The sequence below is a fragment of the Vitis vinifera genome, chromosome 15, assembly GCF_030704535.1.
Source record: "Vitis vinifera cultivar Pinot Noir 40024 chromosome 15, ASM3070453v1".
Classification (NCBI taxonomy): Eukaryota; Viridiplantae; Streptophyta; class Magnoliopsida; order Vitales; family Vitaceae; genus Vitis; species Vitis vinifera.
This window is the reverse complement of record NC_081819.1, coordinates 15,056,379-15,117,326: the sequence shown is the minus strand read 5'-3', so window position 1 is coordinate 15,117,326 and position 60,948 is coordinate 15,056,379. Positions and strand designations below refer to the sequence as shown.

Below are 60,948 nucleotides of genomic sequence, written 5' to 3'. Positions count from 1 at the left end.
ATATGTTATAAAATAGATTTTACAATTTTCTTTTTCTTTCTTTATGTTGTAAGTTTTTTATTATCTTGCATTCTTATCACTTATTTTAATTTAATTAAAAACATGTAAAATTGTCCTTTTGTACCTTTATAAATAAAAGGTGAAATTGACATCTCAACTTATCTTATGCTGCACTTACACGCAGCTTATTATTCTCCTTACGCTTCATGATTCTGCCACGTCAACAGGAAACTACCAGAAGTATAATCCAGTGCAACTGAATTCAGAATCCAACATTCCAATCGCTACAGGTCGACACGCAGCGCGCTTCTTGTCTGTTATTAGCCTCGTAGAACCCCCCAACTACTCTCTCTATACGAGTCCACCGTTTTCTCTCTAACAGTCCACCAATTTTGGACTCAGAAACCCTAGATCTTTCTTAGTTATGGAGGTGGCATCTGAAACGGTGGAGAAGGTTGAGTCCTCTCGATCCATGGAACATTCTCCCTCTAAGTCATCCTTGGACTCCGCCTCCGAAGCCTCCGATCAGCCGGATCGCACCGATCCATCCAACGCTTCTCCTAATCCACTCAAGGATGTTGATTTTCTTCAGGTGTGATTCGGAACAGCTACTCTTCTTATGTCCTGTGAATTTTTACGTTTCAGTTTGGGTTTTGTGGTTGATTGCCGTTGGAACTCAATTGCTGTTTTGTTGTGGTTCGATTCTCTTTGAATTATGCTTGATTGTTGAGAAAAATGTAGGAAACTGAAGGTTAAAGTACATTTTGGTTGTTGTGTTAAAAGAAAAAGTATTAGCTCGCTTCAGTTTGCTCAGAAATGCTACTACTCTTTGATCCTGATGAATTGTAATGTTTAAATAAAATCAACTTGCTGTCAGATTGCGTTCTTTTGAATTAATAGTGACTTGACTGTAGACTGATGATGAAAGGTATTCCCAATTAATCCTTTGATTGGAGGATAGACCAAAGAAATCTAAATCCAACTCTTAAAACAATTATACCATTTCAGTTATCACTTGCTCTTTTATTGCTAACTAGGAAGAATTTATTTCCAATAGTCCTCTCTTGTTGAAGTATGCCCAACTTGCTAATAATGCGTTGAAAATCATCTTTAGCAAGTGGGTTGGTGAAGGTATCCTCCAATTGGTTGTGAGAGGAAGTGTTGGTAGGTGGAAAAAGTGAACTTTGAAGATATATACGCTCAAAATTACAATCAAGTTCTCTGTGCTTTGTCCTTGAACAATTAGATTTTCAGCTTGGTGTACAGCTTTTTAGTTATCACAATAAAATACCATGGGCTGTTGTGGACTCCTGTTCATATATTGCAAACATTTGTAGTTAACTAGTGATGGTAAGATAATAAATCGAGCAACAAGAAGATGATAACCCTAAGGGTTATCCAATCGATAGCCTTCTGTCTCTGTGAGCTATAGACATTGTTCCATGAGAAAATTAATTGGTTTTGCTTCAAGAAGGAATTGTATTTTTGTTGAGGGAGATACAACCACTTTGGAGATCTCACAACAGAAGTTGTGATGGAAGCTTTTAGTAGATTGGTTGAGAAGGTTTTGGAAGGTGGCTTGATCCAAAGGTTTTTTTTTTGGTGGGATTAAGGGGTGGGAGGAGTGTAACATTTCTCATATCTCCTTTTCCAATGATTCTCTTCTGTTCTATGACACAGAATGGGGACAACTTAGATTTCTCATCTATGTTACATTTTGTTTTGAGACTGCATATGGTTTGAAGGTTAATTTGGAGAAGACTTAATTTATTCGATGGATTGTAGAGATCATTTCTTATCTTTATTAACAGTTCCATCGTGTTGGAACTAGAGGCCCATTGGGAGTTTCTTTTATGACTAACTTGGATTGGAATTGTGTTGCGGATAGATTTGAATGAAAAGAGTAGTCTCTTGAAGCATCGGTATCTTCTCGAAGGAGGTGGAATTACTTGATTAACAAAGCATGTTGTTGGTTCTATCAGTATATTTTATGTTTGCATTCATTATGCCAGCTTTGGTTGGCTACTCTCTGAAAAGCTTCAGCAAGACTTCCTTTGAGGTGGTATTAAGGGGAAATAGAGCTTTGTTTGGTTGATTGAAGTGGTTTCCCTCCCAAGGAGGGAATGGGGTTTAAAAAGGTGCGCATGTTAAATAAAGCTTCTTTGGGTAAATAGTCTGGAGTTCCTAAAAAGAACAAGTTATGTAGGAGGTTGTCTTAAGGCATATAGGTTGGAAGAGGTGGTTAAGAGAGGGCTGGGATGAGTTTGATGTTTCTTTCTTTTTCTTTGAATGATGGGTGGGCGAGTAAGGTCTTGGTTTGATTTGTGCTATGTAGAGTCGGCACAACACTTAAGATTTCCAATGCCTTTTTTCATTTCAAGGGACAAAATGGCTTCCATTGCTAGGTATTTGGGTTTTTCTTGGGTTGAAGAGCCCTTTGGAACCTGACATTTGTGACTTGTGGTAAGGGAATTTTGGAAGCTATTAGCATTTGTATTCCAATCAGGAAGGAAGAATATTTTGAGATGGAAGGCTTTTGTCATAGGATTTTTCTTGGTGAAGTTTTAATACCACGTATTAATGCCTTAGTAGAGGGTCATTTCCTCATCTAAAAGGTTATGGATGTTTGTTGCATTGCTTGAGGTGACTTCCCTTGTGTAAATTGTGTTTTGATGAGAAATTTGTCATTGGATTATCGGTATGCTCTTGAGGCTTCATGTAAAAGCAAAACAAGAAAAAAAATTACTCTTTAAAAAAAGGGTAAGAGGATGGAGCATGATTAGTTGGTGTCACTTGTGCAAGAGGGCTGAGGAATCTGCTGATTATTTGCAAATCCAATGTTTAGTTATCTGGGAGTTGGGAGTTGTGGTTTTTGATGTTCTATCTATTTCAAGTTTCTTGGGTGCTTCTTCTGTATGGGCATGGTTGTCCTAACATGGAAAATGGGAGAAAGGTTTGGAGGACTGTTCGTCATTATATAGCCTGGTGGGTCTAGAAAGAGAGGAATAAGTGAACCTTTGAGGGGATTGAGTCTGGTATTCCCCAATTCAAAGAAGTCTTATTGCCCTTGCTGCAATCTTAGGTTCAGGTTGGCTTAGTCTGCTGCAGAGGGTCCCTTGTGGATTTTGTTTGTAGTTTTGGATATTCACTTTGGATTGGAAGTCTTCTTTTTCCCCCCTTTTTTTTTTTTTTTGTTAAGAAACAAAATGTATTAGAATTGAGTAAAACACATGAAAAGGATGAAGAATCCTCTCTAGATTTACAAAAACTGATCAAAGAAATAGAAGATTAAACATTCTCCAAAAACACTAAAAAGACACATACATCCATATAGAACCATATGAGAATATACAACTAGGGGTGTAAATAAGGTTGCTTCAGTTGGTTTTTAAACAAAAAATCAACCGACATAATCAGTTTACATGGAGTTAAAAACCGAACCAACCATAATTTCATTGAAAAACCAAACCAAACCAAACCATTTAAGTTCGGTTTGGTTTGGTTTTTCTTAATCGGTTTTGGCCTAACAACGAATTCCATTTGGGCCTTAGTCCCAATTGAGTTTTAAAGTAAATTTTATTTCATTTTGAGACCAAATTTCATGATCCATTCAAATTTCAATATACATAATTATAGAAATAGAAACACTAAATTTTAAAAATCTCCAACAATAATATTTTCATTTTATCTTCCATTTTCTCAAACTTAAAACAAAAATTAATAACACCTCTATTTTCTTCCATGTCTTAAGCTCCATTAACTCTCAAGTTGAAAACATAAAACCATCCCCCATCAAATTGTTTTCCAACTCCTCCTATTGTTGGAATGCCACTAGGATATTAATTTTATATTAGGTGGTTGCACTCATATCCATCCTGCAAATTCACGTGGTTAATAAGAAAAAATATGCAGCATTATAACACAAACAAATTCTATTTCATTGAAAGTTGATAACCAGAAACAATAAACAATGAATTAATGCACATTATGCAACATCCACATGCAGATGGTTCATCTCATTGTACAAATATACCTCTCAAAAAAAAAATCTCACTGTGCAAATACAAGAAAGAATAAATTGATATAAACAATGGACATTGAATTAATGCATACAATGCAGTATCCACATGGGTTCTGTCACACTAAGTTTAATGGAGTCTACCTCTTGAATTAAATGGTGAAATTACTAGTTTGCAGTATAGAGAACTTTTGATCCTGAACCACATACAAAATACATGCAAGTTCCTTGAAAGTTTGCAGCCAAAATACAATAAGCAACATAGTCCATGATCCATTTAGCATACATAATTGTAGAAAAAAAAAAAAAAAAACACAAATTCCAATCTTCCTCTCATAACAACAAACGATGTACAAACTACAAACTTCATAATAAGATCTTGTCCAATATCATCCCATAGCAAGTACTCCAAGGAGCAAGGTCCAAAATGTCCATACTTCATCACTATAAAGTAGATCAAATAATAATGGATTAAATTTAGATTAATAATCAATTAAAGTAAAATTAAAAACCAGGAACAAATGTAATAAAAATAATAACAATGAATTAAATTTAATATAACAATAAATTAAAGTTAATAACCATGAATAAGTGTATAAAAATAACTTACATCACACTTAATCATCAATAACCATAGGCTCCTCCAATGCACATGACAAATCTAAGCAAGAAAAAAGTATACATATAAATAAAAGCATTCTTGGTTGTGTTAATGGCGAAGTTTTTTGAAGTAGAGAAAAAGGCTTTCTAGGTAAAGTTTGAAGGTTCCAATGGGGGAACTTGGATCTCAATAACAGAGAGGAGTCAAGGGTTTGTTGTCTCAGTAGGATTTGGAAAGGAGGAATTGGAATGGTTGTAGGAGCATTTGAAGAAAGCTATGGAGTTGGAGGCTTCCAGGGGTTTTATTCGAAAGATTAGGGGCAAGACTATGACTCACTTGATGGAGATTTGTTTCAATAGTAAAGGGTGATTCATGAAAATTACAAAAATTGTTGCAAAAAGGAAACCATTAATCCTTGTTGTTCCTGAGGGTGTTAAAGGCAATGGGTGGGAAGCCCTAAGAAAGGCGATTTCTTCAGTGTAAGATTTTTCTGATCAAGCTGGAAGAGTTTCGAAGGAGATGATTGAAGATTTTCAGGCGAGTAAGGGCATTTACAGAGGATGTCGGTCCTATGCAAATGTGGTTGCAGAGGAAGGACCTAGGAACAGAGCTCTGTTGCCAATTGGAAAATGGACCAAAGCTATAATTTGTGAAAACAAAGAAAAAGTTCAAGATTGGTTTCATGTAGGAAAAGCTATTGCGAGGATGATGGGTATGAAAGGAATGGTGTCTGTAACCCCTATTTCCGCTTACAAGGGGTGTTTCTTTGTGGATTCTACAAGGAGAGCTCAATGGTTCCAAGATAGGGAAGTTTATCAGTGAGAGGAAAGTTTATTTTTCTGAGGAGATGGTCGCCAAGAGAAAATACAGTTGTATTTGGAAAATTCAGAAGGGGTTGGTTAGAACTAAAAGGTCTTCCTTTTCATTTGTGGGACGAAGATCAGTTGAAATACATTCTGAAGAAGTGGGGGAGGGTAATGAGGTGGCACGAGACTCTTTGAAGCTTGTAGACTTGTCGAAGGTGAAGTTGTGGGTGGAGATGCTTCCAAATGTCGTGCTACCTGCAATGCTAGAGGTGGAAGATGGGGCTTGGTCATTCACAGTCACAGTTCCAGTCATCGGAGAAGATGAAGAAGACGACCTTTTTAGGTCTGAGTCAACTTGTAGCAGGGACGAGTTGATGCCAATGGGAGGTTGCGTCTCTTAGAGGCCAAAGAATGCGGAGGGGCTATGTGGTAGCACTAGGGATAATGAGTGCTATAGAAGGAGGCCTCTTTCTCAATCACGTTATCGTTATTCAAGTTCAAATTTGGCTTCCAAAAGGGAGAATGGCTGGGGAGGGAGTCTCCTGGGCCCAGCGGAGGGAAACAATAATGGGCCCACTAAGCCTAAGGCCTTGTTTAAAGCCCGATTTGTTAGGGCCCAGATTGGGGTGAAAAGTCTTGGGCCCCCTGCTAGTCCAATTTTTATTCAAGCCCACGAGACTGTAGCGCTGTTGTCCTCAGCGCTCTAGTGCGCAGAATCTTCTGCAAAGGAGGTCCCATTGTTTGTATGCTCTCAAGGTCCAGTCAAAGCTAAGGCCAACGGGGACGAGGCTTTCTCAGATGAGGATGGTCGGGCCTTTGAGAGAAAGGCCCAGTCTCTTCCCAACCCTAGTCCACTATCTGCCGCAATAGTGGGCTGTAACTTAAAAGGCCCGTCGTGGTTGGGCCAAAGAATAGGAGGAATGAAGCCCTCTGTTAAGACGGGTTTGTTACGAAGGGAAGAAGATGTTGCAGTGAGAAAGGGGAAAGCTTATGAGGTTCAGATGAGAGGCTCTACGAAGAAGGAAGAGAAGTTTGGTTCAAAGAAGCTGTGGAATACCCTTTTTCCTCCAAGTTTTGATCGCCGACAAGGACTTCGAAGTCGCAGCGAGCCTCCTTTGCTCGGGAAGTCATTGTCAGATAGCGAAGAGTGTCCAAAGGAATAGGATTTTGGGGCGGGATCTCTGGTGGAATGAGGATTCAGAGCGAGTCCTCTCTTTCATTGTCAATTGTCAAGGAATCGAAAGCGGTGTTCGGGGGAAGGGACTTCGTCGTCAAGAGGCGAAGCGTCTTTGCACAAACCCTATTTTGAAGAAGACAAAGAAGGATTTTTGGGTCGAGTGGGGTCCGATCTTCGTGGTTCATCAGTCACGGATTTGCCTTCTAATCCAGAAATCAGAGGTAAAGGGCTCAGCTTTAAGGGGAATTGTGGAATGTTGGTAGTGGAAAACATGGAGGTATGCCAGTCTTCACCTTCTCAGTCACTTGAGTATGCTTTTCACCCTTCTTGTGGTTTGGCTCTTCCTTTGCCGAGTCCCTCTGGTCCAGATCTTCTTAGTTCAGTCTTTCATTCTCAGTCTCCTATGGAAAATTGAGTGATTTCTGAAATTTTTTCTAAAAAAGACGTTGTTGGCACTTTTTATCAAAAATCTGTTGGCAATCCTATCCGTGATGTGGTGGAGGCCCAGTTTGCTTATTCAAACCAGATGTCCGAGAGTTTTAACCCTGTTAAGTCTAAACCCAATTTGCCTAAGGAGGTTTCCAATGTGGTTACAGTTAACCAAGATGATACCGTGGTCTCCCCATCGGGCGAGTTCCAAATAGAAGGCTTGTTCCCCAGGAAAATGGCTAAAGTGCGTGAGGTTTTAAGTTCTCTGGATATTAAGGTTTATTCCAGGAGGAAGAACAGATGCTCCACAGGTATGTGAGACTTGTTGGAACTGGTTTGGTGGTTTAAGGTCTGTGAGGTTTCTCCATGAAAATAATCAGTTGGAATACCAGGGGTTTGGGATCAAGGAAAAAGCGAAGGGTGGTCAAAGATTTTCTTAGGTCAGAGAATCCGGATGTTGTGATGATTCAGGAAACAAAAAAGGTGGAGTGTGACAGAAGGTTTGTGGGTAGTGTTTGGACGGTTAGAAATAAGGAATGGGCTGCTCTTCCGGTGTGCGGGGCTTCAGGTGGAATTTTGATTATTTGGGACTCTAAAAAACTGCGCAATGAGGAGGTGGTAATGGGATCCTTCTCGGTCTAAGTCAAGTTTGCTTTGGATGGGTGCGGACCTCTTTGGCTATCCGCAGTTTATGGCCCAAACAACCCCTCACTTAGGAAGGATTTTTGGTTGGAGCTTTTAGACATTTTTGGCCTATCTTTTCCGTTATGGTGTGTGGGCGGTGATTTTAATGTCATAAGGAGAAGTTCATAAAAATTGGGTGGTTCTAGTTTAACTTCAAGCATGAAGGACTTTGATGGTTTTATAAGAGAATGTGAATTGTTTGATCCACTTTTATGGAACGCATCATTTACTTGGTCAAACATGCAAGAGTCTCCCGTGTGTAAGAGATTGGATCGTTTTCTTTACTCAAATGAGTGAGGGCATTTCTTTTCTCAAAGCCTTCAAGAAGCTCTTCCTAGAAGGACATCGGATCATTGGCCGATAGTTTTGGATACCAACCTGTTCAAGTGGGGCCCAACACCTTTTAGGTTTGAGAATATGTGGTTGCAACATCCTAGTTTCAAGGAGAGCTTTAAAAGTTGGTGGAGAGGTTTTCAAGGAAATGGGTGGGAAGGTCACAAGTTCATGAGGAGATTACAATTTGTTAAAGCCAAATTGAACGAGTGGAATAAGGTTTCTTTTGGAGAGCTAAATGTAAGGAAAAAAAAGCATCCTTAATGATATAGCTAACTTTGATGCCATTGAACAAGTAGGGGGTCTCACTTTTGAACTTTTAGTTCAAAGAGCCTTAAGAAAAAGGGAGCTAGAGGAATTAATTTTGAGGGAAGAAATTCATTGGAGACAAAAAGTTAGGGTGAAATGGGTTAAGGAAGGGGATTGTTAAGTTTTTTCATAAAGTGGCTAATGGCAGGCGAAATAGGAAATTTATCAAGGTGTTGGAGAATGAAAGTGGCTTAGTGTTGAATAATTCCGAGAGCATCACAGAGGAGATTTTACTTTACTTTGAAAAGCTTTACGCGAGTCCTATTGGAGAGTCTTGGAGTGTTGAAGGTTTAGATTGGTCCCTTATATTAGAAGAGAGTGTGTCTAGGTTGGACTCCCCTTTCATTGAAGAAGAGATTTCTAAGGCCATTTTTTCAGTTGGATAGAGATAAGGCGCCGGGGCCTGATGGCTTTACCATTGTAGTATTTCAAGATTGTTGGGATGTGATCAAGGAGGATTTAGTGAGAGTGTTTGCAGAGTTTCACAGAAGCGGGATTATCAATCAAAGCACTAATGCCTCCTTCATAGTTTTGTTACCCAAAAAAAGGCTTGACAAAGAAAATCTCAGGCTTTAGACCTATTAGCTTGATCACTAGTCTCTACAAGATAATAGCCAAAGTGTTATCAGGGCGTCTAAGAGGGGTACTACATGAAACCATCCATTCTACTCAAGGCGCTTTTGTTCAAGGGAGACAAATATTGGATGCAATTCTCATAGCCAATGAGATAGTGGATGAGAAAAGACGATCAGGGGAGGAAGGAGTCGTCTTCAAAATTGACTTTTTACGACCATGTGAGTTGGGATATTTTGGATCATGTGTTGGAGAAGAAGGGGTTTAGTCCTAGATGGAGGAAATGGATGAGTGGTTGTTTGTCCACGATATCTTATGCAGTCTTAGTGAATGGAAACGCTAAAGGGTGGGTCAAGGCATCTAGAGGCTTAAGACAAGGCGACCCTTTATCCATTTTTTTGTTTAATTTAGTCGCAGATGTACTGAGCAGGATGTTATTGAGAGCAGAGGAAAGAAGTTTGTTGGAAGGTTTCAGGGTGGGTAGGAACAGAACTAGGGTGTCCCATTTGCAATTTGCAGATGATACCATTTTCTTTTCTAACACTAGGGAGGAAGAATTGCAAACTCTCAAGAGTCTATTGCTAGTGTTTGGTCATATTTCTAGGTTAACTTTGACAAGAGTAATATTTAAGGCATCAATCTTGATCAGAATCATCTTTCTAGGTTGGCTGAGTTGCTTGATTGCAAGGCTTCTGGTTAGCCTATACTCTATCTGGGTCTTCCTTTGGGAGGGAATCCCAAGGCTTGTGGCTTTTGGGATCCAGTGATTGAGAGGATCTTAAGAACATTAGATGGGTGGCAAAAGACTTATTCATCTTTTGGAGGAATGATAACTCTTATCCAATTTTGCCTCACCCACATGCCCTGTTACTTTTTTTCCTTGTTTAAGGTACTTGCTTCAGTGGCTGCAAAAATTGAGAGATTGCAAAGGGATTTTTTATGGTTAGGGATTGGGGAAGGTAAAAGAGATCATCTAGTTAGTTGAGATGTAGTGTGTAATCCAAAGACACAAAGGGATTTGGGATTTGGGAAGATTTCTCTAAGGAATCTCGCTCTTTTAGGGAAATGGTTGTGGAGGTACCCTAGAGAGGGTTCAACTTTATGGCATCAAGTCATTTTAAGCATTTATGGATCACACTCTAATGGTTGGGATGCTAACACTATAGTCAGATGGTCACATCGTTGTCCTTGGAAGGTTATTGCACAAGTCTTTCAGGAGTTTTCCAAGTTTACTCGGTTTGTGGTAGGGGATGGGGAAAGAGTTTGGTTCTGGGAAGATTTGTGGTGGGAGGACCAACCTTTGGGATCCCAATATCCAAGATTATTTAGAGTAGTTTCGGATAAAAATATTCCTATTTCTTCAATTCTCGGTTGTACTCATCCTTTTTCTTGGAACTTTAATTTCCGCCATAACCTTTTCGATTTTGAGATAGAAGATTTAGAAGGCCTCATGTGGTCACTTGAGGGTTTGCATCTACCACCTTCAGTTTCAAATGCGAGATCCTGACCTTTATCTTCTTCAGGGCTTTTTTCAGTTAAATCTTTATTTCTAGCCTTATCCCAATTTTCTAGTTCTCCTCTAACTTTTCCTACTAAGTTCGTTTGGAATTCTCAAGTCCTTTTCAAAGTCAAGTCCTTTGTCTGGTTAGTGGCACACAAGAAGGTAAATACTAATGACTTGCTACAATCGAGAAGACCCTACAAATCTCTTAGTCCTGATATCTGTAATATGTGCATGAAGCAAGGAGAATCAACAGATCATCTTTTCCTACATTGCTATTTGACGATGGGGTTGTGACATAGATTATTTCAGTTAGCCAAGATGGATTGGGTCCCCCGAGGAGCATCTTTGACATGTTATCCATCAATTATAATGGTTTTGGTTCATCTAAGAGAGGGATAATTTTGTGGCAAGCTGCGAGCATCGCTTTAATTTGGGTTGTGTGGTGAGAAAGAAATGCGAGGATTTTTGAGGATAAAGCAAAGAATTCAGAGTATCTTTGGGATTCTATTCATTTCCTTGCTTCTCTTTGGACTTTCTGTTTCAAGGTTTTTAAGGGACTCCCCTTAATGTGTTACAACTTGACTGGTTAGTGGTGTGCAATTCCAAAGGGTTGGTCTAATTTAGAGAGTTTGTTTGTTTTTACTGTGTATTTTTTTGTTTTTGTATTCTTGTAGTTTAGTTTTCTTTGGTGGGAGGATTCTTCATCCTTCTCTTGTACTCTTTTTTTCTATCAATATATCATTTTGTCGTTTCCTATAAAAAAAAATAAAAAAATAAAATAAAAGCACATAAACTATATAAGAACTAAAAAAATTCCACAAAAAATGATATAGATCTTAAATTTAGAATACCTTGCTCAAGATTTTCAATTTCTTCCATTGTTTCACGAAGGTTAATCGGTATTGGTGAAGATCGAAGCCTATTTTGTCCACAAATAAGCATCTCAACTGTTTTTGGAGACAATGAACTACGAAATGGATCAAGTATTCGACCACCAGTACTAAATTTGGACTCAAAAGCAACAGTGGAGATGGGAATTGCCAAAACATCCTTAGCAATTTGGGCAAGGACCTTAAATTTAGAACAATTGACCTTCCACCAATGCAAAATATCAAAACCATCATCAACTCTCTCATTACTTTCTGACAAGTACCAATCCAACTCTGACTTACTTTCTACATTGTGTTCCTCATATAAGTGTCGTGTAAAAGTGTAGACAAAGTTAAGATCATCTTGCTCCCCTAACTCACTTTCCTTAGGTTGTGAGAATTCTTCCAAGTCACAGACTTCATTATGAAAGTAAAGGAGCCTATACTCATCATACAATTTCCTCAAAACATCAACCACCCTAGTTGACATATCTTTGGCAACCTCTTTATCATATAATTGATCAAAACAAAATTGCACAAACTTCAACTTGTATCTTGGGTCAAGAACAACTACAACATACAACAACAAATTACTTCTTTTAAGGTTTCCCCAATATTTATCATACTTAGCCTTCATATTTTGTGCCATGTCACTCAAAAGCAGATCATTGCTTTTCAAGTATTTTCGAATCAAGTTTCGAATTAAGCATAACTCATGAAAATATGCATTTGATGTAGTAAATAAAGATCCTGAAATTCTTAATGTAACATCAAAGAATATTTTCAAGAATTTCACAAACACACGAGCATTATCCCAATCTTCAACCAAAGGGGGGCCTTTTTTCCTATCATCACCAACAAACTCTAAAACATATTGTGTATTTTGTTCTTCTAATCGTTCAAATGCCTTTTGAAAATTTTCAGCTGTTTCCAACATTAAATAAGTTGAAGTCCATCTAGTAGAGACATCTAAATATACAAGATTTTTGCTTTAAATTTTTTCTTCTTCCACTCAAGTTTTAAACCTCAACAATCGTGTAGGAGAAGACTTCACATACCTCACCGCATTACAATTCTTAATAATAGAATCATGAAGATCTTTCAAAGCATCGGTTACAATAAGGTTAAGTATGTGTGCACAACATCGAACATGCATGAATTCACCATTCAAAACCAACCCATTCCAATTACTAATCTTCTTCACTAAATAGGAAATAGCAACATTATTAGAGCTTGCATTATCAACTATTACAGTAAACACCTTTTCAGCAAACATTTCTCAATTGTTTTTCCTATTGTGTCTCCTTTATGATTAGGAATTTGACAAAAATTCAAAATCCTTTTGTGCAACTTCCATTCATCATCAAGAAAATGTGCAGTGAGAACCATGTAATTAAGGTTTTGCAATGATGTCCATGTATCAGTAGTTAAGCAAACCTTTTGAGACAGCCTTGTCAAAACACTTTTCAATTTTTTCTTCTCACTTGAATACAATTGAGAGCAATCTTTAGCCACTGTAGCACGAGATGGGATAAAAAATTTAGGTTGAAGTGGACTACAAAATGCACGAAACCCTTCTCCTTGAACAAACCTAAAAGCCAACTCATCCACAATTATCATCCTAGCAAGCATTTTTCTACAATGCTCTACATTAAAACTAGTGGCAAGCAATGTGTAACCACTATCCCCCTCTCCCTCTCCTTCCTTGTTCTTGCTTTGGAATGATAATGTCTTCTGTTTTGGATCTTTACACCTAAATGGATGTTTCTGACATCCACTAGCTAAATGAGCTTTCATGTTGCTAGTTTCATTTCTTTTATCATGACATGCATAATCAATACCACAATAATTACATGTAGCCCTTGGATAATTGGGATCACATTCTTTTACTTTAGTGAAGTGATCCCAAACCTCCGAAGGTGGCTTTGTAGGTTTTCTCTTACTTGTACCCTGTGGTGGTAATGAGGAGTCAGGAGTGTCTGTTGGTGTTGCTGTTGGTGTGCTACTTGTAGGAGTAGGCATGCTACTAGACGAGTTTTCTTTTGTTGTAGACATCTATTGAAAAAAAAAAATCAAAAAAATAATAATTAAATTAATTAATGTGTCACAAATAGACAAAACTAAAAATATAGTTTTAAAAAAATATATAAATAAAAGAGAATATTTATTTTACTCTTCTTTACTATTTTTTGTTAATTGATGTAATGTATGTAACTCCAAATTACCATAAACAAATTTGAAAGATGTAGGAATAATTTGGAATTCATGAATTCATTTGTAATATTTGATGAATATTTTAGGATTTATTCAAAACCTACCATGTAAATTTAAATTTTTACCAAAATGAAAAAACTATAGGCTACATACTGTCCCAAAAATCATTGAACAAATCAATTAATTGGTATATATAGACTCCATCATTCCATGGAATCCCACAATCAGTGCCTTAATGCCCTTATTATTTATTTAATTAAATAAAAATAAAACGACATGGAGTTATTGACTTGAACAAATCAATTAATTGGTGTATATAGACTCCATCATTCCATGGGATCCCACAATCAATGCCTTAATGGCCTTATTATTTATCTAATTAAATAAAAATAAAACGACATGAAGGAGTTATTGACCTGTTTGTCTTGTTCTTGGTGGTGGGGAATGAACCTATGGAAGAAAGTAGAAGCAACTACAATCCTAATGCACTCAACAAGTTTGCTAAGCCACTAATGAAACCTTCTTTACTAGAGAAAAACCCCTTGATTTTTTGACTATGACTTTGGTAGAATCCCGGAGTATTTCGCTCTTAACCTTAGTTTCCAATTTCGGTCACAATAGCATAACTGGAACTGAATAAAGAGTTGAAGACCAGTTTAGATCCTTCAGAATGTTAACAGAAAAAATAAAAATAAAAATTGAAGTGAATAAATTTAGATTCAAACTTACACAACACCATTGATTTGTTCTAAAGAAATGATTGTGGAAGAAATGTTTTGCCGAACACAGGACTCTGCACAAGGGCGAAATCTAGGGCTTCGACTTCACTGCGTGATTTTCCCAATTTTCCCTTTTCATATATATATAATGCTAAATGACGTCGTTTCAATAAAAATAACATATATGTTGGTTCGGTTTGGTTCAGTCAATTTTTTTTTTCCTAAACCGAACTCCGAATTGACTTTATTAGGTTTTCTACTTTTAAAACCGAACCAAACATTTTTTAAAATGAAAACCAAACCAATTAGGCCGGTTTGGGTTAGTTGGGATCGGTTCGGTCGATTTATAGGATTTAACTTACACTCTTATATACAATAAAGACCTCTCATCCCTCCATCAGGATTAACACAACTCCCTCGAATAGAAGTTGAAACAAATCTCCTCTTCTCACTAAATTAACCTCTATGACTTACACGTCGAATAAAAGTCAAGTTGAACAACATTGAGAGAAATGTCCTTAAATGCCTTGGAACAAGAGGTTGAGAAGGATGGATAGGAATAAATTAGATCCCCTGGTGTCTCCAATGTCCTCCACTTGTCCTCGAAAATCCTAGCATTTATTCCCTCCACACAATCCATATCAATGTGAGACAAGCAATTTGTCATTGGACTTTGCCTCTGATGGAGCTTCCTAAAGTTCTATATGAGATGGACATCATATCACATATGTTCCTAGGAGGAACTCAATCCAAGTTGACTAAGTTGAATGGCTTGTGCTAAAGGCCCAAAGTCAATGGGTAGTGAACAAAAAAAGATGGTAAGATGTTTCTCCACTCCTCATGTACAAAATGCACCAATCAATGCTAAGGGTTTTGTTAGCTCTTCTCAATTGTAGCATATCATTGGTCTTTACTCTCTTATGAGCCACTCACCAAGTAAAGACTTTGAATTTAGATGAGACTTTAGATTTCCATAGAAATTTAGCTGCCATGAAAGGAATCGTGTTTGAAGAATTAGACAATGCTAAGAATAAAGACTTTACCAAAAATAAGCCCGAGGAAAATAATGATCAAGCTATTGCATTTGGAATAGATGGAGTCAAATGCACCCGAGTGAGAGAGAACATGAGTCTTTTGAGGTCCTCTATCTTCAAATAATTAAGGCTATAATGAAAATTAAGGTTATAAGAAAAGGGAAAGAAATGCTTAGGGTAGTTGAGATGGTAAGATTTTTTATTTGGGACAACTTTGAAAAGGCTTGGAAATTGAGAATGCGAAGGTTGACTACCCCTTTCACAGAAACGAATTCTTGCTCCATCACCCACCATAAAACATGTAGATTGGGAAAAATCTTGATGAACTTGTGCAATGACCTTCAAGGGGGAACAGTGTGACTGCCTAACTATAATGTTGGCATCCCATCCTTTGGGTTGTGTCTCGTAGATGCTCAAAATAGCCTGATGCCAAAGAGTTTTTCCTTAGTATACCTTCACAACCACTTTCCTAAAAGGGCTTGATTCCTCAAAGAAATCCTCCCTAAGCCCCGAACACCAAACCCCCTTCCACCTTTGGCTTGCATACTAGTCCCAACTAATGAGGTGATTCCTCTTAACCTCACCCATCCTTGACCAAAAAAAATCTCTTTGCAATTTCTTAATCTTAGAAGCTAAGCCACTAAAGATGAGATCTTGAGAAGATAGAGGAAATAGCCAGGAATGTGAGATAAACAAAATTGTATTAGAGTAATTCTACCTCTCAGCGACAACAAAGCTTTTTTCCACCCATCCAATCTACGTGAAATTTTGTCAAATCACGGGATTCCACAAAGTGCTTTCCTTTGGATTCCCCTTAATGGAGGACCTAGGTAGGATAAAGATTAGTTAGAGACTTTGCATTCAAGCATCAAAGCCAGATTAGAGATTTGATCTTGATTCATGTTGATATCGGAGAGAGTGCTCTTGTCTAAATTGATCTTAAGACATGAAATTTTCCTAAAGAACCAATAAGATTAACTTGAGATTTTGAAATTTTTCTATATAGACTCTAGAAAAAAAGATAGTGTCATCAACAAATTGCAAATGAGATACTCTACACCTATCCTAACCACTAAGAAACCTTCCAATACATTGCTCTCCTTTGCTCTCAATAACAACCTATTTAAAATGTTAGTTGCAATAGTGAAAAGGAATGGGGAGAGAGGATTCCCCTGTCTTAATCCTTTACTTGCTTTAAAGCATTCTTTGGCACTTCCATTCATTAACATTGCAAAATTTGTCGAAGATAAGCAACCCTCCATCCAAGACCTCCATCTAAAGCTAAACCCCTTCATTTCTAGTGCATGATGCAAAAAACTCCAATCCACACGATCATAGGGCTTTTCAAAATCAATCTTTAAGACTACTCCTTTCTCTTCTGTATGTCTCTTCTCATCTACCATTTCATTGGCTATTAGGACAACATCTAGAATTTCTCCCCTCAACAAAAGCTCCTTGGATAAGAATTGCAGTCTTGTATTTTTTTTTTTTTTTGTCTCTTTTTCTGTATTTATTTATTTATTTTTATTCTCTTTGGTGCATTTCTAGTACCCTTTGATGCTACTAATTAGTTTTTAGCATTTTTTGTCCTAAATTTTTTTATGGTAATACTTTTGGGATTTATTGTTAACTTATTCAACATGCGTTTTACGTGGTATTTATTTTTTATTTTATTTTATTTTTTGTGTGAACAGAAATAAAAAATTCAAAACCACAATTTTGAACCCTCTTCATTTTATAGAATTAGGCTTCCTTGCATCACTTGTTTAGTTATTGGGAAGGCACCATTTGTTTTCCTAGTTTGGAACATATCGATATTAGATTCAAAATATCCATCTCTCCATTAATACTTAGACTATTACAATTACTGTTTCTATTATTATTACTATTTTTTTAATTCCTATAATAATAATATTATTATTTTGTATTCAAATCTTTTAATTTTCTTATTAGCTGCTGTGGAAGAGGAAATATTCTGTGCTGTCATTTCAATGTAATTGTTTTGGTATTTTTTATATTACAGTCTCCAGCGGCATTGAAGAGTGAAGAGTATCGACAGCTGTTCCGTCTTCCACTTGAGGAAGTGAGTGACTTTAGGCTTTTTATGGTTAATGACTAGAGTTAGTACTTCTTTATATTTTTCCTATTTTCCGCATTTAAAATAAGGGTAGTAATAACCTGTTTGGTTGGTGAATCTGTTCTTTCTCATGCTTGATATGAAATGATGGCTCTGGGCTATATTTCATAGAACATGATATATTTTATTTCTCCCTTCTTGGTTGAAGAAATAAAGTCTTCTGTATCGATGCCATAGCTTGAGAAAGTAAAGTTTATATCTTAATCAATTTTAATTTGTTTCTTGTTGTTAGATTGTTGATTTTTCCTGTATGCCTATTATGAAAGAATGAGTCAGTGCATCTCCTCCTTCCCTCCTTCCCCCCTTCCCTCTCTCTCTCTCTCTCTTTCTCTCTCTATCTCACCCTCCCTCCCTCATTTGAGTACATGTTTAACCTTTTCCTTTCTCCTCATTTGAGCACATGTTTAACCTTTTATTTCACCTGTTCTCTATAGGTACTTGTTCAAGATTTTAATTGTGCATTGCAGGAGAGTATTCTTTTTCAGGTAACCTTGTTTGTTGTAATGTTTTGAGTTGTTTATTTGGGGCCTGCATGCTTTAGTTGATATTTCTTTCATATGATTCATGTCATCCTGCTGTCATTTTTTTTTTCTTTTGTTAAGGGTGAAATATTGAGATCTATGCTATGCAGTTTTTTTCGTAAATTTTTTTCTATGAAATGGCGGGTTTTGAATACTTCAAATTCTACATTCCTATCCTTATTCACTTATTGGTTGCAGGGTCATATGTATCTGTTCGTTCGTTATATTTGCTTTTATTCCAACATATTTGGGTTTGAGACAAAGGTACGATGGTAACCTTATCTTCAATCTTTGCATATTTTGAACTTCATATTATAAAGGATTCTGACTTGTTGCAAACTAATTGGTATATTTTCTTATTATAATATTATTTATTTTCATCTTTATACAAGTTATATTCCCTCATTTAAGCTATAAATTTTGAAGCTTCATTTATCCCTTGCTGGTTTTGCTCCTAGCTAAATGTTATTTTGTTCTTATTGATTGCTATTGAAATTGTCAATTAAAGAAAGCAGTATCATTGAATGGTTGCATACTCATAATATTGATTGGTGCTTTTAATATATTATCATTTTCTTATAAAAAAATGGTTGCATGCTCATGTGAAGAGTGCAGAGTAGAACAAAAACATTTGTTTTCTTCTTGTTGGATTCTTTGGCTAGAAATGAAGTCATATTGTTGATAGAAGTAAACCAAGAAGCATATGTGAAGAAGGATGAGAGATCTTTGTATAGGAAAAGAAGAAACAAACATAACCAATCATCAAAATAGAATCCCCCATAAAAAGGGGAGGAATCTAGCTAACCTCTTTACCAAGAGTCTGTCTTTGATTATATGATCCAGGTCCAAAACCACAGAGCCTTCCATAAGTTTGGAAATGTGAAAAATCTTTATTGATGGGTGTACTGCTGCAGTGTTGGGACTTAACTGCAATGGGTATTCACTGCATTGAGTTTAAATTTTTTGACAATGTGTCATTGCCTTATTGCATCCTGTGAGAAGCTGAAATTAGTATTTTTCTGCTTCATTTTTCCTCAATTCCAATCTGAATCAAAATCCATTATCATGCAACTCCAAAGATGGCTTCTTGAAACTACTATTGTGTCATCTATCCAAGCAGTTTGACTGCCAGCCTTGAGCTTGTTTACAAAACTTGATCAATCATACACAACTTCACACCCTTTCTCTTTCTAGCTTCCATCAAAGATAATGTGAGAAATGATGGTATGCATATAGTCAGTTATTGTAAAAGAATAGAAAAGAGTGGAGAAACCTGTAGATGTCAGATCGTATGTAGATAATCTTTCTATGACCATGATAGGCTTTGTAGATTGGGTTAGCTCAAATTAAGGAGAGGGGGTTTGTTTTTTGTTTCTTCTCTTTTTTTGCTTGCCTGTTTCTTTTGGTGTCAAAGGTATACATTGTGTGTACTTTGTTGTGCCTTCTTGCAGGTGCTACTCTTTTTGTCTATCAAAAGAAAAAGGGAAGGGGAGAAGTGGAGAAACCTCTCGAAGCTCTGAAAATATAAATACAAGCAAGCACTTCCGTAGGAGAATTGTTCAAATATTCCAATACACATGTGCTGCTTGATGAGGCTGGCATGCGGAATACAAAATGTTGAACAACATGGAAAAAGTATTATTTAGATACATAGATAAGCCGCTTAATATTTTATAGGAGTAACAGTCAGGTATATTATCTTTCCAAATGCCAGCTAGTCAGTTTCCCATACCTTTGTTGGTCACCAAAGGATTCACCAAGCTTAAAATTTGGTTCCTATGAGAAGCTCCAGTTGAGAGCTTGCAATACACGCTGGTAACTAGTTCCATGACATGTATCCTGTTGAAGACAACAATATCATGAGTTCTGTGGTTTCTGTACTAGATAAAATGACTGATACATGATCTGTTTACCACCTTACTTCCCGGTACTCTCAGGGAATTATATACATGCTCCTTCACATACGAGCAAAAGATCAAGTAACTGATACATGATCTGTTTATCACCTTACTTCCCAGTACTCTCAGGGAATTATATACATGCTCCTTCACATATGAGCAAAAGATCTATTTTTAGTGTTATTTAGAAGAATTGATGGCATTTATTTTTGTGATTGAATTGGATCCTTTTGTTCCTTGAAGTATGCTCTCTACAGTTTCTAATGTTAATTTTCTTAGCTACTACAATATATTTTGAAGTTCTGAAAAATATTTAAAAATTTTAGTTATAGCTTTGATTTTAAGCTGTTTAGAAATTGCATCTAGGTAATGTTATAAATTGTCATTGTTTTGTTAAAAATTTGGGTTTATTTTGATTTAGGCAGTCATCGAACTTTTGGATGATCATTCTAAATGTTATTTAGCTTCCTCATCCTCTGTCTGTTCACTGTTTGCTCTTATTCACAATCTTAATTGTTTCATGGAAATCTTAATGAGTTTATGGTTTAATGCTACAGAGAATAATTCCATTCCAAGAAGTCACATGTGTAAAAAGAGCGAAGACAGCGGGGATTTTTCCTAATGCAATAGAAATTTTAGCTGGAGAAAAGAAGGTGGTGGCAGATCTGAATATATTTCCTTCCTTTATTTTACTTGTGGGGACATGCTTCAAGAATGTGGCACAAATTTGTTCATTCTACTTGTGAACTGTAGTATTAGCTGCATTGTCTTACTCTTCTTTCGATTTGGCAGTATTTCTTTGCATCTTTCCTATCTCGTGATGAAGCTTTCAAGCTCATTAATGATGGGTGGTTGCGACATAGCGATGGAGTCAAAGCAATTTCAGAACAGCAGGTGTTTCATTCATTTCACAGCTTATTTATGGTGATAACTGGCATATTGTAAAGTCATTTGAATTCATGATAACTTCTGTATCATCTAGGAGCCCAATTTTTGAAAGAGAATCCTTTTTTTTAATTTTTTGCAATTGGCTGTTTTGTTCATTATTTCTTTGCACTATGGTTACCGTAAAGCCAAAGGGGGAGACAACATAAGAACCAAAACATGGGGAACACCCTCAAAGAAATCTAGAGAAATATGAAGTGAGGAAAGGATTTGGCATTGAATGGACACTTATACACTAGACCAAAAATGTGATACACTAGAGAAAAGTCATATGAAAAACTGAACTTTTGGGAGTAACTAAAGAAACTTGTAGTAAGGAGGAGATTGTGAGACACGCGTTTCTCTTGAGTGTTTTTAGGCATTCTCAAGTTTTTCTAGAAGCTTCTAGAGTGTTCCCAAAAATGTTTTCCTAAGGTTTTGAAGACTCTTTTATTTATTTATTTTTTATTCATTTTCTATTTCTATTTTTATTTATTTTTAAGATAATGGGGAATGCACTCCAACAAGAAGACATTTAACCTATCTGTTAGCTAGGAAAATCCCTATGTGATATGGGTTGGCACTTCACCCCACATCACTTGAATACTGGGGAGGTTCAAACTTGGGACTTTTGGTCCATTAATGGAGGGCACTATGGCCCCTCGCTACACCTATGGCAGTTTTAAAAACTCTTCTAATGATTTTAACCATTGTTGCACCTCCTTTTCTAGTGCATTTTATTCTTAAAAGAAAGTTCTCCCTTTTTTGTGATATATTTGTGTATACTTCCCTATGAAAGGAAGATTTCTAAAACCAGCTCATAATGTTTCTCCTGAAATTTCCTAAAAGTTTTGTCCTAGATTCGGACATAGCTTTCCCTATTGCTAATTTTCTTAACAACTGTGGTTTGCATCTAGTACGGTTTACTATGTAACTATTACATTGTAGCATTTTTTTCCCCTAGTTGTAACAATATTTCCTGTTTTTATTCAATATTTGTCTTCCACATCACCAATATTTAAATCATAAACCTAATTTAGTTAAAATTAAATCCTTATACATGAAAAGATTGATCATAGAATATCTTATGGGTGAATTACTCGATTGCATTAAAGCTTAGTTCATATCGACAATACTTACAATACTAACTATATCTTTCCACATTTTCTTTCCATATTAATAAGAAACAAGAGGTGTATTAAAGGCAAGTACGTGAGAAGGACGAGGAATCCTCCCTTGATTTACAAAAGCCAATAAAAAACTGGAAGATTGAATTTTTTTAAGATACTAGGAAGACCTATACATCTATATAGAACTATGAGAACATTCAATACAAAAACCTCTCATTCAAGTGAGGTTTTATACATCCATATAACCATAAGGATTAACAACATTGCATCCGAATAGAACTTGAAACAAGTATCCTATCCTCAATATCCAAACCCTTATGATCCACACACCGAATGCCAATCAAGTTAAACAATATTGAGAGGGATGCCCTTAAAATCTATTTTTCACTTGAATTTCTCTTTGATGGAGCTTCACAAACCCTTATATGAGATTGTCATCATATCACATATTCTCCTAAATAGAACCCAATCCAAACTGGATAATCTTAATAGCCTATGCCATAGGCCTAAAGTGAATGGACAATGTAAGAAAAAAGATGGTTGACTATTTCTCCACTCCTCAAGCACACAATGCACCAAGGAGGAAATTGTGAGGAGCCCTTATGTGAGACTTTCTCGTCCTTGTTTGCCTTATTTGATTCTAAAGAGGCATGGATGGTTGATTTGTGGGAACATCGAGGTGAAGGAGGAAATTGGAACTTCCATTTTGTTAGAAACTTGAATGATTGGGAGTTAGGTGTTATGGAGTGTTTTCTTTCTAAACTCCAAGGACATTCAGTGAAGAGGGAGCGGGAGGATCTTCTACATCATCTCTATTGACAGTTATGTCATCTACATAAATGGTAAGTGCGGTAATCTTCTTTTCAGGTGATTGCTTAATGAAAAGGGTATGATCTCCTTGGCTTTGGTGATAGCCAAATTTGAGCAAAGACTTAGCAAATCTTTCAAATCATGCCTGAAGAGACTGCTTCAAACCGTACAATGATTTCTTCAATCTACACACCTTTTCATTGCTGAATTTTCCTTCAAAGCTAGGAGACAAATCCATAAATACTTCTTCTTCCAAGTTCCCATGCAAAAAAAACATTTTTTACATTAAATTCTTGTAGAGGCTAGTTAAGATTTGCTGCTAAGGATAAAAGAATGGAATTCATCTTTGCCATAGGTGCAAAAGTTTCTTGGTAGTCAATTCCATAGGCTTGTGTGTAACCCTTTGCTATTAACCTACCGTTATACTTTTCAATTGAACCATCAACCTTGTTTTTTATAGTGAACACCCACTTGCATCCCACGGATTTTTTTTTTCTTTGGGAAAATAACAATATCCCATGTTTCATTTTTATACAAGGCTTTCATCTCCTCATTTATAGCCTTCTTCCACTGAGAATCACATAGACCCTCTTGTACATTTTTAGGAACTGAATTTGAGGACAAATGAATGGTAAAGGCCTTATATTGGTGGCAAAGTCTATGATAGGATAGAAAGTTTGACAAAGGATGTTTAGTACAACTTCTAACACCCATGTGAATAGCTACAGGAATATTAAGAACAGTGTCAAAACCCTGATTAAGAAGAGAGGGATTAAAAGGATTAGATGTACCTAATTCTGGAGTTGATGACTGGTTGTGTGTAAGATAGATTGGGTCTTGTTCTTGCATTGGTAGCCTTCGCCTCCTAGAGTAAACCATCAAGTCTGAATCGGCATTTTCTGCACTATTGGTTTTATGATGTCTGTTTCTTTTCCTGCTGTTGGATGTATGTTGTCTACCTCCTCTACATCACCATGTTTAGTAGCATTTTCTGCTACTGCTGGTTTTATGATGTCAGTTTTTATTCGTGTTGCTGGTTGTATGTTGTCTATCTCCTCCACATCACCATGTTTAGTAGCATGACTCTAAATGGGAAAAGGAAACATCGAAGACTGATCTTCTTGCAATATTTTCCCCCCCTGAAGATCAAATTTCTGGTAATAGGGTTGGTTTTAAAAAAACTTACATCCATGGAGACAAATTTCCTTTGTGTAGGTAGATGATAGCACTTGTACCCTTTTTGTGTGGGGGAATAGCCTAAAAAAAAAATACACTTAGTGGCTTTAGGATCAAGTTTGGATCCGTTATTGTTTGGGATGGGGACAAATATAGTACAACCAAAAACTTTGGGTGGAAGGCAGCCAAGACAATTTATGTGAGGTAGGTGTTGTTTTAGGATGCCTATTGGAGTCTTGGAGTATAGGCTTTTGTGGGCATCCTATTGATAAGGTAGGCAAACTGTAAGCACTACATCTCCCCAAAAAAACTTAGGAACATTTCTAGCAAACATTAGGGCTCCAGCTACCTCCAACAAATGTCTATTCTTCCTTTCGGCTACCCCATTTTGTTGAAGAGTACCTACACAAGAGGTTTGATGAATAATCCCATTCTCCAAGAAATAATTTCCAAGGGTTCGGTTTAAATACTCCCCTCTATGATCTAATTTCACAACTTGCAATTTTGCATTAAACTGGGTTCAAATCATATAATGCAACTGTTTAAGGGGGAGGATAGTATTGGATTTTTCTTTTAGGAGATAGATCTATGTGGTTCAAGTACAGTCATTAATAAAACTTGTGAACCATTTTGCTCCTAAATGACAAGGAACTTGTGAAGGACCCTAAACATTAATGTGGATGAAAGAAAAAAGAATTTCGCTTCTTTTACTGCTCAAAGGATAAGAAATATGGTGGTTTTTTAATAACTCACAAACTTCACATTGGAATTTAGAAGGATCCAAGTTGACACAATTTAGGGTATAAAGTTTTCAAAGAGAAAAAACTTGGATGCCCTAATCTTTCATATATTAACCATAGTTATTATTATTATTATTATTTTTCTGTATTTCCTTTTATTTAATGAATTTGAATCTTTCCTTGCTCCTCAATAGCCAAGTAATAGAGACCCTCTCTCTCTTCAGCACTACCAATTATCTTCCTCGTAGTTAAGTCTTGAAACACACAATGTGTGGGAAAGAAAGTTACAAAATAGTTACAAAACATATTTGGGACATACAAAGCAGATGAAAGAGTGATATTGGGGGTGATTGAAACATTGCCTTTACCACTAAGTCAAAGATCCTTTAGCAACCTGTACTTTTTGGTTGCTAGAATATGGAATGTATGATAGAAAAACATTAGACTCTTTAGTCATGTGATTAGTTGCCCCTGAATCAATAATCCAAGTGTTAGAATGAAGAATACTAGAAGTACTAAGGGTTGTTTTAAAAGTACTTGATTGTGCAAAAGTACAAGAAGTGGAGGAAGAGGAAACCTTAGATTTTCCCATAATCTTATACAAGAGATCTAGTTGTTCTTTTGTGAAAGGGAGATTGTTTGAGGTTGATGTTGAACCTAGTGTCTTTGGTGTTTCTAAATTGCGTGTTACCCTTGTGGGCGTCCTTAGCCCTTGATTGTGGCTTTCCATGCAATTTCCAACATGTCTCTCTAGTATGTTTTGGCTTGTTGCAATGATGGCAATAAATAAGTGTCGATGGCAATAGAAGGTTACGAATATGATAGGCAAGGGTTGGCAATGAAGGCTAAGAAGAAGAAAAAAAAAACTACCAAAAACCTTTTTCCAACTCTGATACCATGTTGGAAAATAATTTTTTTTATTTTTATTTTTCTTTGAAAAACTAGTACAAATATATATACAACTTTCAAACTTGTAAAATAAATGGAAATAGAATAACACAGCTGACCTATTCCTAAAATTCTTCCTACAAATCCCCTCTAAATTAGAACTTATTTACATAGTCAACTAATCTAAATATTTAGAAAATATGCAGAAAATTAGGAATAAATCAAATAAACTCCTTGAAATCATGAATTATTGGATTCCAACAATACCCTGGTTTTAAAACAAGTTTTCAAAAAACTTATTTTTATTAAAAAATTACCAAACGTGTTTTCAAGTCTAAAAAATAGTTTTCTATTTTTAACAGAAAGTTGTTTATTAAAAATAGTTCCTAAACAAGCTCTTAATAGTAATCTTTGATTCTCTAATATAATGGTTGATAATCATTTTTGAGCATGTGTGACTGCATTTTTTGGTTTTGATGCTGGAAATGGTTTGATACTTCATTGACATAGAAAATGCTTTGGAATTTTGTCAACAATGGATTATGAAACAAGAGATTTAAGGCATGTTTCTAAAACACTTCTGAAAAAACACTTTTTGAGAATAATTTTCAAAACCAAATTTTTTGATGTTTTCTAGAACAAAAATCTATTTGGGAATTTGAAATGTTCTCAAACTGTTTTCTGTGTTCCCAAATATTTCTTAATTTTTTATTTATTTGTAATGCTTTATTTTCAAATCATTCTCCATCTTTGTACAACTAATTTTTAAAACAACACCTAGAAAACAAGTGAAAACAATAAAAAATGTTCTCAGAAATACCCTGGTTTCAAAAAACTGTTTTTTGTTAAAAAATTACCAAATGTGTTTCAAGTCTGAAAAACAGTTTTCTATTTTCAATAGAAAACTGTTTTTTAGAAATAGTTCCCAACAATGGTTGGTAAATGGTTTAATTAAACATTGTCATTGATATATCTATTGGTATCCCATGTTTGAATCTTGACAAAACTGGCAATATTAGTATCTAAATTTTGTATTAAATGTGATGATGGGATCTAGGTACCACTAATTAGGTGGAGTTAAGCTTAATTGTTATTTTCTTTCATGCTAATTTTATTTCAGGAGTCATTATCGGATGGTTGCTTAGATAATGGAATTGTTGCAGATGAAGAAGTAAAGAGCTCTGAAGAGCCAGTCAATGAATTGGATTCCATTGACAGGTATTTTCATGAGCCATATTGATTATTTTTCAGATTAGTTCTGTGAAATGTTCTGATTGATGAAGGCATTATTACATGTATGTGAATCAGGAATAAAGATCCTCCGCTTTCTAAAGATTCTAAGCTTCCATCCGATGCCAAAGATGACATTGTGCCAATAACACCTGCAGACCAGCAAGATAATGTGGAACAGAATGTGGAATCAGTTCCAATTACTGACTCTTCGTCTTCTGGAAATATTTTGACATGGAAGCAGGAGAATTCTGTTGCACCTAAGGGTTGGTTTACTCGATGTCAATCTTGAACCATCAGTCTTGTTGCTTGTCAGAATTGGCACATTTCTATTAGATTGTTCTAGTATCATGAAATGTCAGTTTGAACATCTGTTCCAAGCACCCAGTTTAACCTAATGTTCCTTTACTTGATGAATGCAACAGAAACATTAACTTATGTAACTCCATATTCCTTCAATCAAATTCTGTAGGCAGTACAATTTACGATAGTTGTATCTAATATTTGTGGTCTGTATGTGTGTGGAACACAGTTGATTTAGTATTAACTTTGAATTTAATTGATGTTTTTGCTTCTTGTCACTTCAGTGAAAAAGTAAACGTGATACTCTTTTAAGACTGAAATCACTTGTTTTCTTAATTATTCAACTTTATTTATTGTGGGGCAGCATTTTTCTCTAGTGATTTAATCTCTCTTTCTCTTGTGGAGTTTCTCTATAGTGATTTAAATACACAGATTATTTTTATTGTAAAATTTCAATTCTTTTTCCTTGTTTTTGTTCTCATGCTATGTTGTTTGTTGTTTGCAGTACCTGAATATTACTCAAATGTTGCAGAGGCAAAGTTTCCGGTAAGATAACTGTCTTCTTCTATCATATCAATGTATTGAGTTTGATTAACACTGGTATATAATAAAATAAAATTCTTCTGATTCATGCTTTCGATTCATGTCTGCAGATAAAGGTGGAGGAGTTTTTTACTTTCTTTTTTTCAGATGATGCTGTGGATTTTATTGAATCATTTCATAAAAGATGTGGAGATAAAGGTAGTCTGCTCAGAATGTGGAGATGTTATACCTGTTTGTGAATTTCTCTTATTCTTATTTGTTGTGAATTTTTCTGAACATTGTAGAGGGTCTCAGTTATTTTCTTCACGATTGTTTGCTTAAGTGGTCTGTTTTATGACTTTCAGAGTTCAGGTGCACTTCATGGTCCCCTCACGACAAATTTGGGCATGCCCGTGATAAGTCATTTCAACATCCAATAAAACTATATTTTGGTATGGCCATGCACATTAATTTTGTTTTTGTTTTTATTTTTATTGTTATTTTTCCAGTCATGAATCTTATGTTTCTTGCATGTTCTATAGATATCTCTCTTACCTTGAAAGTATTAATTTCTTGAGTTGCCATTAAGGTGCAAAATTTGGCAGCTGTCGGGAGGCTCAGAAATTTCGTGTTTACAAAAACAGGTTGCTAATATATTTCTTTTAAGGCATTTCCAATAATTATTAATAGTATAAATTATATCATATTTTTATTGTTATTATCACTAATGTTATTCATTTTATTCTTCTTCTTATTCTTATTATCATTATTATTATTTCTGTTTTAAAACAGTTATAACTGATCATATCTCTCTCAGTTTAGATTTCATGTGCTTGTATCTACCATTTGTGGCATTTCATATCATAATGAAGATTGTTTCCTTCCCTTGGTCCCCTTGTTCAGCTAACAAGATTGTCGATGATTTAGTTAAATGTGGAGCCAAGCATATGGTATCTTTTTGAGGGGAATTTTTCCCCCCCCCCCGATTTTTTAGGGGATTTTTTTTATCCATTTGAATTGCACATTATTGCATATTTTGTACATTGTTCAGAAATTTAAAGGGATTTGATTGAATGAGTGTGATAGAAATACTAAATTTTTTCAAAACATGGTTAATGTGCACAGAAGAAGGAATTTTTGGTCACGATTAAAGTTAATGGGGAGTCGCTCTTTGAGGAGAATGAGATGAAGGAAGGAGTGGCTTTGGCCTTTTACTATTTGTGGTCTTATTGAGGGGGGTTTGAGACCTGTCATCAATGCTATGTCTTTCAAAGTTTTGGATAGGCAGGAGATGAAAGGATTAGAGGTGCCATTCTTAAATGAAAGACACAGGGAAAGATGAGAGCTCTGTCAAGAAAAAGGAAAAGAAACAAACAGACCTAGACCTCTATCAATGCAGAACTACACTATGATGCCAAAACTGGAAAACCTAAATCCACAAGAAAAAGTAAAAACAACAGATCCTGATCCCCATCAATGGAAAACTATATCATTATGCCACAACTCTAGAACCCAAATCTAAAAGATTCATAAGAAAAATAATGGCCAACAAAGTTGATAAAGAACAATTTTATTAGCTATCTCAGTGGACAAAGATATTGCTAGTCATAAGAGAATTTGGCAGGGGTTTTGCTAGAGAACACTGCATGTTTTTTGCCCGGACTCCCCTTCTAGTGATATCCTACCAGTTGGAGAGAATGTTGCCGAGGCTGCTGTTGTTAGATCTTGATCTTTGGGATTGTGTCAGCTCAAATCTCTGCAGTGGAGGGATTAATTTTACTAATGTTTGGTAAAGTTACCAAACTCTGAGAGCTGAATCCCATCTTCTTAGGGATAGGTCAAAATGATCTTTATCTTGATCTAATTTTAGTTGTTTATTAGAATATTCATTTTCAGCTTTCAAGTCATTTCTAATTAAGGTGGTGTTTGGTTAATTAAACACTTAGTACTTGAAAGATTTTAATATGAATTTTGCTGAGGACATAAAAAGTATTGCTTAAATCTTTCTACAAGTCTTAAGGCTGTTCAATATAAAGAACTTCAATTTTTATTTATTTTATGTTTTTTGGTAACTATGAAATTAGACATATTTACCCTCATAAATATTTAATTAATGGACTGACAAAGGAGAAAGAATGGAATATCATGGTCGAGAGCTGATGGGAAGTCGAGTGTTTTGGGCAATGGGCCATGAAACTACTTTGGATTAAGAGAAAGTGAACTTTTTGTTGACTTTTTTACTTTCCGTTAACTTTGATTTTAAGCAATATTATGAAGTTATTTTATTAAACATACTATATATATGTTTAATGACTTCAATTTTTCCATTAGGTCATATCAAGTTATTAAGTTATTGTACCAAATGCTTCTAACTTGTATACATCCAAAGGAGATCAGCAAGGATTAAAATAAGCCACCTGTTCCTATGGTATAAGGTGCGTACCATGCTGAGAAGTGCGTTAGTTCAATGATGTGCACTGGTCTTCACAGCATCATAGATACAAATTAGCCATGTATTCCACTACCTTAACTAACCCAAACACCTAATTATTTATCTTAAATTCATTGAAGCACCTATTTTCACTACTACAGCCATTGTTGTAAAATTCTGCAACTAGCTGGGACTAGAAATCTGAACTGGGATATTAGAAAGCACCTGGATCCAAATTAGGGTGGAATATTGGATAACATTCACCAACAAATCAGAAACTTGGCTATAACTCAAAAGAAAATGGGAAAAAAAGTTTCCTTTCAAGGTTTGGGTCAATGGCCGGATTAAATGGTAGAGAGTGTTAGTTGATATTTTGATCATTGTATAGGATTTTCTCTTACACTGAAAGATGATGAAATCAACATAATGGAAATAGGTATCAACATTTAATGATTTTGGTTTTTAGTGTCTCTCTCCTTTTTAAGCACACCTTTGGTGGGTGTCTAATGTAAATAATGTGTCTGTGATGCTGTGTCTTTTGCTTAGGAATCTTTAATGTATATTCGCTATTTGAATCGATAATGACGCTACTTGCCCTTTAGTAGATCGTGAGAATCGCAAAAAGTCTCTTTCTTTGGTAGCTAGAGTACATGTATAGGCAACCTTAAGCTAGCATGTTAGCTCAATAATTTGGGAATAAATAGCATAGAAGTTTGAACTCATAACCTCCTATAAGCCAAGACTTTGATATCATGTTAAGTTATCAAGTTGAACCAAAAGCTTAAGTTGACAGGTAATGGACCAACAATATACATGAAACTAACTTAGGCTATATCCCCAACAAAAATTTTTAGAATCCTATTGCAAATCAATTTGTATTAAGTAGTCTTTTAGCCTGTTTTGGATCATCCGCCTTCTAGAGGGAAACTAAAAAGACATGGTTCGTGCCAAGTTGGCTTACTTTACTATTTGCAGTATTTAGTTTTAGTATTAATTAGAGAACATTAAGTGGTAGATTGTTCATAGTGTTTGTTGGTATAATTATACGAAGGAAAGTGAAAAGTCAGAGCTATTTGATTTTTTGGTTGAGGTTCACATTGTGATGTAGATTACAATCTTGGAATTTCAGCCTTTTTCCATTTGGTTTTTTGAGGTTTTTGAAGAACGATTGCTATTGACCAGGGCTATACCTGCCTTTATGTGGCAACATGCATAATTAGGACTGTTCATAGACAATTTATGCTCTGTTTATTTCTGTTTGATGCATGCCTAAAAAGCTTATAAAAAATTCTAATATCACCTACCAATACTAATTGGTTTTCTTGATTTTCAGTATAAATTAACTGAATTTAACTTTATGTAGTGCATGAGAGTGCCCTTTTACCAATATTTATTTTTCTACTCCAGTACACATTTGTTAGTATTTTTTATATTGACTTTTCTTTTACAGTCATTTGATTATTGAGACATCACAAGAAGTCAATGATGTACCCTATGGAGATTATTTCACTGTTGAGGTACTAATTATATCCAAATCTTCTTAACCATATTACCTATATCAAAAAATTCCTGGTGTGCTTTTCTAGACTTGTATTCCTATAATATTATGAATATTTATTAATGTAGAATGAGTATTATGTTTCTATTGTACAATATTTGTACCTGTATGATTTATAAATCGAAATTTAATACATAGAAGAAGCCTAAGATCCTCTAAAAAGGAAGAGATGATTATTAATTGTAGAAGATAGTGAGACTCCTAAAAGGTATAGATGTGGTGTCAAAACTTAATGCTCTAGAAGTTAAAGAGATTTCAAGTATGTGATAGATCTGAGAAAGAGTTGAATCGAGAAAATATCAATTATTAATTTACATTTCCTTGGGTCCTTGAGGATTTCCAAAAAAAGTATTATCTTACGCATTTATTGAGGTTATTAATATAGTACTCTGACCCAAGTTGGGACTAGAAGATTTTATTATTTAAGTGAGAGTATTAATATATCAAACAATTACTTATTGAGGTTTTACTATAATTATGATATATTGGCTAGAATTTTGGATCAATTTGTTTCTAAAGGTAGATAGGAGATACAGGTCAAGGATAAAATAGTCAATAGTAGCAAAAATATCAGTGGTTTGATTTTACAAAGATATCAACATAAATAATGATATCAAGATCAGTAAAAATGAAAAAAAATCGCAAGCATGGACCTCAAAATATGAAAATTTTGGATGAAACTTTGATAAATGATCAAACGATTAAAAAATGTACAAATTAAGGTAGTGATTGGATGTGCCTCTTGTTTTTGTTTTTAAAAATAGAAACTACTACATAAAATGCAAGAACTCTTATACAAAAAACAAATATGATTTTGAAAGTGAAAGCTAAATACTAATGTAGAGAAAAAAATTTCGTTTCATCAAATTTCAATATGTGAAAACACATTTCATCTAATACCAAAATGATAACATATGTGGCTTGAAGGTACTTGATGACAATGGGATTCCATCTAATGACAACATCATATTGTCTTGATCTAAATAATATTGTTTCACAAAAAAGATTTTGTGGAATTTTGCATGTAATTGGGAACATTCTAGACATGATTATCTTAATTCTTTTCCCCTGCTTCTCCATGAATAGGAAATTATTTGAATTTCTCCTTATGCTATATTCAAAACTTTATATGACATTTGTAGAAGAGGATAGTCAAATATTGATGAAATATTTGCACCCTCTACTTCAATAATCAATACCCCTAAATTACAAATATTTGAATGGAGAAATCGAGGATGTTATCAATCTTTTTTCATCCTTAGTATAACTTAATGTTTCCAGCTTTTGATATTAAACAGAAACACTTTTTTTATATGCAAGCCAAAAAATAATAATAATAATAATAGCACCTAACAAAAAGTGCAACAAAGTACATCAGTTGTATACGAAATATGCCAAAAGTCAGAGTGAAAAAAAGCAAGGGTATGAAAAACAGAAGTCCCTTCACAAAGACTCTAACCGACAATTAAAATCTATCATGACTAGGAAACCCCCATCTATGCACATTCTAACCCACAATAAAAGATTACAAAGAAAAGTGGATTTAAGTATTTGATTAGACATCACTTTGCTTTTGAATGTTCAGATGTTCTTCAGTCCCTTTCCTTCCATAAAAACTAAAACGTGCATGATGGGATAACCTTTCAAACTTTCTTTCATTTTTTCTCACAAAACAACCATACTACCCTAAAAGGATTTCTCTTACTGGAGTTGACATAACCCATGCAATCTCAAACAAGGAAAACACCAAATTCCATAACATTCTAGCTTAAGCTCAATGCAGAAAGATATGATTTACTGACTCAACATCCTCCTTATGAAGAAAACATTGATTCACTAGAGACCATCTCCTCCCTTGTAGCCTATCCAAAGTCAAAACCTTTCCCCTATAAAATTTCTATGGGAAAAATCCTACTTTGGTCGGAGCCATTGAATTCTAAATAACACGTGGAACTCTTCTGCTCTTTCCTGCCCCAAAAAATCATAGAAGGATTTAATTGAAGATTTACCATTCTTTGCATCCATCATTCCATCTTATCTTTCTCATCCCTTCTCATAGCCTTACCTTAAAGCTTTAAGAAGGCCTTGATCCTCTCCATCTCTTTGTAATTCAAATTCATTAAAAGACGAGGGTTCTAATGTCCACTCTCGCCTTGATGATTCCAAACATTTGCAACCCAAGCATTCTTTGCCATAACTATGGTACACAAAGAAGGGAAGGGCTCTCTCAGAAATAAATCACCACACCATTTATCATTCTAGAACTTCACCCTTCTACCATTATTCATGCTAAATAAGGTTTTGCTCTTAATACTCTCCTGAACTTACCTTAAAGCTTTAAGAAGGCCTTGACCCTCTCCATCTCCTAGTCATTCAAATTCATTAAAAAATGAGGGTTCTAATGTCCACTCTTACCTTGATGATTCCAAAGATTTGCAACCCAAGCATCCTTTCCATAACTATGGTACACAAAAAAGGGAAGGACTCTTTTAGAAATAAATCACCACACCATTTATCATTCTAGAACTTCACCCTTCTACCATTGTTCATGCTAAATAAGGTTTTGCTCTTAATATTCTCCTGAACTCTCTTCATGGTCTATCATAACCTTACTCCAAAAACACCCTCACTTTCCCTAGATGCCCACCCCAATCTTCCTCTCCATACTTGCTAACAATATTTTCTTCCGTAGGGATTCATCTTCTGAGACAAACCTCGAACTGTACTTACCTAGTAGCGCTATTCAGAATTGGGAGGATTATAATTCCAAGGCCTCCTCCATCACGATTCTCCTTGCAAGTAATCACCCATCTCACAAAATGTGGCTTTTTCTCTAATAAACCCTCACCCTGCAAAAAATTTCTTTGCATCTTCTTGATCCTCTCGCTCACCTTCTTGGGCATGACAAAAAGAGACATGTTCAGTGGGCAAGCTTGACAAAATGCTCTTTATAAGAGTGAGTCTCTCACCCTTAGAAAAATATTGCATTTTCCATATAGCTAGCCTTCGATGAACCCTTTTTTCCATTGAATATCAACCCCCCTAAATTTATAGAGGGCTTTCTAGAGGAAGACCTAAGTACACAGTGAAAATATCCCCCTTCCTACAACCCAACTCAGCCACCTACTTGTCCACATTAGGAACGCTGTATCAAGGATCTCTAATGGAAAGGCCCAATTGATACGAATTGTAGGCTTTTCTATGTCAAACTTACATATCATACCATCGAACCATTCTTCAACCTTGAATAGATAACTTCATTTAGCAAATAGCATCGCTCCAAGATTTGTTTCCCCTCAGCAGAGCATTCCGTAAATTTGAAACAACTGTTTTTCACCACCTTGTTCGGCCTATTTTTCAAAACTTTGGCAAGCAGTTTATGTAGATTGCTTACCAGACTTTTAGGCCTGAAATTTTTCAATGCTTTGCCTCTCCTTCTTAAGTATCAACACCAAGAAAGTGGCATTTAAGCTTCTTTCGAATTATTCACTCCCATAGAACTCCATGAAGAAATTTATCACCTCATTCCTTAACAAAGTCTGAATAATATTTGTTAAAACACCATTGTGAAACTATCTGGTTCTGATGCTTTATCCAGACACATCAAATTTAAAGCCAACCCAAACCTTCTCTAAAAATGGGGACCTCCAAAGCCTTTGGACATTACACATTTGATGTTAAGTTGATTTTGTGTGTGTCGACATTTGTATTTAGCCTTTATGGTTAACTGGAATCAAGAACATATTCTGGCAAGATTGTTCTATGCTTTGTTGTATATTTAGCTTATTTTTTATTGATCATTGGTTGTGCCAAACCTTCTTTAACACCTTGATGGTGATGGTTAACTGAAGTCAAGAACATATTCTTGGGAGATTTTTCTATGCTCTGGTGTATATGACCTTATTTTCACTTGATTTTGATCTCCATGGGTAGTGCCAAACCTTCTGATCAATGTCTAAGTTGCCCTCCTTTGTTCTGCTCTTAATTTTCATCTTCTTCCTTCTTCCATCATTTGACAAGTTTCAAGGTCCTGTTCTGTCTTCCTGGTTTTTCATTGATACTTCTGCTGCTTCCAATTTAATATTCATGCTATAATATAATCTCTAACCTCTTATCCTTCTGAATTAGTCTCTTTTCTGTTGCTTTATGGTTTAAGATAGTAAAGATAAATCAGTGTATTTTGGCTTCATCGACAGATTTAAAGCTGGCATCTGCTTACCTATGGCTGATGTTGGTATCTTACAGACCGTCTACTGGATGCCATATCATTCTTTTCTGCTTTGGTCTCTGGAAAGAATGAGGAACATGATTGGATGAAAGCACAGCTGTAGGGATTGCTGAAGTATCTACATCTTGTTGCAGACAAAAATAGGAGAAAAATTGTTTGGTTTAGAAGGCCTGCAGAGTCCTAGGATTTGCTTAGTTTAAAAGGAAATGTAGAATCAAAGAGTAAAAACAGAAAAAGAGAAGAATAGAAGAGAGAAATAAGAAAAGGGGAAGACATTGATAGAAGACAAAATGAACGAAATGGCTATCCTCAGAAATTTGATTTAACTCTTATCCTCAGGATAAGAGTGTCCCTGCAGTAGCATAAGTACATGATTTTACAAATACTAAAAATGTCTGGACAAATGTCCTTCCATTGAAGGTATCTACATACAATATCCTGCCTACTTGTAGTAACTGTTAAATCATTAACTGATGCTAAGCTTAGGTTGTTAAGTACTTAATGCATCAGTAATACATGTCACGATGATTGGCACTAAGGCTAGTAGCTTTAATGCCCCACTTGTATCCTCTTTTCACTCAATATGGATTTAATGCATAAGGAAATAAATAAAAAGTGAGATTTAATCCTAGAACCTCCAGAAATACTAAGATTCTGATACCATGTTAAATTAGATTAAATTGGTCGGTAATAAGCTGACAATGTAGACCTGGCCCACTTTGGCTAAAGCCTTAACGCTAATCCATACAGTATATTGTATGGGTAGTTTTTGAATGTCTGGGGGTGGTCAGTTCATGAATATTTTTTTTTTCATAATTATTTGTTAATGTCTGAATTTTTTGGAACTGTATTTTACTCTGCAGTTTTGGAGAACTACTGAAATTATCATGCATTTATACTTTTCTTTTTTTTCGATTTAATACCTCAGGGGCTTTGGAATGTGGAGAGTGATGGTGATGAATCAAATGGAGGCTGCATTTTGCGGGTATATGTGAATGTGGCTTTTTCCAAGAAAACCATGTGGAAAGGTGTGCCTCTGCAAATATTTATTTGTTTTGTCTTGTTTGTTTGTGGCCTTTGGTCATTTATCATGCTTGATAATAATAGAAGCTTGAAATTTACATATTTGAACCTGAATTACTTTCATATATTTCTTTTACCCATTACATATACTCTCCTGGTCCATGTTGGAAGAATTATCATGATGCATTCAAAAGTGTTATACAACCAGGAATTTAGTTATCGGTGGGCCCATGTAGCAGTGATAATGTAGTGCTTGTGGGAAGGACTATGTTACTTGTCCTCTAAAATCTAATGTTGCAAACTCTATTATAATAAAACCATAAAACCCATTTTCACTAATTCAATGCAAATTTTTAAGTTATAAGACATTTCATTGTTTGAAAAATTACAAAATGTAGGATTCATTTGGAAGTTATGTTGTATATGTTGAAAAGTTACTTTTGTACACTGAAAATTCAATATAACATGCAATGCCTAGTTGATGTGCTTTCGTGTTTGTGTTTGTGTATATTAATTTCTTGCACTTAAAAGGTAAGTACAAAAAGGATGAAAAATCATTCCCACATATACAAATGCTGATCAAAGTATAAAGGTATACCATTCCACAAATAATTAGGATTTTTGCTGCTTGCCCAAGTAGCTGGGATTTAAGGCTTTGTTGAGTGGATGGTGTCCTAAGGATTATTTTGTTGTTGTTTACTTTGAATTGAATACTTTTGTAATCTGATATGAATGCTTGTTAGATGATGTAAGATGAATATTGAAAGGATAAGGTAAGGCATTATCCTAGATGTCGATGACAGAGTCCATGTTTTTTATTTGTAAAAAAGTAATATGAATAAAAATTTTGAAAATAAACTATAGTCTCTTGTACATTTATTTCTTATTATGGAAGGCATAGAAAAGGTAGTGTTGTAAAGGTTATATTTAATGTACAATTTTTTTTATATTTTTGTTTCAATAACTAAGGAAAAATTAAGGAGCAAAATTGTTATTTGGAATTGTTATTCAATAAAAATTTTGATGAACAATGCTTGCAATTTTTTAAACTTACTTTATAGATCTGGATTTACTGATGAACACTCCCAAAGAAATTATCAGAAGGTACTTTGCAGGCCAATATCTCAAAATCCTTCCTAGGTTAAGACTTCTGTCAAGGTGAGAAGTGATACCTGAGATTTTCCTTTAAGTTTTAGCATTGGTTTTGACAAATGCTTGTGTTAATGAAATTCAACCAGAACAATGAAATTCAAACAGAAAGATTGATACATATCATACATACATACATACATACATACATACATACATTTATATATATATATATCTATATATGTATAAAAGAATTGGTTGATGTGTGGCTCCATAAGATGATCCTGAAGTTATGATGTGTCTCATGAGTGCCATAAAACTATGAGAGAGGAGCTTCTGAAGACTTGGCCTGTTGCTCAATGTCAGTTGGGCCTCAAGATGTTCGCTGCTCAATCCTCCTGGAACCATCTTCCAGTTAACTTATTCATGTGCAGTCCATTTTAGGGTCATGCTTATTTTATTTATTCAGTGTGTGGTTATTTAATGTGCATACTTGTATGCTTGGCCTTTTAAAATATGGAATTGACTGATACTTATTTGGTGAATGCCATTACAGGGAAAATAGTGCAGTCCACTGTGGAAGAGTGTCGAGAAGCTTATGCTATCTGGATATCCCTTGTATTCTCTTTCTCCCTATTTAACACATCTGTTCTTCAATTTTCAGTTTATCAGAGTTTGACCATCCATTCAAGATTTTGCATATTTACCCTTCTTTCAGGCACATGAATTGTTGAAGCAAAAGAACCTTGAAAAACAAGGTCAGACTATTGAAAACTTTCTGTTCATGACAACACGATAATAGATTCTCTAATTTTCACTTAACCATCTCTTTATTTTCACAAAGCAGAGGAAATTCGCAGCACTCGCACTGCTGAGAACAGTCGAGCTCATTTAGAAAGGCAAGTAGAGATGGAGGAAACTTCAGAAAGGTCACATGAGGCAGCCAACTCTTCGAAGATCCCTCATATGTGCGATTCTAGGGATGTTAACCATGGCAATCTCTTACAGGGAAATACAGTTACTTCCTTTTCATCTCTATTGAGTGAATGGATGGTGAAATTTTCGACTTTGAAAAATCAAAGACATCTTCAATTACTCTTCCTTATCACCTTTGTTTTGATCCTCCTCCTGATGCAGGTATGCTTCTTCCATTTCTTCAGTTTCTCTTGAAATTAATCAAAATTACTACTGCCCTTGTTGCCAGCACACAAGTGCGTTTGGTATGTGGGAATAGAAATTGAAATAGGATGAGAATGAAGGTCGGTCATAATACCATATAGAAGAGAAAAATCAAAATCCTAGTAAGAATAGGATTTGATATCCATAACAATGAGACTCCTATTCCCGTTTTAAAACATTAACAAATCAGAATATCGCGGATTTCCCATTCCAATTCTCTATTCCAACATTCCAAACATGCCCTCAGAATTCCCAAATTATCTGCATGAATCACATCCTGCTTACATCTTACTGCAGTTAAGCATAGTTGTGCTGTTAGCCAGACCCCAGAGAGTCCAGGTCATTTCCCAAGCAGACTACATGAATGGCATGGACATCTCGGGTTCAGGTGAAAGATCGTCGGAAGCGGTCGCATGGTTGGAGAAGCGGATTCATCACCTCAAGGACGAGATGTTCATGGTAGAGGCTCGGATTGAGAGGATGCGGCGGGAGTACGTACAATTGAAAGCACAACTGAAAGACCTAGAGCATCTCCGGCAGCTTAAGAAGACAATATAATGTCAAGCAACTTCATCACAGGGTAAATATTCATCACACCCACCTCTTTTTGATTCTTGATTGTAAATCATATAACCCTACGAATTTCCAAATTATTTGAAATTGGGCTCTTTTTTCATTAACCACAAATTAAAATATCACTTGTGGCGTTACTAATTTATTTTTACTATTTTGGATAGTGTTAGGGTATTTATATTTTTTATTTTACTGATTATATGCGATAGTTACATATACTATAATAACGAGAGTTGGGAGTGGGGAAATATGAGATATTAATTTTAATATCCGTGTTCAGATCCATATCAAGTATTCAACTGAAATTTCAATTTGTTGTTTGGATTATACAATGAATACGATAAATTAAATCTTTTGAGTGGGAGTTTATTTGTATTTTCAACTTCAAAATCATACTAAAAACCTAATCTCTATCACAATTCAACCTTAGAGCCCGTTTGTTCATGCTATTTTAAAGCGTTATTTATTTATTTATTTATTTATTTATTTTTAAAATAAAGAATTATTTTAGTTATTGAAAATAAAATAAGAAAATAAGTTGATTTCATTAAAAACAGTCATTTGATTTGAGTTTACAACATTAGATTCTCAATATATATGGACGACTTTTACTATTTTTTTTTCCCTTTTTTCATTTATTTTAATGTGTTGCAATGTAGATTGGAATTTGAGTTTACAACATTCACTCTTGCCATTGGGCAAAAGCAAAACCAAGCCATTTGTGATCAACATAAACACCTTCACTTGTTCATATGGGTTAAAATATATAAATAAATAAAACAATTTAGTTTGTCTTCCGTAGTAATAAAAAGATTCCATCATTTTAAATCATTTGATTTCTCACTTTTAAAACAAATTGGTCAATGAACAAAAGGGTTACAATCGATACGTGATTGGTTAAGAAAGTAGTCTTTCTTCTATTTGAACTTGGAAAGTAATCAATTTTTAATATGAATTTCCTTCAATATTTGTATTGTTTTCATGTAAGTTTTAGAATAAAAAGATTATTTTTATAAGAAGATATAGAGGATATTTTTGTTGAAAATATTTCAAAAATGATTTTGTAAAAATAGTTTTTTAAAAATGTTTTATGATGTTTTGTATCAAAAGTTTGTTTGAAAACTTAATATCTTTTTAATTTATTTTTTTATGTTTTTAAACATAAAAAAAAAAGAATTTTTATTTGGGATGTTTTTTTTTTTTCAATTATTTTTCATATTTGTATAATTATTTTCTAAAACAACCTTAAGAAAACAAGTACAAATAATTAAAAGATTTTATAAAAAAAAATCATATTTTTTTAATTGTTTTCTCATTATCAAATAAGGTTTTTTTTTCAAGAATCGAATACAAACTAAGATGTTTTTTCTTTTCATTTCTTATATGCCTCATGTCATGTGACATTGTCTACTTTGGAGTCTTATTCTCTCTATTTTTTATAAATGTAAGCTACGGGGAAAATGCTAAGGTATTGTATTGATACCTATTAAACAACATATCTGGATTGTTGAATATGTATAATGAAATTTAAGTTGTTGAATAAAAATACATAAATCAAGGTACAAAGGTAATAACAAATGATATTATAATATAAAATAATAATATTTAAAAATATATACATGAATACTATATAATTGGTGGTGTCTTTTTCCTAAATATCGAAAAGTACACTTCAATGCTATAGTAAGAAACAAGTTAAGATCCTTTTTTTTTGTCTTTGGATTAACATATGTGCATGAGAGATTTATTTAGATACGTAGGAGCCCTTGTATGGTGTAATAGTCAATGTCTAGAGCTACCAAGAGCAAATGCTTAGGTCCAAAGTATTAAGAGCAGCCATTTATTTGCAAAAATGCCAAGGTTGAGGCCACACCCTGCTCAACTTCTCTAGGACCCTACTTGTGCTGGACTAGCATCAGCATAATAGCCCTTTTGAGATCTAGTTAGGTATTGCATTTTTCTTTCAAAATCCAAGGTTTACATTTGGAGGGATGATATACAAGTTAGGAATGTGCTCTAAGAGGGGCACAAATAGAGGAATTATTTTAGGCGAACAGAAAAGGGAGAGACAAGTGCAGTGGAAAACACTTTCTCTTTAAACATAAGTTTAAGGACCCTAAACTCCTGTGACTCCTAGTCCTTAGCTAGCTCTACCAGTGATGATAAACATTGTCAAATGAATTCCATTGAAGAGAATTTCTATATTTGTAAATGCAAATACTAGAGTTTGGACCCATCAAATTCATTGCTCCATTGTTTGTAAAAAAATATCTTGAGGAGTTAACAATCATGGGAAAAAACCAAACATAATCATGATCACCCAAATTGATAGATGTTGATATCCTTGTGGGAAAAGATTTTTCCAGCACCCTGCTTATTTGTCATTTGTATAGTCCACTATGTTGACAGCATGTACAATTGTAACCTTTTTATTCATTGACCCATTTCTTAGCTGATATTTTGTAACATTTTCACTAAAATCATCTTCTTAGTTATTAATTGTAACCTTTTAACTAAAAAAATGTCCAAAACAAACTAGAGTTCCATGATTGAAATTTTGTATGGGAAACTATTACTTGATACAAAATCAAACTTTGAATCCATGTCCTTGGTGCAAGTAAATCATGTCTTGTATAATTCCAATAATATTTTTTGATAACAAACTAATGTTGAGTAGAGCTATGATGGTACCCATGAATGTGGCTATTGAGACTATGTTTGAATAGTTAATGGATGTGATATAATCTAGGGCTACATTAGGAGAAATCATTTGCAATTAGTTCTTTATTGCAAGTAGTATCCTATGAAAAGAGAAAATAGGTTTTAACCTTGTGGAAATTGATGGGTGAAATTGAATTGTATGTTGAAGAAGTGTTGATTGAGTCTTTGAGAAATCCATCATTTGGTAGCTTAATGCCTTTGTTACTTGGAGATAATGATTGTGGGCCAAGTAGTGTCCTTGTTCCATCAACTTATGGGTATAGGGAAGACGATGATGATGAAAATAAAGAAAGAGAATGTGATTATTCAAGTGGGGGATGTGAGAATGTTCAACATGATGATAAGAGATGTTTGAAGTTTTTGATGATGAAGTCAATCATACTAATATTAGTTTGACATTTCTAGCCATATGTGAGATAGTGGAAATTGAACAGAGGTATGCAACTATAGTTGGTGAAGGTTGTATCAAATTATTATCAAAATGTATCAAATTAAACAACCATAATACTAAGAATACTTAAAAATAAAAAGTTTTAAATTATATATATATAAAAAAAATTGTTAAGAACATTTAAAGGAAATTTTCAAAAGAATTAAAAAATAGAAAGAAAAAAATCATTAGAAATTTTCAATAATTTTAATCTAAACGCTTAAAATTATTTCAAAGAATTCAATAATTTTTGTTATAAATTTTGATATTTTTCAAATGGAAGAGGTATATGTTTTTAGGTCTTATTGACTTACAACCTAATCTCATTAATTTATACATTTGTTTCATTTTTTGTACTTACATCCAAAGGTCTAGATTTTCTATGTACTTTTAAAAGTGGAGATTAAGATTTCCAAAGATATTAAATCATTGCCTTAATTTTTTTCTTTTTCAAATAACTAAATATAAGATAGTTGAAAGTAAAATCTTTTATTTAAAACTTATGTTTTTTTTATAACAAATCACTGAATCAATAGTAGGTTAATGATTAGATTTTGATGGGCCCCATTATATTCTTAAGGTCATTCCTTTTGATAAATGGATCATTTCTTATTAAGGTTAAAGATATGATTATAACTATGCTAGGGGTCTTCAATAGTGTGCTTTTAGGGGCATATAGCTTACCTATAACTACTTTAATCTAATTGACCTTTTTTTGGGGGTCAATAGTTACTTTTCTATGAGAAAGGAATTGTTAGGATAAAACCCTTAAAATTATGACATGGTAAGGTTTTATTAATATATTTATGTATTATGATTTCAATTTTCACTTTTTTTTTTGTCCATGTTTGCATTAATATTTATTTAAGCATTCAAGCCCACATGACGTGCATTGTACATAAATTAGGTACATTAGGAGTTATATGGAAAATCAAAGTCCTATAAATTGATGAGTTATTCACAACCAATTTATGGGTTTAGGCAATCTATTTAAGGTTACAGTGCATTATTTCCTCACTAGAATGATCACTTGTTTTAGACCTTGTGATGAGTTTCTCATACTGAGTGCACTAGTGTATACGATTACACATTATACGATTACACATGATTTATTGTGAATCGTGACATTAGCTATTGGGTAGTTATGATTTCACAAAGCTACTATGTTGCATGAACTTTTAACCTTGAGAGAATATTGAACGAGTCTTGAGATCTTCAGTAGCTTTGACTTACGGGTGAGACCCTAAGGTGTTCATATATTTCTTATAGATTGGGTTATTATTGATTAAGACATGTGATAATAAGTATTTTCAATAGATGTACCATGATATCTCATGCAATTAAGATTATGTGATCCATGAAGGAATCTTAAGGACATGTGATTATGAAATCTTTGGCATTGTAGTAATTCCTCAAGTGGGATTTGAAATGTGGACTAGAGTATATAAGTTGATCACAAAATATAAAAAATTGAGATTTAAGCAAAACAAAGGTAATCTTGAGAGGTTGATAACTTTTACATTTTTAGATGGACACTAATTCATAAAGAGTCTAAATTTAGTGAATAGTAGGTTCCAAACTCGAGGCATTTATTAAATTAGATTTATTCGATTTTTATTTAGATGTAACATCATATGATACTATGTGATTATCTTTAGTAGTATATTGAGTCAACTTCAAAATTGGATTTTGAGGAAGCTAGTATTTTTCTATGAGTTCCAATGGTCCTAATTCAAGCTTATATTCTTTCTTGGCATAAAGGTTTGAGAGGTATTGAAGAGTTAATCATATGTGTGCATAAGAAAAATTAGGTAAAAACATAAGGTTACATATTTTAGGATTTGCTAAATTAGGCTAATTAATTAATTGAAACTCATTATAGTTAATTAATTAATTAAGACTTAATGAACTAGATTAAAAGACCCAAACCTAAATTGGGTGAAAGTCACTTAAGCCCATAAGAAGTTTATATAAACCATATTTAGGATTTAGAATTATACATGCTCAACCATTCAGATGATGTTCTTCTAAAAAGCTTCCATCTCTCTCTCTCCCTCTCTCAAAAGGTATGTAACCACTCTATACAAGTATTAAGGTTCAAAGGAGTGATCGGGTGGAAGATTGCAAGAATTTTGAGATCCTTTTTGTTAAAGAATTTGGATTTAGGAACAAACAAAACCTTAGGTATGATTTTCAACACACCTTATGAAACCAAAAGTTTTTATTTTTAATGCTTCTATTACTTTTATGATCTTAGATGCATGCACCTTAACCACATATCATATCCCAACAGGAACATGGTGATAGTTGTCTAGCTTCAGGTAAAGAATACATTATATATATTGCTACCAAGATTAAGGAAAATGTGGTTAAGATGATGTCTCATGAGATTATTTTGTATGATCATATTTAAGGACTATTTCATCTGAAGCCTAGTAGGGGTAGTATGGGTCATTTCGGTGGTGATTAAACATATGTGTCAATCTACATGGACATGTATGTATATGTGGTAAGACACTTACATATGGATTCCCATGTGGCCATATTTTAGCTGCATGTAATTTTTGTTCAATTGATTTTAGATTATTCAACATTATTACATTACGAAGTAATACTTGAGCACTTAGACACCTCTATTTAATCTAATTCGCAATAAATGCGAGTAGCCTATATACAATAGTCTAATAATACACCTTCAAAATCAATAAAACATATGTTAGGTGGACAACCTAAATCAAATCGTTTTCATAATAAAACGGATGTTAGAGAAGGACGACTTCTATCATATGTAGACTACACAAACAAAGTGATCATAATCATTACCATATGAGTTGGAAGTATACAACTTAATATAATAATTTGAATGATTATATTTTAAGATACATTATTATATTTATATTTATACTTATTTATATATTTATAATCATTGTTCTAGTAATAGCAGTATCGAGTTCCAGGGTTTTGGATACTACCACCATGGTATTAAGCCAAAACAACATTCAAAATTATATTTTCTTAATTTTGAAAAATCAATTAAATTATCTTTACCCTAAGTTTTAAACGATTCTTTCAACCATATGAATACCATGAGAACTATGAACTCAATATATAGAATTTGAGGCCAAATGTCATTGCATGGGGAATCGACCCTCGAATCATATGTTTATTATAAAAATATTATCATATTTGAAATAAAATAATTCTTAAATCTTAATTCTTAATATTATCATAAATAATTCTTGAGAATATATTTTTATTAGTATTTATATACAAGTTTCTTCTATTAATCTTTCGAGCTCATATTAAAATAAACTTAAGCACATCGATAGAAGACATTGCAATCAATGCATCTTATGACCTTGCGAGTCGATGATCAATAATAAGCCATGCTCCAAATAAAACCAAACTTGATTTTCAGGCCGGCGCTACTTTGAGATGACACAAACGTACGTTGACCATGCACTGTTGAAAGGTTAGAAAAGAAAACCCAATTCCCAAATGTGACGGATAAGGAGTGAGAGGGGGTGGGGAGAGCGGCACGCGGCGTTGGAGGGTGAAGTTCAGAGCACCGACCCGCGAAGGTTGGGATATTTGAAGGCTGACTAGTGGCTGCTGCTGCTGCTGTCGCTGTTTACTCGGATCTTTTCTTCTTAGTGGATTTGACTCCTTTTTGGTGTTTTTTTTTTTTTTTTTTAAATTCTGAAAACGACACCTCAAGTACAAATGGGGTGTCATTTTCTGGTTTTCCAATTTCCAACCGCCCCTACCTCTTTTATGATTTTTCTTTTCTTTTTGTTTTTTTCAATGTTTTTTCTTTCTTTTTCCTTTTTTTTTTGTTTTTTCCGGGTCAAAGTTCAAAACGTCACCACCTATTCACGAGACAAATAAATTGGATTTAAAATAAATAAATTATTTTTACATGTAAAATATATATTTTTAAATTATTCGGTATTGAAAATTCCATAAATAAATTGGATTTAAAATAAACAAATTATTTATATTTTTAAATTATTTGGTATTGAAAAATCCATTAATTGATTTATTCAAATAATAATATCAGAAAATGTCTCATATTCCTAATTAATAAAAATTTATTTATTTTAAAAAATATTTGTATAAAATATGTATAACTAACTTTATTTATTATCGAAAATTTAATATTATATTAATATATCAACTAAAAAATATTTAATATTGTTATAATTGTAGTAATGAATACCACCACATTAATGTTAATTAAGTATTATTTATGACTTCCATTAATATTCATTAATGGAGATATTAATGGAAGCAATTTGGAAAGCCTATAAAAGGGCTTCCTGTCTCTTGTAATATACATCCCGAGAAAAGAAAGAAATTCTCTTCCTTTCATTCTCTCTATTTTTCATTCTCTCAACTTTCTCAACTATTTTCTCTGATTTCTTCTTCCCTATTATATATCAAAGTAAGATATATTTCATCTTTATTACTTTGATTTGCATTGTATTTGTCCTTGTTTTACAACACGATATCAACACGAATTGCTCTAAACGTAATTCTCGTATCTTAAACTTAAAATTATTTATATAGAATAAATTTTACATATTTATATTATTGTTGATTTGTTTTGTTACATATTCTTAAAAGTTATAAACAAATTATTTGATTTTGTTTATAATCAAAGTTATACCAATGCTATCAAGTTATTATAATTGATTCTAATAATATTGTTTAGTCATATATTTGAAATTATTTGACAACGTCGAATCGCACAAAACTCAAATTTGTGGCACTGGACATTTCGAGAAAGAACTCTCTATCTTGGATCCTTGATGTTGAAATACATCTTGATGCAATAATCTTAGAGCTATGATCAAAGAAGGAAATCAAGTATCCCTGTAGGATTGCACAAAAACACTGATTTTCCTTCGTCATCATCTCCATGAAGGTTTAAAAAAAAAAAACAAAAAGTTTTTGATGAAAAATCACTAGTCTCATCCAACTAGATTTGAATCATTCCCTAAAGTGAATGCAATATCGTTCCAAACTCCTGGACATGGATGAGAACGTGGTTGTGGTCGTGGAAGAAATCCCCGATACCATGGTTCTTATAATAATAATTCTCAGAAAATGAAAGCCTCATTGCACCACCAGAAGTGGAACAATACCAAATGGAACAATGCTGAGGCAAAATAAGAAAATGGGAAGCGTTTACAAGATAAACCTCCTAAGAACCATGAGAATAATTGTTATAGATGTGGTATGAAGGGGCATTGGTCACGTACCTATCGTACGCCCAAACATTTGGACGACCTTTACCAAGCATCAATAAAAGCAAAAGGAAAAGAGATAGAAATGAACTTTACCGATGGTGATGGATTGGACCTAACCTACTATGACATTGATTTCTTTGGAGGTCCCAATGAAAAAACAGACCATTTGATAAATGATGAGAAAATTAACATTGATTGATGTTACTTTATATATGAAATAATATATTATTATGTCTTATATTTACATTTGATTTTCTTTTGTTATTTACATTATGCCTTGTTTTTTTAGTTATATCTAAAATCCATGTGTTATTTGGTCTTAAGATGAATGAGGATGATGTATGTCTCGCAGACTGTGTAACCACGCACACGATTTTTCGAAATAAAAGATATTTCCTCGAATTGACATTAATAAAAGTTAATGTAAGTACCATATCTAGTACTACAAACTTAGTTGAAGGCTCTGGAAGAGCAAACATAACGTTGCCTAATGGAACTAGATTCCATATAAATGACACTTTATATTCTAGCAAATCCAGAAGAAATTTGCTCAGTATTAAAGATATCCGCAGAAATGGATATCATATTGAAACTATGAATGAAGATAATGTAGAATATTTTTACATTATTTCCATTATATCTAGCCAGAAGCTTATAATGGAAAAACTCCCGGCTTTCTCCTCTGGGTTGTATCATACAACTATAAAGCCTATTGAATCATATGTTGTCGTGAACCAGAAGTTCAACGACCCAAAAGTTTTTGTCCTTTGGCATGACAGACTAGGTCACCCAGGGTCTTCAATGATGCGTCGAATAATCGAACACGTGGGCATCCACTAAAGAACCAGAAGATTCTTTCGCCCAATGAATACTCATGTGCTGCCTGCTTACAAGGTAAATTGATAATCAAACCATCTTTTACTAAAGTCATATCTGAGTCACCAATCTTTTTAGAAAGAATACATGGATATGTGGGCTTATCCATCCACCATGTGGACCATTCCGTTATTTTATGATCTTAATAGATGCTTCTACTAGGTGGTCAGATGTTTGTCTCCTTTCTACACATAACGTTGCCTTTACTAGACTCCTTGCACAAATAATAAGATTACGAGCACACTTTCCAGATTATCCAATTAAGACAATACGTCTTGATAATGCTGGTGAATTTACTTATCAAACATTCATTGATTGTTGCATGTCAGTAGGGATAAATATTGAGCATCCTGTTGCTCATACTCATACCCAAAATGGTTTAGCAGAATCCTTAATCAAACACCTCCAATTAATAGCTTGACCATTACTAATGAAAACCAAATTACCTACTTCCGCCTGGGGACATGCTATTATGCATGCTGCAGCTTTAGTCCGTATTCGACCTACAACTTACCATGAATACTCCCCTTCACAACTTGTGATTGGAAAACAACCAAATATATCTCACTTAATAATCTTTGGTTGTGCAGTATATGTACCAATTGCACCTACACAACGCACTAAAATGGGTCCCCAACGAAGATTTGGGATTTATGTAGGTTTTGATTCTCCATCTATCATAAGATATCTTGAACCTTTGACAGACGATGTTTTTACAGCCCGCTTTGCGGATTGTCATTTTAATGAGAGTGTTTTCCCATCATTAGGGGGAGAAAAGTCGATTCTTGAAGAACGACGAGAAATTAGTTGGAAGACATCTACTATGACTTATCTTGATCATTGTACAAATCAATGTGAACTAGAAGTTCAAAGGATCATTCATTTGCAAAATATTGCAAATCAATTACTAGATGCATTCATTGATACAAAGAAAGTAACAAAGTCACATATCCGGGTTGCAAATACTCCAGCACGGATTGATGTCCCTGTAGGACAGTTAACAAATGAATCTAAGATACGCCTGAAGCGTGGTAGACCTGTCGGCTCAAAGGATGTAACTCCCCGGAAGAGGAGAACCCAAGAAAAACTTGACACTCTAAAAGAGGTCACCAAAATGACTGATCAATTTAAAATTGATAAATCTATAGCTCTAGAAAAGGCACAAATAATGCAGAAAGCCCCTGAAGAGGTACGTATTGAACAAGAAGTCCTTGAATATCCACATATTGAACGAGAAAGCCCTAAAGAGGCGCAAATACCTAAAAATTGTGAGATCTTAGTAAGTTATGTACACATGGGATAAAAATGGGATCGAAATAATATTGTTATTAACAATATTTTTGCTTTCCAAGTGGCCTTTGAAGTCATAAGAAATGATGAAGATTCCAAACCACGAAATGTGGAAGAATGTCAACATAGAAATGATTGGTCAAAATGGAAAGAAGCTATACAGGCAGAATTAAACTCATTAACAAAACGAGAAGTTTTTGGACCTGTAGTCCAAACACCTGAAGATGTAAAGCCTGTTGAGTATAAATGAGTATTTGTACGAAAGTGCAATGAGAATAATGATATCATAAGATATAAAGCGCGATTAATAGCACAAGGTTTCTCGCAGAGACCTGGTATTGACTATGAGGAAACATATTCTCCCGTCATGGACGCAATCACATTTCGTTTCTTAATTAGTTTGGTAGTCTCAGAAGGACTGGATATGCAACTCATGGATGTTATTACAACATATTTATACGGATCCATGGATAATGATATATACATGAAAATCCCTGAAAGATTTAAATTGCCTGAAGCAAATAATACAAAGCCTTGTAGCATGTACTCAATCAAGTTACAACGATCCTTGTATGGATTAAAGCAATCTGGACGCATGTAGTACAATCGCCTTAGCGAATACTTACTAAAAGAAGGGTATGTGAATAACCTTATATGCCTATGCATCTTCATTAAGAAATCAAAAATTGAATTTGCAATTATTGCAGTGTATGTTGATGACTTAAATTTTGTTGGAACTCCTGAAGAGCTCACAATAACAACAAATTACTTGAAAAAGGAATTTAAGATGAAAGATCTTGGAAAAACAAAATTTTGTCTCGGCCTGCAGATCGAGCATTTTCCAAATGAAGTTTTAGTACATCAATCAACATACATTAAAAAAGTTTTGAAGCGTTTTTATATGGATAAAGTGCATCATTTAAGTTCTCCAATGGTTGTCCGATCACTTGATGTGAAAAATGACTCATTTCGTCATTGCAAAAAGAATGAAGAGTTACTTGGTCCTGAAGTACCATATCTTAGTGCTATTGGGGCACTTATGTATCTTACCAATTGTACACGTCCAAACATTGTTTTTTCTGTCAATTTATTAGCAAGATACAGTTCCACTTCAACTCGAAAACATTGGAATGGTATCAAACATATATTGCATTATCTTCGTGGAACTATTGATATGAGTTTATTTTACTCGAGGGAATCAAAGCAACAATTGCTTGGATATGCAGATGCAGGATATCTTTCAAATCCACATAAAGGTAGGTCACAAACAGGCATGTGTTTAATTGCAATGGTACTACTATTTCATGAAGATCTGTCAAACAAACAATGGTAGCCACATCATCAAATCATTCAGAAATACTGGCAATTCATGAAGCAAGTCGTGAATGTATATGGCTAAGATCTATGATCCAGCATATTCGAGAATCATGTGGACTCTCCTCTATCAAAGGTGACCCGACAATATTATTTGAAGATAATGCTGCATGCATTGCACAAATAACAGGGGGTTATATTAAAGGAGATAAAAGTAAACACATTTCACCAAAATTCTTTTATACACATGAACTCTAGAAAAGTGGTGAAATTAATGTGCAACAAATATGCTCAAGTGATAATCTAGCAGATTTATTGACAAAATCATTGCCAACCTCAACATTCAAGAAGTTAATACACAAGATTGAAATGCGTCAACTCAAGGATATCAACATGAGGGGGAGTATGCTTGTAAAAGGGTGTTAGTGTACTGTACTCTTTTTCTTTCGTCCAGGTTTTGTCTTACTGGGTTTTACTGGCAAGGTTTTTAACGTGGCAGTCCTAATATACCAAGAAAAAAATATTGTACTCTTTTTCCTTCGCTAGGTTTTTCCTGTAGGGTTTTTTACTAGCAAGGTTTTAATGAGGCATATTCCTTCAATGTGGTGGACATCCAAGGGGGAGTGTTATAATTGTAGTAATGAATGTCACCACATTAATGTTAATTAAGTATTATTTATGACTTCCATTAATACTCATTAATGGAAGCCATTAATGTTATTTATGAGTTTCATTAATATTCATTAATGGGGATATTAATGAAAGCCATTTGGAAAGCCTATAAAAGGGCTTCCCGTTTCCTGCAATATACATCCCGAGAAGAGAAATAAATTCTTTTCCTTTCATTCTCTCAACTTTCTCATCTCTATTCTCTTATTTCTTTTTCCTTATTATATATCAAAGTAAGATATATTTCATCTCTACTACTTTGATTTGCATTGTATTTGTCATTGTTTTACAACAAATACAATTTATTCTTTAGAAAAGGAATTTTTTTTTAATTAGAAATTTGCGATATTTTTCAAAATTTTATGAGAGAAATAAAATTAAAAAAAAAAGTAAAGAACAATATAAATAAATTATTAGGAATTTTTTATAATAAAATTAAATGCTAGAAAATTATTATTTTTTATTTTATCTTCATGTGATATTTTGTCGGAAAAATATAAGTTTAAGAAGTTAACAATTAAGATTGTAGTATTGTTTATTGTATATTTCAAATTTTTAAAAATTAAGATTTTTTATAAATAAAATATTAAAACGATGATAATGTAAAAATATTCAGAGATGAATTATTAAGAGGTTAGAAATAGAAACTTTCTTTTTAAAAAATAATAATTTGGTAGATGATGTTTTCAAGGTAAGTTAGGGAGGGGAATGTGGAGTGATTGAGAATTTTTTTGGGGAGAGTGTGGAGTAATCAAGGAAAGAAAAAAAATTTTAAGATCAAATTTAAAGAAGTAATTTTTCATTTTTCAATTAGAATTTGGAAATTTTAAAATGTGATGATAAATATATTTTTTTTAAATATCTTTATTATTTTGAGCTGTCAAATTTAGATAAGAGAAAAATATCTAAATATTTGTTTAAAGTAGTATGAAATATTAGAGGTGTTAATCTCTGTCATATCATACGGTATTTATTTGTAGTGTTTTTAGTGGAAGTATTGTTTCAAAAAGTGTTTTTATGAGAATTATCTATCAATCGATTTTTTTAGAAAACATTATAAGTGATTTTTTAATACTATACATAAACCTTCATGTTGTAGAGAAATAAGTATAATTCTCTTTGTAAAAAAATTACAAATTTATATCAAAATAAATATAGCTTATATTGAGAAATTAACGGTCAATAAATAGTGATGACAATGAGAAGAATCTTTTTGGGTATCCATCTCACATTGCCTTTAATTAAATGGATTTAAAATTTAACAAATATAGGTTAGAGGTGCATTTGAGATTTTTCTTTCTAAACTCATGATGAATTTGAAGTAGTTTAAGTATTGCCTTGTCCTACTCAAACCCTCTTTGCCCATAATCATGTATAAAATTAAATTAATTATAATATTTTAATTATTTATAAAATATATTTATTTTAGTATCATTAACAAAATTTAGACGAGACTAGACAAAATGTATACAAATTTATTTTGGGATGAAAAAGATAATTATTTTTAATAAATGAGACGGGTTGAGATGGATGAACCCGTTCCAAACCCTCCCTATTACCATCCCTATCAACAAATGATGGAAGAGAGTTACATTCTTCTATCAAGTCGTTGTCAAATATCGTCAAATATATTAGTTTTTGGAAGATATAATAAGGTACAAAATAAAAGGAATTTCATATAGCATGCATATGTTAGTTGAAAAAGAAAAGCTATGAAATATATATATATATATATATATAGAGTAGAATGATTCAATGAACAGAAGAAGAGCATCTAGTTATTTGTCACATACATTAATTTTCCACCGACTATATATTATCTGATTTTGACGTACACATGGCTTTCTGCTGCTGTTTCTGTCACTGTATAGAGTGTGTTAGACTCCTAGAGCACAGCTATTTAAGGCTATAATTGTCAACTTACATCGTCAAAATTGCTGGGTATGAAGTGTGGACGTGTGGACCAACTCTCCTCCTCCTCCTCTCTCTTAACCAAAAATATCGCCTTGCTCCCTTCTCCACAAGTCTTTTACGGTGTGTTCCACGTTCCATTTCTTCTCCTCTTCGAGGCACGTTTGTCTCAATCTATGAGGCTATTTGTTTCTATTAAAATCATGTTTTTGATACATTGAATCGAGAACATTTGTGTATAGGATTCGTCTAGTGTTAATCATTATTCTCTAAGAAGAGGAGGTTCATAGGATTTTTTATTTTTATTTTATATATATATATTTAAAGTATATTATTAGATGTAAAAGACAATGTCAAAGATATAATTTCATATTTATATTAATATCAAAATAAAATCTATATTTTTTTTAAACACAATTTCATAGAATATAGAAAAGATAAGATATTTAGCAACTGTATTTGAAAATAGTTATGAAAAATAATTTTTGAAAGTATTTTTTAATGTTTTATAAAACAAAAGTTTATTTGAGAATTTTGAGAAGTTTTTAACTTGCTTTTAATGTTTTTAAATATATTTTAACAATAATTTTTATATTTTTAATTTTGTTTTAATTTTATATCATTATTTTTTAAAACTATCATAAGAAAATAATCGAAAATAACTAAGAATATGAGACTTGTTTAAGAATTATTTTTGAGAATAATTTTCTGTTCTTAGAATAAAAAACACAGAAAATACCATTTAACAACCAAAAACCTTTTTATGTTTTTTGTTTTTAAAAACAAAAAATAAAGTGCTTTCAAAAAACACTTTTTAGTTAGGATTTTTTCACTTATTTTTTGAAAATCATTTTAAGAACTAATTATACAAACATGTAAAATGATTAAAAATAAAACACTATATATAAAAAAATTATTTTTAAAACATATTTTAAAATAGATTAAAAATAATTTAGGTTTTTAAACGGATTTTTGCTCTATAAAAATTAGAGAACAATTTTAAAAATTGTTCTCAAAAACCATTTTTTAAAATAATTTTTAAAAATTATTATCAAACACACCATCATTTTTTTTTCTCTAAAAAGCAAAAACTGTTATTGAAAACGCTATCAAATAAGACCTAAGTCATTATTACTCGCTAATACATCTCATACATTTTTGTCCAATCCCACAAAAAAAGTTCTTCAATCGTATAAAATGTTAGTCTTATAGAGTAATTAATTTTGGCATTTTGGCATTTTTAAGCTTTTAATAAATTAAATTTTATCTTAAAGTACGTCCAAACTATAGTATTAGTAGGATCCCAGTCCAGGGAAGTCAACTGAGTCAAATAAATGTTTTATTTATTTATTTATTTATTGAGGGTTTTCAAAATATTTTAGAATTAAAATAAAATAAAGTAGAAATTTAGGAAAGAAAAAAAAACAAAAGAGAAGCTGATTGATTGTATGAGCCGCAATTTGAGCAAAAACGGCCATGAGTTACATGAGATTTTAAAGTCAAGGGCAAACACGTAATTTTGACCATTAGAAAAACTGCGCACGTGCTTTGCGTTATTTTGGTTGAGTATGTTTCAACTGCGGATTCAACTTAGAAACGAAGCGTGTGGAAACCACTTTGAAGGAGAAACTTTTCCTTCGTTTTCTGACTGATTCTTGGTAAAATTTTCTTTGCCCTACTCTTCAAAATTTTGAATCAAAATTGTTGGACCCAGTTTTGCTTGACTTCATTTGTAATTTCTCTCTCTTGTAGAATCTAATATTAAAATTCGGTTCAAAGTTTTGCAACTTTGTAAGAAATAACAATAAAAATAAAAGGAATAAAAAATTTTAAAAATATTTTTGAGTTTAATGAATTTTCAGAATACGTGTCTGATAGTAATTTTAAAAAATATTTTTAATATTTTTAATACTTAAAAAATAAAACAATTAAATAGTAAAATGCAAATCCCTAACATATTTATAGTCATTTTTTTTATTAGTAGTGGGCACAAAATGAGAAAAGGAAAATAGAGCTTCCAAGCTTAGGTGATTCTTTTACAAGGATTAATCTAAAAGAGGTACGATAGAATTAGATCTATTATGGTGAGAAATGCTATATTTTTAAATAATATATCGATAGGAAGAAGAATTATGTAGATGTGCAATATTTCTTGAGAAATAATGCACATTGACACTATGTTTGGTACCAAAAAGTATGAAAGAAAAAAAAATTATTAAGAAAAATGATTTTTTTTATATTTGGTTTTATTATAAAAAATACTAAAGAAAATAAAATATAATTAAAATTAATAAAAAAACTTATATATTTATAAATTATTTAATTTTTGTATAAAATTTTTAAATAAATAAAATAAGTTTAAAATAGGATATGAAAATAATTTATTGATTTTAAATCTATTTTATATTTTTTTTACTTTTGTTTTCAATCTTCTTTCCTTTGAACTTTTAAAAACCAAACATAGCCTTAACGAATCAAATTATGGAGAATTGTGTTTTGGGCTCAGCTGGGTTCAAAAATTAACATTTGGTCCATATATCATGCATATTTAAGTCAAAGATCCAAACAAAGTGAGAAAATTAAGATGAAAGACATTGCTCTTCATTAATCCCTAAAATACCCTTAACCTTAAGGTGATGATAGTTATTGACTTATTATATATGAACAAATTATATTTGGTTCTGACAACCACATTGAGTAATGATAGAGGTTAGCCATATTTATAAGTTTCATTAGATTAGACATTTTTTGTTAGTGTTAAAGTTTCACACTTATTTGTATAAAATAGTTTTTTCATGAATTGTTATATTTGATACTTTGTAGGGTTTTCTAAAGTTAGCATATGTATTTAAAATCTAATATATTTTATGCATGATTTAAATATTATAGCATAAAATCCTTGTTTTTTTTTATTTTTTATTTGGGAGCATATACTTGATCAAGTTACATATGATCCCTTATTGGCTCATCGAGCCTAGTCATTTTTTAAACCTTGTTAAGGAGGAGTGACATCAATTAGGAAGGGATTTTATAGAGTTAGGAACTAGTAATTTGATACTTGATTTCTTTTTTATTAGTCATTAGTTGGTTATCTTGTTATGGGAAATTGTTGATTCAAATTTGAGAACTTTTTATTTTAGTTACATTGTTACTTTAAGCAAGTTTAAGCAATTTCATGTTGTTACTTGTTTTAGTTAAATGGTTGGTATAATATCATTCTTATGTTACATCTTTGAGTCTAACATTTAATCGAGTGTACCAAATTCTTAGGCTCTGAGTTTAGGGAGTTATAAAGTGGTTTCCAACGTGATATTTTTTTTTTTGTTAGATAAGGTTTTTTATTTGTTTGATCTTTACAATATCATGGAACATAAAGAGAACATTATGGTTGTAGAGCGTGACTGTAATATCACACATTGATTAGGGAGAGAAGTTCCTTGAATCATATAAGTATTGAGTTTCTAACTTTATGTACATGTTTTTAAATTGAGAGAGAGAGAGAGAGAGAGCACATTCTTAGGCTTTGAGTTTAGGGAGTCATAAAGTGGTTTCCAACGTGAGATTTTTTTTTTTTGTTAGATAAAGTTGTTTATTTGTTTGATCTTTACAATATCATGGAACATAAAGAGAACATTATGGTTATAGAGCATGACTATTGACTAGGGAGAGAAGTTCCTTGAACCGTATAAGTATTGAGTTCATAACTTTATGTACATGTTTTTAAATTAGGGGGGAGAGAGAAAGAACACATTCTTGGGCTTTGAGTTTAGGGAGTCATAAAGTGGTTTCCAATGTAAGATTTTTTGTTGTTAGATAAGGTTGTTTATTTGTTTGATCTTTACAATATCATGGAACACAAAGAAAACATTATGGTTGTAGAGCGTGACTGTAATATCGCACATTAACTAGGGAGAGAAGTTCTTTGAATCATACAAGTATTGAGTTCCTAACTTTATGTACATGTTTTTTAAATTGTGTGTGTATGTGTGAGAGAGAGAGAGAGAGAGAGATTATTACTCATTTCTATCAAAATTTAGATTATATTGAACGTTAAAAATAATTTTCTCATATTAAGTTGTATTATAAAAAATACTTAAATGGAAAATTAGTTAAAAACTTATATATTTTCAACTAATTTAATTTTTATATAATATGATTAAATAAGTAAGATAAGTTTTAGGTAGCATATAAAAATAATTCAGTTACAATTTTCAACACTTCATCTCAATCTAAATGATTGGAAGGATGAAAAAAAATGATTTTTTTATTTATAAATATAACAATTTAAAAAAATTGTTTTATTAAAAATAATTTTAAAATAACTATAACACATGTTGAATTAAATTTCATGTCTTTGAAAAGATGAGTTTAGTATTTAAAAATATAAAATTGAAATCATCTTTTTTATATAAAACCGATTTAGTGTAAAAAAAAAATATAATAGTATTTAACCGTGGTGAAAAGTATGATATATATATATATATATATTATTTTTTAATAATATTTAAAAAAATAATTAAAAAGAAAATCAATACAAAATATTCAAAATTAAGCAAGCAAGGATTTTCTAATATAGCATTAAAATAGTTTGGTACAAAAGAACTTCATATTATTCTCTTTAATTTATCTATTTATTCTTTGTGATTACATTTTTTTTATGGGAAAAAAAAGAAAAAAATATCCGATAATTTGAAATTTTCCATTAATAGTAAAAATAAGATAACAAACAATCCCTGGAAAGCGAATATGCCCAACGCAAAAAAATCGTATGGAACACATCCTCATTCCTCTGCAATGTTATATACATGTATGTGACACGTGTACCAATTAAACTGCACAGCTCAACTCAAATAAAAGCTTTTTCTCTACTTTGCCTTTCCAGCATCCTCGTCGCCGTTGCTCTGAAAGGACACGTGGAGCTCACAAAACCGTTCACTAAGTGAAGGTACGTCTTCAGATCGTGACACGCTGCAACATTGTTTTTATTCAGGTACGGCGACTCTCTGCTGCTCAGTCTCAGCTCCTGCCCCACGTCAGCATACCCCAACTGCATGGCCTCCACGGGCTTCCGCAGCCAGCTTGGCAGCCCTGCCGCCTGGACAGCCACGTCATTGTTGTCAATCACGAAGCCCGGAACCTTGGTGATGACGTCATCGGAGTTCACAATCCGAAGTATCTTGGTTCCACTCTTCTCCATCTGGCACCGGAAGCTCGTATTCCCGACACGAGGCCCACCAAAGGAAACCACCGTCACCATCGGCGCGTGGTCGAACGTGGTGGCGATGTCGTAGGCCGCGAGAGTGGCCAGGGCAGCGCCTAGGCTGTGCCCGGTGATCGTGATGCTGAGCTGTTCATCGCCGTACGATCTGATGACCCTCCCAATTTCGTCCCTCACCATCTCCTGCAGGCTCGGACACGAGGATAGCTTGGAGGTGTAAAGACTCCAAAAGCCACTCTCCACCATGGGGCCGCCGTTGTTAGTGGAACCCACCAAGGAGGTGAGGGTGGCGCGTAGATTCTCAACCCACTCCATACCAGTGGCGGTGCCTCTGAAAGCAATGACGACGTCACGGCGTCCCAATCGGGCAATCTCTTCCTTGTCCTGGCATACTGCCACGTAACCAATCCAGCAGGACTGAGTGGACATCCAAGCAGGAGTCCTATCAACCCAACGTGGCAGGCGCACCCCACAGGTGGCATGTAAATTTTTGGTGAGCTTGTAGCCGGTATACCCGATTTCAGAGCGTTTCAGCAAAGAATTTCGGGAAAATTTGCAGGTGGCGTAGGTGGGAGAATCGGGGTCGAAGTCGAAGGAGCGATACGCAGCTTCCACAAACTTGCCGTATCGGAGAATCTCGTTTCGGAGAGTGTCGTCGAGAGGATCAAGCAAGCCGTCCCAGTTGTTGAGACCTTGATACTCCATCCATTTCTTCCCGAGCTTAGCTGAATTAACTGGGACGATACTGGATTCAAATGACTGGTGAAGGACGACTGAGTTTCTCACTGTCAGCCTCATCCCCTTCACGCACTGAGTCCGGGTTCCGTGTTGTGAGTGAGAAGGTAGAAAGCGAGTGGTGCATGGCGGTCTGACCTGCAGCCTCATTGTTGGGGAAGATGAGTGAAGAAAGTTGAGAGTACTTGAGAGCATGCGGAGATTTTATAGAGATACGAGGACGGTGGAGAATGGGAGGTAAAGTATTGGTATACGGTTGGTGGGGACAAAACACTTGTAACGAAAAACGGCTCTGAGTGGGTCTCACTTCCACACCACTGATTGGCGAGAGAAAGTTAGAAAGTAAGTGTGACCGCGGAGGACAAATTGGGAAATGAGAAAATGATCTCTCCGACCAACTCATGCTGCCACGTGCATTTCACTACCCGCGTCCCTCCCGCCCCTTCCTTTCCCCATAATAACATCATGAGGTACTTATTTACCAAGGTTATTATTATTATTATTATTATTATTTTCTGAATTATACTACTCTTTTAAAATCAAAATTAATATGCTATTCTTTTGCATTTTTCATTTTTCACTAACAAATAAGAACCATGATTGCCTTTTCTTTTGGGTAGGTCCACAAATGGGTAAGTCCACAAATAGCATTTGGAAGGTTTAAATTTAGAGATGTTTTTTTCAACTTCCTAAATTTCTCATAATTTAGTGATTGACAGATGGTAATAGCATGGTTTGGGTAAAGGATCCTAGTGTGTAGAAGCAAGAGAAAAAGACAATACTTTGGAGGGTGAAGAGAGAGATATATTATAGTAGTTATAGTGCTCTATTTTATACTCCACTTTCTACTCTTTGTTGGGATTCTAGGCAATGAAAACAACTTTTTTGATATACTTAGTTTA

General features: G+C 33.7%; 2 protein-coding genes across 3 annotated transcripts; one reads left to right on the top strand and one right to left on the bottom strand.

Moving 5' to 3' along the window:
• Positions 1-279: 279 nt before the first annotated feature.
• Positions 280-39,793, top strand: LOC100254750 (protein VASCULAR ASSOCIATED DEATH 1, chloroplastic). Of its 2 annotated transcripts, XM_002271066.4 has the most exons (18): positions 280-592; positions 17,294-17,353; positions 17,842-17,892; positions 18,127-18,192; positions 20,384-20,479; positions 20,619-20,720; positions 26,615-26,712; positions 26,803-26,990; positions 27,533-27,573; positions 27,681-27,768; positions 27,915-28,001; positions 28,139-28,193; positions 31,431-31,497; positions 36,695-36,794; positions 38,435-38,496; positions 38,597-38,636; positions 38,726-39,015; positions 39,355-39,793. In XM_002271066.4, the coding sequence occupies exons 1-18, from the start codon at positions 425-427 to the stop codon at positions 39,613-39,615; spliced, it is 1,920 nt and encodes a 639-aa protein (XP_002271102.1). In that variant the 5' UTR covers positions 280-424; the 3' UTR covers positions 39,616-39,793. The 2 variants fall into 2 exon arrangements, with proteins under 2 accessions (XP_002271102.1, XP_010661402.1); XM_010663100.3 differs by lacking the exon at positions 39,355-39,793 and having other exon boundaries at positions 38,571-38,636; positions 38,726-38,837.
• Positions 39,794-58,845: 19,052 nt separating this feature from the next.
• LOC100259863 (phospholipase A(1) DAD1, chloroplastic) lies at positions 58,846-60,275 on the bottom strand. The gene has a single exon (XM_002271029.5). The coding sequence runs from the start codon at positions 60,239-60,241 to the stop codon at positions 58,940-58,942; it is 1,302 nt and encodes a 433-aa protein (XP_002271065.4). The 5' UTR covers positions 60,242-60,275; the 3' UTR covers positions 58,846-58,939.
• Positions 60,276-60,948: the final 673 nt, after the last annotated feature.

Bases quoted from the DNA above. Each gene is read 5' to 3' on its own strand.
- LOC100254750 (XM_002271066.4), top strand. From the start codon at position 425: ATGGAGGTGGCATCTGAAACGGTGGAGAAGGTTGAGTCCTCTCGATCC. The intron at 26,713-26,802 runs GTATTTTCATGA...TATGTGAATCAG, and splicing joins GAATTGGATTCCATTGACAG to GAATAAAGATCCTCCGCTTT. The intron at 39,016-39,354 runs GTATGCTTCTTC...ATCTTACTGCAG, and splicing joins TGATCCTCCTCCTGATGCAG to TTAAGCATAGTTGTGCTGTT.
- LOC100259863 (XM_002271029.5), bottom strand. From the start codon at position 60,241: ATGCTCTCAAGTACTCTCAACTTTCTTCACTCATCTTCCCCAACAATG.